Genomic DNA, 72,089 nt, shown 5'->3' on the forward strand with positions numbered 1-72,089 from the left:
AACTTTTAAACCATTGGTAAGATACTGCTGAATTACTACCTTTTCACCTACCCAGAGGCCTACAGCTCTGCCCACTCACCTCTAGAAACTAATGTTTATCTGTTCCTGCTTTTTGTATTCAAATTCAATTACAGATAAGAGCCATTTGAAAGACTTAGTCACCACTGAGTAATTGGCCCACAGATAAGCTCTGAAAGAGGAGGGAAAGGGCCATTCCACCAAGACTTTCTGGAAGCAGGCTCATGAAGCACTTAGATGGATATTGTGTGTATTTTACATACTGGGATCTCATTGGCCATTAAACCAAAGGCTGTTTAAAATGAATGGGTGTTAGTGCAGGTGGTAGGGCCAGGGAATGAAAGGTTATCAGCCTTCATATTGCAAATATTTCCCCCTTGGTGGTGATAGTATAGTCCCAAATTTGGCAAGAATGAGTGTGTACCTTTCCAGTTCCCTCAAGTCAATGTCTTCAAAGTGTCTGGGTGTTAGAAAAATCTGAAACAAAAACCTGCAGCAGTGAGTGAGTGAAGGAAAGTCTTCATTACACTTCTTGTGAGAGAAGGGGGAACAGGGTACTCTAGGAGCACACGTGGCCGCTGGTTCAACAGTAGAATCAACTTTTAAACCGTTAAGAGCCATACTCCACCCACCAGGGCTATGATTGGTCTAGTTCATCTGAGTTACATTCTTCCTAGACAGCCCATCCCATGTCAAAAAATGGCGGCTACCTCCACCGTTGGGGTGTGTCATTTAATATTTAATAAGCTTATTAAGCAAGCTCAGCGGAGAAAACCCTTTGCCCTGTCAAGGCCTTGTCTTTGAACCCACAAGTTACAACCGGGTTAGTCTCCAGAGCTCTTTCTTAAGGAGCTAGTCCTGTACAAAATGTTTGGTGCACCTTCTGATTGGTTGGGGGACTACCCACAAGATCTTGGAATTTCTTATCCTGCTGTGGAAATCCAACCCCCTAAAATCTTTCTTACATGGGGATCCAGCAAAAAAAAAAAACGGATTGTACTCTTTGCTATCTTAACTTCTTAGTCTGTTCAAGGAATCAAGGTCTTCTGCATGAAGCCTTTCATGGATTCCCTGCTCCCACCCCCAAGCTGTTCATGTCTTCCCCTCCCCACCAAGGTTGCCATGTGTCTGCTTCAAATATGTTTCAGCTTAGTAGAATGTAAGCCCTGTGAGGGCAGGGAGATTCACTTTTGTCTTTGTATCCTCAGAACCTAACACATTGCCCAACATAAAGAGCTGCTAATTAAATGTTTGTTGTGAGATAGACACTTTGCCTCTTAGTCCATTCAGTTTGGAAGAACATTTCTTGCATAGGGAAAGGGAAACCATGGCAGCTTACGTGACCAGGCTATATTTATATGCCTGGGAAAGAAGGAAGCAATGACAGAGACAAGAATCTAGATTCTGGTAGTGGCAATGAAATTTTGTTAGCCCATATTGGCTATAAATGAGATTTCTGTTTGCCAGGTACGTTTTCCTGAGGTTAATAAGACTTATTTCTGGAGCCTCATAAATCCAAGTAATAACAGGACATATATCTTTTAATACAAACAAATGAAAATTATTTATCTGTTGACCTGCTTCAAGAGCTTTTGTAAAATTCTTCTACCCTGGGTGTAAAGCAACCATTTTATCATCTGCCTCCATCCCTCCCTTTGTCTCACCCAATGCCCTTGGCCCACCTCTACAGGACAGTCAAAAGGCAGCTCCTTTGAACATTTACTTTTTATTGTGTTGCATGAAATACCTATGTAGTTAATGCAAGTATTGTATCAAGAGCCACATTTCCCCAAACATTAGGTCGGGCAGCTCAGTCTCTGCAGAAGCATCAGTGAATATAACCAGTGCCTTTTTTTTTTTAAACTTTACAATCCTGTTGTTTGCAGTGCTATGTGCTTATGTGATAATAGATGAAGAAACAAAAATAATGCTAAGTATTAATACATCTTCTCAAAACACACACGCACACACATATACGGTTTACAATGGATCCCCCCAACAGAAACAAGGCAAGCGATGACTTTTGGATGCAATTCCTATAAAATGTAGACTCTGCAATAAAAAGCCAAAGGCACATAAAAATATATTTTAACTTTAAAAATAATTTAGTTACAGTAATACTTTGCTTGAGTCATCTTCCCAACATGTATTTGACGGTCCAAAAATCTGAGATATAGAATATATAGGGATATATGAACTGCAAAGAAAAAAAAATCCCAACCCCACAAAGTTGTTCAAATATGAAACCATACAAATAGTTTAACACTGAAGACCTAGCTACAGTGTAGTGCAGCCCAAACAGATAATAATTCTTAGAAAACTCTCTATACTGAGAGAAAAAAGTTTAGATTTTAAATAAGAGGGAGAGAATTAATGTTTCCTTCTTCCCTCCCTATGCTGCTTCTCTGATAACACTTGGAAAACATCAGGGTACTGCAAAGTTCCTTATGATGACTGAGGCAGGCAGTCTTACCAAGTGCCATCCCTAACCAGAATCCTTGTTTGTTGACTAGCAAACTTTTGATCTGCTCATCAAGAATGCCTGCAGAAAACTGGTTCTGACTCATTTCTTCTGTTTTGCAAGGAGAACTATGAGCATATCAAACAGTAAACAACATAACAGGTAAAAAAATATCTTTTAGGAACACTTATTTTTAGAAAACCTGTTGCATAACTGCAAATACAACTAGTGAAGCTCTTTGTACATTTCCTTCCACTGGGGTTGCTTTTGGCTTGTCAGTACCATCGACAATGTGCCTGCGGTCCTATAACTTATTTTTATCCATGACATTAAGAACCTCATCTAAAAGTGAGGGTCCGAGGTCCAGCTGCAAGGAGAGCAGGGAGCCCGTGAGCTCAGAGAGGGATTCTTCGGAGTCTGTCTTCTCCTTGATGAGTTCACATGGAACAGAACTGTCAAACATATCCTCTGTTTGCCAGTCACTGTACTGTTCAGAGAGACTGGACGAGTGGCTGTCTCTGCCATTACTGTAGTGGGATGCCATACCATTGCCTTTCCATGGGGTGTCCTCAGGGTGCATAGTCCCATTCTCCACGTGGTTGGTTTTCTCCTGAATTTTTTCTTCTATGACTGGTTCACAACTAAGCCTTGGGAGCTTTGAGGGCCCAAAAGAATCCTGTTTGGTATTAAATGTCACAGGGGATAATAAGGGCAACATAAGAGCTTGGGAACCACCAATGGCAGGCAGTGAGATGGCATTTTTGAGCACTGGAGAAGGTGTCTCTGAAAACATGGAGTCAGAGGTGCTGTTTGCCCTTAGGAACTCAGTATGCCCAGGGAGCTGGCCAACCCTTGTTTTTTCTTGGTTCCCGGGTAACAGCTCGTAATTCCCTTGAAGAAATGAAATATCCCCAAACACATCATGCTGTCCCTCTTTTCCAATGTGAATCGTGTGTCGGAAATCCCCTAGTGGAGGGCTGATCATATCTGGAGACAAAATGTCCCTCAGTTTAAATTTCTTTCCTTTCTTGTTATTGGCGGCTTTCAGGTAAATCGGTGTCTTGGCTGGCATCTTTGAATTGGAAACTGTCTGTTCTGCAAGGCAAGAAAAAAAGCCACTTTCTTTGTGGGATGAGTGGGCACGTTTCCAAAAAGAGCCTCAATGTGGACTCTATCACATCATTTTCTCCAGTGGCTTGGACAACAAATAAGGCCTTGGATATGAGGGCAGTCCACAAAAGAGACTTTCCTGAGGTTTTAGGTGGGTGGGTCCAGCTGCCAGGTCAATTAGCCACAGTGTGGTCAAGGTGATTCTGGAAGATGAGGAAACCTGTGTAGAAAACCAAAACAAGTATAACATTAACTGACTCACAATGGTTCACTCAGTCTTGGGCTACATCGTTGTTTTGTTACATCTCCAATAATCAGAACATGGGCCTTCCCACAGGCCCATCTGTAAAATCTCTGGGCTTTTCCATCTACCCTCAGCTGAATCTTCCCCTAGGTGTTTTCTCCCCCAGATAGAGCATGACTTCCTTGGGAGTAGGGACTGTTCTCTTTTCTACTTGTAACCCAAGCAAGAAAGAGTGGGTTAACTTTCCATTTCCCTCAAGTCAATATACTCAAAAAGACTCGAGATCTTAGGAAAAAAATTGATTGTATTCTTTGCTACCCTCTTAACCTAAGCAAAGTGTTTCATAAATGCTTTTTCATTCACTCAGTAAACACAATTTCCTGGCCAAAACCCAAGATTCTGGTCCTTTTCCTTGGTTGGCCAGTAACTTTCTCCAGAAATCTCAGCTGCTGGTTTTAAAACTTCTTAGATGTCTGGGGCAGCTAGGTTGTTCAGTAGATAGAGCACAGGCCCTGGAGTCAGGAGTTCAAATCTGGCCTCAGACACTTATTAGCTGTGTGACCCTGGGCAATTCATTTAACCCCCACTGACTCAAAAAAAAAAAGATAAAACTTCCAGATGTAAAAGTTAATGAGCTTTTAATTGCAGAGGGGGAATGAGTGACCAGGTCTTCAAAAATACCATGCCCCTCCATTGGCTATATCCCATATGTGTCTTTGCTGTATGTCCTAGATGGGAAATGCATGTATAAGAAATACTAAAGACATTTAGATAGTAGCAAGGAAAAAAAAGTTTTTCAGGTCTTGGAGTCTGAATGAGATGTGGGGAGTCAGAAAGAATCAGTTATTGATGGATTACAGAAGATTTTTTCCTTCTCCAAGGAAAAGAGGAGATAGGGACTATGCCTGTGAATTCTACTGGTATAAGGCCCTCCCAGATGAGGAAGCCCTCTCACAATGCTTAGAGTCTTTCTAAAAGATGATTAGTTTGTTTATTTTTGACATTGATTTTTAACAATGAGTTCCAAATTTTCTCCCTCCCTCTCCCCCTTACCTCTATCGAGAAGGTAAGAAACAGAACAATTATACAGGTGAAGTCATGCTAAACATATTTCCATATTAGCCACGTTCTGCTTATAGTCTTAAAGAGTTGTACTAGAACACTGAGAGGCTAAGGACCTAAGTCTAGCCTTATTTCATATTACTCAGTTTTATGCATTCTACACCTTAATCAAATGGACTACAATTTGTTCCCCAATCTTGTCCCATCTTATATGTATTTACACATAGTCAGGACATACTCTCTGCCTGTTAAAATAGGAGAGACACTTTGCAAATCTTAAAGCATCATGCAGATGTCATCTTCATCATCATCATTACGGAAATACTTCTCAAGTCCCAACTTAGGTCTTTTCTTGTAAGATCTTCCTTAGTCTCTCCCCTCCATACTTCAAAAACTGGATCAAACAAATTTATTTCTTAAGAAATTCTCCCCCCCCTTCCCCAGTATCCCATTACTTATAAAGTCTTTTTCCATAAGGTCTTCCCTTCTACAGAACAAAAATTAGATCAAACAAATTTGCTACTTGAGAAATTCCTTCACCCTCAATATCCCATCACTTGCAAAGTCCTGTCAACTTTACATCTATCTGGTCCTTTCTCTGTTCTCACAGTCTCTACCCTCAGTTCAGTCCCTTATTATTTCTTACTTAGACTATGGCGATAGCCCATTTGGGGTCTTTATCTACAGTCTCTTCCCTCACCAAACCACTTCCACATGGCTGCCAAACTTATATTTCAAAAGTAGAACTATGCTGTGCCCTCTCCTCAAAAAAATCTTCAAATGGCTCCCTGTTGTCTAAGACAAAATACAGAATCCTTGACCTAGCATTAGGCCAAGGGGGCCTCCAATATCTCATGTTGCCCATACACTTTACCATTTCATAATAATTTGAGTGGAAAACATGCAGTATTTGGAATCAAATTTGGGTTCAAATCTCAGGTCTTCTATTTCTTACCTGTGTGTCTTTGGGCAAGTTGTGGAATCTTTCAGGGTCTCTGTTTCTGTATTAGAAAATGACACTATTAAACTGAACAGTCTCTAAGTTCCCTTTCTAGCTCAAAACCTTTTTTTTTTTGGCTTTGGCAATCAGATTTGCCCAGGGTCACACAGCTAGTAAGTGTCAAGTGTCTGAGGCCGGATTTGAATTCAGGTCTCTTGACTCCAAGGCCAGAGCTCTATCCACTGTGCCACCTAGCTGCTGCTACGATCCTTCTTTTCCAGGCAAATTCTCTTGCTGGCTGTAGCCTGTACATGACATTCCACTTTCCTGACTTTATGCAAGTGATACCCCATGCCTGGAATTTCTCCACCAGAACCCCTAGCTTCCTCTCAGGTAGTTCAGATGCCATATACTAATAGAAAGCCTTTATTGATCTCCATCTCTCCCCGGTCCTCACTCAGTTATTAGCATTCTCTCCTTCTGGAAATTACTTTGCATTCATTTGCTTACATAAATTTTATATCCTTTTGGAAAAACATAAACTCATCAGGGAATGTTTCTAGTTTGATTTTTGCATGCTCTGTGCTAGGGCTCAATATTGTGCACACAGCAGGTGCTTAACGAATGTGTGTTTTATGAAGGTGATACTTTACTGTTTCTCAAGATCATCTTGCCAGACTGGAGTCAATAGAAAACCTCAAGTTCCTCTTCTTCTCTTAGGATACCATAAAAGGCTTGAAGGACCATTATCAAGGGTTTTTGTTTGTTTGTTTTTTGTTTTGTGTGAGGTAACCAGGGTTAAGTGACTTGCCCAGGGTCACATAGCTAGTAAATGTCAAGTGTCGGAGACCACATTTGAACTCAGGTCCTCCTGACTCCAGGTCAGGTGCTTTATCCACTGTGCCACCTAGCTGCCCCCCATCCCCCCCATCATCAAGTTTTAACAATATTCTTTTAAGAGGCAGGATAAAGACCTGAGTTCAAGTCTTGCCTCTGACACATACTAGTTATGTGACCCAAGGCAAGTTTCTTAATCCCTCAGGGCCCCAGGCAACTCTCTAAGACTTTACATTACAGAGGAGAGGGGGGCCCATCTACATTGGTTGAGTTTCTTCCTTGGGATAATTACCAATAAATTCACAGATCTAGTTAGAAAAGAAAAATGCTTGCAGCAAGCAAACAGAATGAAGTGCTTGAAGTCAGGCTCTGGCTATATTAATCATGAAGTTCTTTTACTGTTTTTCTTTGGACCCATGTGGCAGAAACATTTAAATCCCACCTCCAGACCTGGAAACAATGTCATAAAAAACTTCCTGGTCTTTACTAACTGCCACATCAGTAAATCTTCGGAAGAGACCCTCTCTGTCCTCTTCACTCTAGGAGGCAGAGCCTCCGTGGGTGGTATTTCTGTTTCTGCCATCCAACATAAAGCTGTTAACATGATTAGCGGCTGAAGCTCAGAGGGCAGCAACTGTAAGCCAATCTCTATAAAAGGTTGCGGAAGATCCCTGATTAGCATCCCCCCAGGGAGGTGAAGTCCCTTGTATGGCAGCCATAGAGAGGAGTCCATGCAGGGTGTCCCCCCCATCTCAGAAGCTTTACAAGGCCCATCTGTGGTTGACTCGGGTTACGTGGGGACAGAGAGTGGTGCCAAACCAAGTTTACGAGCAAATCCAAAAGCAGAGGAAGATGTAGCAACACCAGTCTTGTGGCAGACCGTTGTTGAATAATTCTGTGGACTGAACTACTTACAGAAGGATTCCCGAGGCCTGATCTTTGGCAGTGCATTGGTGAACAATGGATGGGGAGAAAGCGAAGAAGCCAGAAGAAAAGGAGAAGGCCAAAGAAAGGACAGAAACCCTGGGTGCACAGTGCCTTACACACAGTAGGGCCTTACTTTTGGTTGGTATGTATAATGGCCAAGCTGACTTGGCTCTGAAATCTGAGAAGAACAGATAAGGGGGAGAAGTTAGTTAGCATTATTAAACCCTTGCTATGTGCCAGGCACTGTGCTAAAGCCTTTACAAATGATTTCACTTGATTCTAACAATGATGGGAGGGAAGTACCATGACTATCCCAATGGATGGATGGATGGCTACATGGATAGATGAATGGAATCACTGGGCTAAAGAGGGAATACACATTTATACAGCATCTGCTTTGTGCCCAGCACTGTGCTAAGTGCTTTACAATTATTATCTCCTTTAATCCTCACAAGAACCCTGAGAGGTAGGTGCTGTTATCATTCCCATTTAATAATTGAGGAAATTTGAGGCAAACAGGTTAAGTGATTTGCCCAGGGTCACACAGCTAGTGAGTGTCTGAGGCTGAATTTAAACTCAGGTCTTCCTGACTCCAAGCCCAGTATTCTATCCACTGAGCCTCCTAGCTGCCTCCTAGGCAAACAGAAGTTGAAGTGACTTGCCCAGGGTCACACAGCTAGTGAGTGAGTACAGGAAGCTTGATTTGAACTCGGGTCTTTCTAACTCCAAGCCCAGCGCTCGATCCACTACCTAGCTGCCCATACTGAGGAGGTAGTGTGGTAGAGTGGAAAGAACCCAAACTCTGGAGGAGTCACTAGATCTAGGTTCAAATGCCACTTCTAATGCTTACTACCTGTGTAACCTTGGGCAAATCACTTAGGACCCAGTTTTTGCATCTGTAATCTAAGGGGTTTGGAAGAGATCTTAGGCTCTTAACCTGGGATCCATGGTCCCCATAAGGTCTATTGATAGCTTTCAGAAGTCTTATGAACTTTGATAGGGAAAAATGATAACTTTATTTTCACTAACTTCCCAACTGAAATTTATCATTTCCTTTAGTTATGAATATAAGTGACAAATCACATTAGTATTAGCAGAAACTGTGCTTTTGCCACCAATGGAAATCAGATATGTTCACATCACATTATAATTGTTATAACTCTCTCAAAATATTTACACGCATCACTCCTTCAAAATGACTACTGTTATTTATTAGACCCATCGCTAGCTCACAAGGGATTGCATTCTCTCTGTCTACAGACATATACTTGGTTTCCCTTGTAATCCTGTGTACTTTATTTTATGCATTTAAAAAACAGTATTCTGAGGAGTCCATAGTCTTTACCAGACTGCCATAATGATGATAATAATAACAGCATTTAGACAGCTCCTAATTGGGAAAAAAAAAGCATTTAGCATAGAGAAGAGGATGAGGCTGAGTAATAGATGAGCCCTAGGAAGAGAGCATTGGAAAGTTTGGAAAAAAATAGGTAAAAATTATTTCTGTTTTCATGCTGTCCAGGGCTTAGTTTTTTGGGAATGCATTCTCTTGAGCACCAGAAAGTCAAAATACAAAAGTATCCAGGACAGAAGCATACTTTTTACAGTCTCAGCCTTCCTCTCATTTGTGGATAGGAGTGGGACCTGTGATGTCATTCAAAAACTCCCTGTACCTATGAAGGTCAACACTTTCTTTGCAACTAAAGTTTCCCAGGTCTCTGAGAGATTAAATGATTTACACAGGGTGTTGCAGGGTGAGGCATGAATCTAGGTGTTCCTGACCCTCTATGCCAGATGGCTGCTTCCATTTGTGAAATAGGATAAATAGCACTTGGTTACTTTGGGGAGCTCTATAGCTTTATCTGTTTAAGTATTTCTCACAATCATTGGTGTTCAGCTCACCAAGTAAAACAAACAAACAAACAAATCTCCTTTTGGATGTCTGGCCCATATAGAGCAACAAGAAAGTTTCATTTAGTAAATGTTATGAGCATTTACTATGGCCCATTCACAGACCTTAGCTCTAGAGTTGGAAGGGACCTGAGAAGTCTTTTGGTACAAGCCTGACATTTTACAGGTGAGGAAACTGAGGCCCAGAAGGGTACTTACTTGAGGTCACATAGGTAATAAGTAGGCTGAATGAGCTCTGTTTGGAATACAAAGATGCAAGAAGACAAGGTTCTTTGTCCTAAAGGAGATTCTACTTTAAATAGAGGAGATGAGAGGCATGCAAATATCTATATATAGTCATATATATTTTATGACCATATTTTATGAATTGCAAATCAGAGCATAAGGCACATCCCTGCTGTACCAAGTCATGAGTGCTGCGCCCAACACATACATAAACATGCTCCAGATGAATAGGATAAGGGTGAGAATGAGATTCTTCATCTGTTGTGGCACCCAGACTTTTGTGACGTTTTTGTTATAATGCCTACTGATGTGATTCATTCAAATGAAATGTTTGCAAAATGCTTTGCCAACTTTAAAGCACTACGCAAATGTCAATTATTTGGCAAAATATTGATTTTTGAGACATTTCAATGGTTTCCAAGGATAATCTATATGCCTGAACTGTAGATGGTGGGTAACAGAGAGCCAAAAAAAGATTTTTGCTTAGTCAAGCAGAAGTATGAAGACTGGATTAGAGTGGGAAGAAGCCAAGAACAAGAAGGCCTAACACTAGGCTATTACAACAGCCTAAGTAATGAAGGCCTGGTATTGAGGTGGTGGCAGTAGAAATATCAAGGAGTAGAAATATCATATGTAAGCGCTATTGCAAAGGAAGAATTTACCAAATACTGGTACCCAGTGGGGATATTAGAGGTGAGGTCCAAGTAAAAATCAAGGTTTTGTACACAGAGGACTGGGTGAATGGTGTTACCATTCGTGGAAATGTTATAGAACCAGACTGCAGAATAGCAGCATTGGAAGGGACCTCACAGGCCAACCTGCTCCAAAACAGGAATGCCCCTGTAACAGCCCTGACAAGTGGTCACAAAAGCCCCACTTTAGAAACCCCAGTCATAGGGAACCATCTTTACCCTGCAGACACAGCCTATTCTGTTTCTGGATAACCCTACTTGGTAGGAAGTTACTCACAAGGATCCCAAATCCAAACTTATAGATTCCTTCTCAAAATAATGTTTTTAAATAATTGAAGGAAATTCCAAATTTTAATCAGAGGTTAATGAAAATAAAGATGCTTTCTCCCTGTCCCCCCATCTGAGTTCAAAGATGCCCTGAATTCTGGACCCCAGATTAAGAACCCTTGCTTATGAAGGAGGAGGAAGAGAAGGAGAAAAAAGAAGAGGAGGAGGAAGAAGAGGAAGAGGAAGACAAATGCTGAAGGGGATTTGGGAAAACTGGTACCTTAATGTACTGTTGTTGAATCTGCGAACTAATCCATCCATTCTGGAAAACAATTTGGAACTATGTCCCCAAAGCTATTAAACTATATATACACTTTGGTTCAGGGTTACCACTACCAGGTTTATATTCGATAAAAATCAAAGAAAAATGAAAAATATCCATATGCACAAACATATTTATTGCAGCTCTTTCTGTGGTGGTCAAGAATTAGAAAGTGAAGGGATGCTTATCATTTTGGGAATAACTAAACAAGTTATGGCATGTGAATGTGATGAAATACTATTGTGCTGTGAGAAATGATGAAAGACATGGTTTCAGAGAAACCTGAGAAGACTTGTATGAATTGACGCAGAGCAAAATGAGCAGAAGCAGAAGCACAATGTATAAAATGATAACAATACCATAAAGACAAACAGTTTTGAAAGACTAAGCAAATCTGATCAGTGAAACAGCCAACCCCAATTCCAGGGGACTAATGATGACAGAAGCTACCTACCTCTACATGGAGAGGTGATGGAGTCAAGAGTGCATGCACTCTAAGACATTCGCTTTTTGGACATGGCCCATATAGATATTTGTTTTGCTTGACTATATGTGTTTGCAATAATTCTGTTTTTCTTTCTTTCTCAATGCTGGGGGAAAGGTGTAAGAAGGAAAGAAGGCAGAATTTCTTTGATTTTAAAAAATAATATTATAATAATGAATTTTTAAAACCCTACGGCCAAAAAAAAAAGAACATGTCTAATTAGTTTCCCACATATTGTTGTTGTTCAGTCATTTCTGTTATGTCTGACTCTCCATGACCCCATTTGGGGTTTTCTTGGCAAAGATACTGGAGTGTTTTGCCATTTCCTTCTTCAGCTTACTTTACAGATGAGGAAACTAAAGCAAACATGGTTAAATGACTTGCCCAGGGTCACATAGCTAGTAAATGTCTAAGTCTGGATTTGAATTCAGATCTTCCTGACTTCGGGACCTGGCATTGTATCCACTGAGCCACCCAGCTGTCTACTTCAGCTGATTCTCAAATGGCACATTTTCTAATTCTTTCACCATTCTGGCTACTTTCGTTTTGGGCTTGACTCATTCAGTCAATATCTTTCCTAAAATGTGACCCCTGGAACTATCTGCGATACTGCAGACTTAAGCAGTGGCCTACCTAGGGAACAATGCACAGGGATTACACCATCCCCTTCATTCCTGAACATGATGCCTCTGCTATTAGAGGAAAGATTAATATTAGGTGCTATTTCTTTTTGACACAAACCGATAACAACAAAAAATACCCAGTAGCACATGGTGAAGGACAGAGCCTTTGGACACTCCACTAGAGACCTCCCATCACATTGCCACTGATACAGTAAGGATTGTTCCTTGCATTCAGTCATTCCACCAACTGCTTCTCTCCATTGCATCCATATGTATAACATGGGCAGCTGTCAAAATGCTTTGCTGAAGTCCAAGTCTATCCTATTTCCCTGGTTAAACAGTTCAGAAGTAATCTCCAAAAAAAGAAGTTCAGTATAGCTCCTGATAAAGCTATGCTGGCTTTTGGTAAATGATTCTCTTTCTAAATGCTCACAAACTAATGGAGGAAGCTATGTGGCATTATGTGAAATCAGGAAGTCACTGCTGTTGCTCAGTCATTTCCAGCCCTGTCCAACTTTTCATGACCCCAGTTAGGGTTTTCTTGGCAAAGATACTGGAGTGGTTTGCCATTTCCTTCTCCAGCTCATTTTACAGATGAGGAAACTGAGGCAAACAGAGTTGAGTGACTTGCCCAGAATCACACAGCTAGGAAGTATCTGAGGCTGGATTTGAACTCGTGAAGATGAGTCTTCCTGAATCCGGGCCCAGAAAGGCCTGAGTTCACATCTGACCTTGGACACTTGACCAGCTGTGTAATCCTGAACAAGTCACTTAATTTCTGTTTGCCTCAATTTCCTCAACCGTAAAATGGGGATAATAATAGCATCCGCCTCTCAGGGTTGCTATGAGGATCAAAGAAGATAATATTTGTAAAGTGCCTGGTATATAGTAGGTGATATAGAAATGCTTATTCCTTTCCCCTTTTAAATGAAACATTTAAAATTCTTTCGGGAATTCAAGTCAGTTTCACTGTCCTATGTTCCCGCTTTCTTTTCTTTTGAAAATAGGGACCTTTGTCTACCTCCAGTATTATATTCTCTACAATTTTTCTGAATTTGCTGATAACTGCAGCAATCACGCTTGCCAATTCTTTCAGGACTTGGGGGATGTAGAGTTTTATCCCAGTGACTTGAACTTAGCCAGTCAGAAAGAGAAGCCCGATGCTTTCCCTGTCACGTCCTCCTTATCTTCAGTTGGTTCTCAGGACTTGGAGCTGGACAAGGGTGCAGAAATCAAGCCCAACCCTGTTCTTTTACAGATGACGAGACAAAGACCCTGGATAAGTCAGATGCCTGGGCCAAGTTTATTCAGCTAACAAACATGAAAGCTGTGACTCCAACACAGACCTTCTGACTGCAAGCACGTTTTTCTTTCTGCTACATAATACTGCCTTGGTTAACCATTTCCCCCCTCCTGTTTCCTAGTTCAAAGGTCATTTTCCTTAGACTTTTATTCTATCTTCAACAGAGAAAAACAGAAGCAAAATTGGAGTTGAGTAGTTTTGCCTTCGATCTTCAGGTATCATTAACTCATCTACTCTGAACAGAAGCTCTACTCCCATTATTGATCTTCTTCTCATCATTCATATCTATCTATCTACACAATATACGTGTGTATGTATATTCACGCATGTATGGATATGTATACCTATATGCATGTGTATTGTATAGACGTGTGTGTATGTAAATGCCATTTCTGTCATACTTACCATGGAGAGATCAGCCACATTGGTGGTTTGCAGGAAGGTTAAACAGAGATAGTGATAGGCATCAAGGTAGGAATTTTTTTAAAAGGCTCTAAAGTTAAGGTCAACAGCCCATATAATTTCACCTAGAAAAACACCTGCTGTTCTTTCCAGCCCCAGATTCATTTGCATGGTAAGAAGAAGCATTAAGGGGGCAGGAGGGACACTTTGCTGGTCTTAAGTAATCTTTGTGGTTTTGTCAGATGCTGCCCCTTAAAAGAAAATGGATTTGACATAAATGAAGGAAATTTCTAACTCCAACTTACATGGTTGGCTGGGCCCAGAAATCTTGCATAAATGCACCAGAAGGGCGGATAAAAGGAGGGAAAACCTTAACCAGACCCTATCTGCCGGTTCATGCTGGCCATCTGGAGGTGTGTAGCCATATTGGTCTTATGTTATGTACAGCAAAAGAATTTTAGCCCTCCCTTGAAAGGGTGAGGTTTACTAATCACTGGATCTCTGCAGATGATAGGAGAGAGCAGCTAATGGCCCATAGAGACCCTTTAAGCTAAAGATCAGAAGCTGATAGAGGACAACTCATGGGAACTGGCAGAGATACAACATGGCACTCAATAGAGAAAAGAAAGGCAATAAATACCCAGCAGAGGAAATTGAAAAGAAAGCAAGAGAAAGCAAGTGTCAGAGGTGTGAACTGCCCCAGTCCCATCCTAACTGTGCCCTGATCACATACATGTATTCCCTACACACATGCCTCTACATACCTGGTCACTCAGATTTTGTGTGTGTGTGCCTCAAACACACACACACACACACACACACACACACACACACACACACATCCTTCATACAAACATTTCCCCAACTGGTGATGCAATAAGTTTTAGAAGAATGTACCCCTGTGGGTATGGGGGAATCTTTTGTCATTTGATATGCTATGCTAGTGTGAATCCATGTATTTTGCTTTGAACTAACACATCTCTTTGGTTTAATAAAGTATAAACATAGATGGGGCTCATGAGCTATGGTTCTGAAGGGATGTTGAACCACAAAATGCCTCTAATCTGGGGCAGCTTTTGGAGGTCTATGGATTGGGTGGGAGGAGGAATGGGATGATAAATTAATTAGCTCATTAGAATGTGTTCTTTTTAAAATATTTTCAATTCCAAATTCTCTCTCTCATCCTACCTCCTCCTCCATCCACTGAGAAGGAAAAAAATACAATACCCATTATACATAAAGTCCTGTAACACATATTATCATTAAAATATTTAGAGGAAAAGATACTAAGCTTGGATTTGGACATTTTATGTTTGAAATGTAGGTGTTATATAGGTAGAAGGAAATGGAGATCTGGAATTTGAGAGAGAGAAAATGTTTAGAGATACATACTTGGGAGGTACACATAGAAGAGAGAGTTGTAGTTATGATACGGTTGCTAAAGGACAGGTAGAAAAAGACCAAGGGCAGAATCTTGGAGGACACTCCCCTGGAACAGCTGGTGAAGGATCAGTGAATAAGACAGAAGAGCCAGGTAAAGGCTGATAATATTGGCTGATAAATAAAAGGCTGATAATAATAGGATCAAGGGAGCTGGGCCAAGAGTAATAAATAGGATTCAGATCAGCAAAAATGGGACAGATGGAATCCCAGAATGAGGGCAGTGGGGGGGGGTAGGGGGAGCAATACTGAATTAGCACTTCTGTTCTACTTTGTCAAACTAGCCCAGTTAGAACCTAGGGTTTGTAAATAGCATAGTGGGAACAGTAGGTTGTAAGGAACCTGGAACGACAAGCTAGGACAGCCAGATTTGATTCAATGAACAAGGCAAACCAGGAAGGTTTTTGAGCTCCTGGGGATGAGACGCAGAATCATAGAATTAACAGCATTGGAAGGGTGTTTAGGCAATCTTAAGTCACACCTAAGAAAAAGTCCCATCCCCAATCACAGATAAGTTGGTATTCCCAAGGTGCAAAAAGAAGTAGAGGAAAAATGTTTTATGGGTACTGTATGGAAGATTATAGGCAGCTAGGTGCAGTGGACAGGGTGCCAGGCTTGGAGTCAGGAAGACTCCTCTTCATAAATTCAAATCTGGTCTCAGATACTTACTGTGTGACCCTGGGCAAGTCACTTAACACCATTTGTCTCAGTTTCCTCATCTGTAAAACGAGTCAGAAAAGGAAATGGCAAACCATGCCAGTATCTTTGCCAAGAAAGCCCCAAATAGGGTCACTAAGAGTCAGACACAACTGAAATGACTGAACAACAACGTCGTGGAAGATTATGGAAATAAGGACATAAGAATGCCATAGGAGAGAAGGCATAGAGGGAGGGGCCACATCAACAAAACCTGGGAGCCACTAAAAAATGAAAACAATTGACGTTAGCAGGGTGTCCCAAAAATCTTAGTGTGGTATTGAGGCTTACTGGGCTAAGACTGGGAACACAGTCTATGTTACTTTAAAATCTACAAAGCACTGTCCATACATTATCAATTAAGCCCCACAACAATCCTCTAAGGTGAGGAATTACTATCACCATTTTACAGAGAGAGAACCTAAGGCACAGAGATCCATGGTCACAGAGCTAGTGTCAGAGGTGGGATTCAAACCTGATACAATTCTATCGTATGCTTAGTCTAGGCATAGTCTAGGAGAGGTATGAATAAAGGAAAGTAACCTGGCAGAATGGAAAAGCTACCAGATCTGGAGTCAGAGAACTTGGCTTAGAATCCCAGTCACGCTCTTTGTAATCTGTGTGACCACAGGCAAGTCTCCCTGGGCCTCAGTTTCCTCATCTGTAAAATGAGGGCGGGAGAGTTAGACCAGATGGCCTGTAAAAACTCTCCCAGACCCAAACCTGTTATCTGATTCCCCTCAGCTCAGATGGCCCCTGTAAAATGACCCCCTCATTTTACAAGAAGCAGCAACAGCAGCTGAGGTCCTGAGAGATGGAAACAGCCAGCTGATGGGTCACTTTAAAATCATTCTGGTCCCAGTGTGCAGGACAGACTGAAGCAGAGAGAGGGGGCTATAGGGAGACTCAAGTTAGAGTACAAGAGGCAACAAAAAGAACATAAATTAGGGTAGGAGCAGCAACACTAGAAAGGGCTAGGCAGCCCATGCTCGATAGAGCACTAAACTTGGAATCAGGAAGATCCAAGTTTGAATCTTACCTCAGACACTAGCTATATGACCTCAGGCAATTGGCTTAATCTCTGTCAACCTCTCTTTTCTCATCTGTAAAATGGGGATAGTAAATGGCATCTATCAAATGAGATAATATTTCTTTCTTTCTTTCTTTCCTTCTTATTTTTTTTGGAGGCATTTGGGGTTAAGTGACTTGCCCAGGGTCACACAGCTAGTAAGTGTCAAGTGTTTGGTCTGAGATCCAGATCTGAACTCAGGTACTCCTGACTTCAGGGCCAGTGCTCTATCCATTGCACCACCTAGCTGCCCCCTGAGATAATATTTCTAAAGCACTTAGCACAGTTTCTGGCACATAGTAGGGTCTCATCCCCTCTTCCTTCCCCTCATCTCACCAGATTGTCATGAGATAACATGCAAAGCACAATATAAATACTATTATTGTTGAGAATGAAGAAATTTCTTTTTTTTTATATTTAATTTATGGAATAAAACAAGCATTTCCATAATACAGTATAATAAAAAAGATGATTGTACATGATCCAAAAAATTATTTTACTGAATTAGAAAAAATAATAAAATTCATTTGGAAGAGCAAAAAGTCAAGGATATAAAAGGAATGAAGAAATTCCAAGGATCACCAAAGCAAATTATTGATAAGGCATTTGTTGCACTGTCATAGTATAAATTATTCAACAGCATTAGCTTGGTACAATGTAAAGACCACTGGCTCTGAGTCAGTGGACCTGGGTTCATTACTCGTGCAACCTTAGGTGAGTCATAAACTTTCTTGGGCTTCAGCTTCCTCATCTGTAAAATAAGGGACTTGGAACAGGTAGCCTGAGATCCCTTTTAGCTTTCGAGCTATGATCCTATGGTCACTTTACATTTATTGAACTACCAGAATGTGTTGGACCCTACCTGCGGAGTACAGATATTTGGGTTTTTGGTAGCTTCCTCCTCCACCCCCACCCCATTGTTGGCATCACTTGAGGCACTAAGGACTCTCTTCTTTTGTCCCTTTCTGTTCTCATCCTTCCCCTCAGCTTCTTCACATTACTATCATTCCTTTGCCTCTGCTATCTTGCCCCAATCTTTAAAATTTTCTTCTGTCTCCTCTGCTCTCTCAAACCCTCCTCTTGACCCTGAAATCTGAACTCCGCACAAGCTCTAATGCCTCTCTGAGTGCTTAGGAACATGTTTGCTCTTTTCTTTCTTCCCTCCTCTAGATGACACCCTAGATAATATTCATCCTGGAAATTAGATTCCTTTGAAAACAGATGCCTACCAAAGGTCCTGGGCACCGGGAAGAAAGACCTTGTCAACAAAGGGATTCAGGTCTCAGCTAAGTCCTTCTACTTCAGTCAAGGTCAAAAGGAAGTGGCTGGATTTGCTCTAGGGCAGGTCCCCCAGCTGAAATGTACAGGCTCCCCAGGAATGCATTATGGTGGAAAGCAAAGGTACCCAAGGGCATGAGGGCATCCCATGAAAAACACTGAGCCAACTTCTGAATGGGGAGGGGAGAGGGCCAGCACATGCTTGCAACCAAAGGGAGCTTGTGATCATACATAGCAAGATGGACTGGAGCAAACTCCTTCCAATCTGTGGCTGAACAGAGACTATAATCATGAACAACAGTGGGAATTTCAGTGGTATCACAGCAGGTAGCACATGTCCAAATGTTGGTCCATTTTCTTTCCTCTTTCCTGTCTTCCCTCCGGTAAAAGGAGAGAAGGAACACTGCAAAGGCCAACGGAAGGAAAGAGGAGGAGAAACGAAGTATGGATTCCTGCCAGGCTGGATAAATCAGTCACTGAGTAATTGAAAGTTTACTATATTGGCAACTTAGGAAGGTTGGGAGGGAGGTTGGCAGAAAGATGCTGGTATTCAAAGATTCCACTTATTTTAAGAAACCCATGTTTGTTCTTTCAAGTAAAAAAAATTATTCTCTGTGGAGAGACGAAAAAGTATTTCTTCCATCTTACAAAATAGGTTGAAATGTTAATTTAAAACACACATGGGGAGGGAGAGAGGTAGGTGGGAGGGGTGCTTGCCTAGAGAGGATTACAGTTTTGTTCTGTTTTCCCCCAGTTGTTGTACTTGAACCACAATCAGCACTTACTTTCTTGTGACTCTTAACCCTCCAGTCTATCCTGACTTCCTCCTTATGGACACTGCTTTGTGTCCATATAGACAGTGTCCCAAAAGTCTTGGTGCAGTTTTAAGCTTTAATCACTTTCTTATTCTGCCTTCACTGTGAACTCAGGTCCTTCCTTCAGACCTCATCCTCACAGACCTCACAGCTTTATCTGACCTAGTTTGTAAAAATAGATACCTTTTGTTTCAATATCACCTACATTTCCCATAGCATTCCATCCCTCTCCTCTTCCCAGAGAGCCACCCCTTCTAACAAAGAGTAAAGGCAGGGGAGGGAGGAAGGAGAAAGGTCAGCAAAACTAATCAACACACCAAAACAATCTGATTATTACATGCAGGGTTTCACATCCCTAGTCCCCTACCTTGGCAAGGAAAGCATCTATTAAATGCCTATTAATTAAATACTATTAACATAGTAATGTTCTAGTCACTGTGGGGATAGAAAAAAATGCAAAAGATAGTCCCTCCCCTCAAGGAGTTCATAATCTAATGAGGGAGACAACAGGTAAACAAGTATTTGTATGGACAAGATATGTTCAGGATAAAAAGGAAATAATTAACAGAAGGAAGGCATTAGAATTAAGGGGAATTAGAAAGTTTCCTGTAGAAGGGGAGATTTTAGTTGGGCCTTGAAAGAAGCCAGTGAAACCAGGACGGAGAGCATTCCTGGCATGGCAGACAGTCAAATAAAATGCCAGGAGCCAAAAGATGGAGTGTCTTGTTCATGGAACAGCTAGGAGGTCAGTGTTACTGTACTTTAGTGTAGATGGTGGGAAGTAAGGTGTAAGAAGTCTGGAAAGGAGAGGGAAGGTAGGGAGGGATGCCAAACAGGATTTATATTTAATCTTGGAAGTGATAAGGAGCCACCTGGAGTTTATTGGGGAGGGGGGTAAAGGGGAGAAACAAGATGCCTCCTTAAATTTTAAAAATATGAAGACTAAAAGAAAAATCCAACATGGGAATTCAAGGACAAGTCAAGATGAATAAATAAATGTAGCCATTGCCAAATACTCAATAAACAGCATTCTGTTGGAATGCCTTGCATACTTTTGGTTATTCTGCTCTAGCCTGGGGTGGGTAGGTGGGGGAGTAGATAGAAAAACGCCATTAAAAGAAAAATTATCTTCTCTCCACACCCTTGTATACTGATGCCCTATCAATATGATATAGGTCAACTGTCTAAAGGGAATCATCAGTATGATGCCCAATGTGAGGGTGCTGGGTTTGCAGTCGGAGTTATTTAGGTTCAGACAGTAGATTTCCTAGGTTATTAAAAACAACAACAATAACAACAGCTTGTATGACCTTGGGGAAAGCCACTTAACCTCTCAGCCTCAGTGTCTTCATCTGTTAAATGAAGGTGGTCTAGGACAGAGGCCTCAAAGTAAGGCTGAACTGGAACCAAATTAAAAATGCAATTGGGAAATGTTTAATAAAATAAATAAAAATACAATGACTCAAAGATAATCTTAATTTGTGGTTTTCTAAGTCAATATTCAGCTGCTTGTTTTTGAGTCTGATTACCACTGTCCTACACAATTTCCATAATTAATGACACGAGCCTGGATTGTCAAATGGCAGACTAGGGGTTTAAACGTTTGTGTGTGTGTGTGTGTGTGTGTGTGTGTGTGTGTGTGTGTGTGTGTGTGTGTGTGTGTGTGTCAGACTCCTTTGTCAGTCTGGGGAAGCCCATGGAGCCCTTCTTAGAATTTTTTAAATACATAAAATAAAACTCTTGGGATTACACAGAAAACCAATTCTATCAAAATGTGGTTAACAAAATATTTTTAAAAATCAAGTTCAGGGCCCCCAGGTTAAGGACCTCTGCTGTAATAGAAACTGTGAATATCTCAAAACGATAGCAATGTAATGCCAACAGGTCATTTATTCTGCCCATTCCACTTTGGGAATTTCTCATCCTTGTTCAGTTGTGTCTGATTCTCAGTGATCCCATTTGGGTTATTCTTGAGCGGTTTGCCATTTCCTCTTCCAGCTCATTTTACAGATGAGGAAACTGAGGCAAACAGGGTTAAATGACTTGCCTATAGTCACATAGCTAGTAAGTGTCTAAGGACAGATTTGAACTTCCTGACTCCATGCCCAGCACTCTATCTACTGGGCCACCTAGACACCCAATTCTAATTTGTCATTAGACTAGACCATAGTATCCTCAGGGAAACTGTGATTTTGAGTAAGGATTAATAGTATTTCAAACCACAGATATTCCCTCCACTCTCTTCCTCTCCCATCCCAAACAACTCAATTAAATGCACCTATAATATTCAAAGCACTGTGATTGCACTTTGCAGACCCTTACTTTTTTACTACTCACACTTGCTTGGGGGAAGATACAAAATTTAACTAAGAAATAGCCTCTGCCTTCATAAAACTTTCAGTCAAGTCTAGTTAACAAGTGTTTATTGATCATTGGCAATGTGTTGAGCACTGTATTAACCTCAGCATACAAAAAGAGGCAAAAAAAACCAGTCCTCACCCTTAGAAAGAACACTTACCATTTAATAAGGGAGACAACACGCAAACGAATTTCTAAAACCAAGATATACACAGGATAAATTAAAGGTAATCTCAGAGGGAAGATACGAGCAGTAAGGAGGATGGGAAATAGTTTCATTTAAAGGTGGGGTTTTGGTTGAGACCTGAAGGAAGCCAGGAAGTGAAGACAATGAGGAGAGTATTCCAGGCACCAGGAACATCCAGTGAAAATGCCTACAGTTGGGAAAGAGAGTGTCTTGTTTGAGGAACAGTAAGGCCAGAGTCGCTGGATTGTCGAGTACTTAGAGAAGAGTCTAGTAATAGTACATGACACATGTAGAAAAGACATTGTAAGTACAAAGATCTACTTGAAGTTAGAACAGACAAAGGCCATTACTGACTGGGACTATCAGGATAGGCTTCATGGAAAGAGGATCGAGCTGAACTTTAAAGGATGGCAATTTTGGAAGAGGTAGAGCTTCTGGGCATGGGAAGAAAGAAACAAGAAAAGTATCAGAGACAGAACTTTAGGGTCGGCATATGGATGATGACGCAGGCAAAAAAGACTAAAGAGGAATGTTAGGAAGGAGGAGAACCAAAAGAGGAGCACCACTGAAACCAAAGAGGGTCAGAGTACTCAATAGTGTAAAAATCTTCAGAGACATATCGAAAATATTCTTACTGCCATGACTCAAACCCCAAAATGGAAACCTTATGCCAGGGTCCCCTAAAGCCCCACAGGGCATCTTGAGTGGAGAAGTGTCTGCTGTTGGCACTACCCAGAATCTAAATAAAATCTGACCCAGAAAGCTATCTGTGGGCATATGCTTGAGGTAAGAAGGGAAGCTGAAAAGAGAAAAAATACTCCTTCCCTCCACACCCCTTCTGTGGCTCCCACCTTTGGAACACGGACATTGCTAGCCAGGTTTAGTCATACTTTTTTCTCCCATCAAATAATTTCTAAGCCCTAGTCACTAGTGACACTACCTATGCTTGAGGGAGGAGAGAGGATGACTGAGGCCCCATGACCTGATACTCAACCCTATTTTAGGTATCGAAATAATGCTGTGACTCAATTTAGCCTGAAGAACAGAAGGAAAAATCCTAGGTGCCTTTGGGGAAGTATATCCCCAAATCCCCAATGAATCAAAACTACAGTATTTGCTCTCAATTTGTTCAGCCTGTGAACTAGGAGAAAGGCTGGAACTTTTGTAGATTAGGGCTCAAACCATGGTCATTTCTGTATCTCTCTATACCAATATCCACACACTGTTCCTCCCACCTGCATCCTCCTGTTTGAAAATAAGGCAACACACAAATCAACACCAATTAGATAATTTGGGTTTACCTAGCTGGCAAAATTATATTCCAACTATTTAAATAGATATTATACAAAGTAATTTTGTGGAGCAGAGTAAGCTTTTGCTACCGATGGTACCATAAACAATTTCCCCTGTCATTATTTCAACTATTGGTCCCATTATTCCTGGCATGGCAGAACATCATTCCACTAATCACTCTCCTGTAACTGTGCCTGGCTCGAACTTCACCATAGCCTTAGTCCCTCCCAAAGTGGGAAGAAAATTGCTATTTCCTACAATGTCCTAGGGGCAGCTAGGTAGTATAGTGGCTAAAGCACAGGGCCTGTAGTCAGGAAGACTTATCTTCCTGAGCTGAAATCTGGCCTTAGATACTTACTAGCTGTGTGACCTTGAACAAATCATTCAGCCCCATTTGCCTCAGTTTCCTCATCTGTAAAATGAGCTGGAGAAGGAAATGGCAGACCACTCCAGTATCTTTGCCAAGAAAATCCCAAATGGGGTCATCAAGAGTCAGAAACAACTGAAAACCACTCAAGAAAAAAAATTCCTAAAATTGCCACATTTCCTCGAAACCCCCACAGCAAGGCTCTGAAGACTTCCTCTACCTCTAGAAATCCATCTGCCCCTAATAGTCCCAGTTTTTACAGCAACATGAGAAAAGGAACACCCACACACAAGCTGCTCCACTCAGTGCTGCGTCTTCAGTTACTCTTCTCTGTGCCCACTCTCTGCTCTAGGAAAAGCTTTGCTAAGTATTGCTCTTTTCCCAGTTGTGCCTTTTTTGGCTGTACTTTCTTTCCCAGTCCTGTGGGACCTCTCTATTTTGTACCTCTGACTCCTTCAGTCATTGTCATTGCCTTCCTGTTATCTCCCCAAACCTTTGGGACCAACTGGCAGTGCTTGCTGCCAGCTGTCTTTGTGGCTGCTGGACAGCGCCTGATAAATACTTCATGCCTTCACGCACTCCCTATCTGTCAAAGGCCTAGTTTTGCCACAAGCATCTCTTGGTCATTTTATGAACCTGAGAACACAGGAGAAATTAAGCCCTCCACATAGACAGACAGACAGACACACACACACACACACACACACACACACACACACACCCCTAAAATAACTATGTATTAGTAAAAGATGAGAAAGATGAGTGTCTTTGTCAATATCAAGCAATGCACACACACACACACACATACACATGTATATACACATAAATACATACACATATAGACATATATAGACATAAATACATATACATATGTACACATATGTACACACACACACACACACATAAATGAAGCAATGGGGTGAAAGGAGGGTGTTATGTTGGCTTAGAGTCAGAAGACCAATGTGAAGATTTACCTCTACGTCCTCAAGCTCATTGGTATTTTTTTGTATCATGAACCCCTTGAGTAGTCTCAGAAGAATATTTTTTAAAATTCATAATTAGGGGAAATCCTAAAATATCAGTTAGAGCAGGGGTTCTAAACTTGAGGTCCATTAATTTTGTAAAATATTTTGATGAACATTTTTCAATGTAATTGGTTTCCTTCGCAATCCTATGTATTTTATTTTCTGTATTTAAAAATGTCATTTTGAGAAGAGTTTCGAATTGCTCAAGGAATCCACAACGTTAGTGAAAATCAGTATGTAATTCTGCTCCCATCCCTACCCTCACCTCATCTATGTTCACAGACCCCAGATTAAGAAGGCTCATTTTAGCTACATGACCATGGGCAAATGACTTAATTCAGAACCTAGTTTCTTCATCTACAAAACAAGATATCATACTCTTTCAATACACATAGGAAAGAGTTTTGTAACTTTTCCAAGCACTGCATATGTTAAAATTCTCATAACTCACATGATACCCGAGAGCATGATCTTAGAGTAGAAAGTAAACAGCCAGGAAGAATGTTTTCTGTTATCTGCGTGATCAGCAAGAATGAAGTACTCTTTGAAAGAATGAAAGAAAGACTTCAAGGAGACTAAAGAGAATAAAAAGGATATGAAAAGGGGAATTCTGGCCTATATAAGGAGTTTGGAGGATAGAGGAATGCGATACAGATGATAATAGCAATAATAGCTAGTATTTATATATCTTTGACTTTGTAAAAAGCTTTATGCATATTCTGATGTGATCCTCACAATAACCCTGTGAAGTAGAGTCTATGATTATCTTCATTTTACAAATGAAGAAACTGAGGCTGGAGAGGTCAAGTGACTTGAGTGGGCCAGTTAGTAAATGCCCAAGTCAATGTTTAAACTTGGGTTTTCCTGCTTCCAAGTCCAACACTACTCCAAGAAGCCTAAGGAGGAGGGGAGTGGACCACCAGGAAAGGGATCCATCCATAGGCTTCATTTGGAATGAAATCATAAAAATAAGGCTCCTGTAACAGGGAGAACTGGAACACATCAGTAGGAAACAGCTTCCGTGGCTCTGATAAATGATGATGGGGATGCACAGGTGTCACTACTAGAGAGATGATCAGGAATCAGAAGACAAAGGGTGAGTAATGGTGATGGGGAACTTCCTAAGGGCACTAAGGAAGCTATTTGTCAGCTGGAACCAAACAACAGAAAGGTCTGTCTTCCTACAATACTCATCCTAGCCAGGACAACATTCCCTCTAAACTTACTAAACCTGATGATTACTCACTTCCGGTCATTTATTTTTTTAGGGAAAAAATGCCACCATAAGAAATCCTAGACAAAAAACTTAAGACCCCATGGGCATATGTGTTTTTAAACATGCTGTCATTTGAATGCAGGGATTCAAAAGAGAAAAGGATTTGAAAAGTGAACAGAAGACCAAGAAGATGTCTGAGAACAGGACCCTGACTTAAAATATTGCAACACAAGGTTTCTAGCCAAAGATGAATTGCGCACAGAAAAAGAGCTAGGGAGAAAAAACTGGCTGAACTCTTGTAAGTTTAATCAAGGATTTAAACCAAACAAAGGAAGGGAAGGAAGAAAACTGTTCCTCTTGGTCTGCCAAGCTTGGAATCACAGAGGGGGTTATGTTTGACATAAGATGATGACCAGCATAAAATTAATTTCATTTTATTCATGGGAGACAATATCCTTGAAAGCAGCTAGCTATAAAACCCATGGCCTCAGATGTCTAAATGTGAAAGATTTAAGTACAGGTAATAAACAGAGTAAATTAGCCATCCTAACATAAAGAAGTAAGTTCAACATCATACTCTTGGTGACTATACTATGGTTCCAGAAAGGTATGATCTATTTAAAAGAAACAGGACAGAGAGTGGCACTTTTACATCAAGAGCCAGGAATCAGAGGTGCACAGAAATACTGTAGCAAATTTGGGTAAGGTTTGATGCAGAGAGAGGCTAGCTTCAACACCAGATGGGTGTCTTAAGAGAGTTACCTCAAGCCCAGAGAGGGTCGAGAACTTGCCCAGGGTCACAGAGCCATAATGTGTTAATGTAGAAACTAACAGGAGCAATTCAATCATGGGGACATACATGGGAACAGAAGGAGGAATTGGAATAAGAGTTCTAGAAACAGATCACAAACCTGGCATGGAAGCATGAGACTATGGCAATAGAGGACATCTGCTGTAGCTCGCTCTGCCAAAATCAGTCACTAAACACTGGCTGGCCTTCATGATCATTTCATCCTTAGAAAGGTGAAGCAAATGACATATGGAACTGCCATTCTGGACTTGATTGGAACCACAAGGAGGAACGAGATGGGGAAGATGAAATGACAAGAACCTTGGGGGTAAATGACTACTCCATCATATAGCTGGAATAGAGAAGAGAGGGAAAGCCAAATAAATATTTTCTCTCATAGGTACTAGATTTGCAATGAAGTCTAGCTAAAGAAGAAAAAAGGCAGTGCGGCATAGTTAATTATTAAATCTGAGATGGTTAGTATGGCGAAAAGTCTACTGGGAGTCAGGTATGAAAACCATCTTTAAAGCTGTTAGGTGGGGGAAGGATTCCACTCCTTCTTCCAAGGGACAAAACTAGGAGAAATAAATGGGCATGAGTTGCTGAGAGGCTGATTAGGTTTAATGAAAGGAAAAACTTCCTAACAATTACAGGTACCTGAAAGAATGTGCTGTTTTGGGAAAGAGTGAGATTTCCTCCCTTCATTTCAGGTTTTTGAGCAAAGACTGGGTGACCACTTGCTGCAGATGCTATAGAAGTGATTCTTTGTCAGTGGGTATTCATTAAATGCTTCCTACGTGCCCCACAGTGGGCTAAGGGGTGGAGATACAAAGAAAGGCAAAAACAGTCACTGTTCTCAATTATTATTCAAGTACAAATTAAACTAGATGCCTCAGAAGTCCCTTCTGGCTTTTTGATTCCATGGTTCAAATACACAAAGAATTCAACTTCACTGTTTCTGGACAGGGTAGATTTAGTACCACCATGGGAAGTTTGAACAGAGGAAGCTAGGTAGTACAGTAGATAGAACACTTGACTTAAAGTCTGGAAGACCTGAATTAAAATAGACCTTAGACACTCACTAGCTGTGTGACCCGGGGCAAGTCACAACCTCCTGTCTTTCTCAGTTTCCTCAACTGTAAAATGGGAATAATGACAGCATTTATTTCACAGGGTTGTTGTGAATCCCAAATGAGTTATCTGCAAAGAGCTTAGTGTAGTGCCTGGCACACAGTAGGTACTTAATTCATAAATGGTTATTCTCTTCCTCCTTTCCAAGGAAGGCCTTCCTTACAATCAACCCTATACAATGATGGAATCATCTTCCAAAATAGCACACTTGCTAATGGAGAAAATTTTCAAGAGTCAGACATGTTATTCATGGGATTTTTACAGAAGGATGTTGGACTAGGTAACTGGTAAGGTTCCAACTCCAAGATTCTACAATCTTAGATCAAAGTTGATTGATTTAAAAAAAGAAGTCAGATAACACAGTAGTAGGATAGAATTGTGTTTAATCTTTCTCATCATGGTGACCCAGTTCCAAATGGGAACACTCTCCCCCTCTCCCCTTAGCACTTTGTAAGGTCCTTTTCTAGTCTTCATTTGTCTGTGATTTTCTTTCTGTCAGAATTTGGGTGCGGGGTTAGGGGGCAGAAGGAGTATAACTTTCAAAACCTCTAGTTTCTAATTTCATTCTGGAGGCCCAGGGCAAGCTTCAAGACTTCAAAATCATCTTTGGAAGGAAGTTTCAATTTTTTTTTTCGCTGAAAAACTTTTTCAGCACCGTTTCTAATCCTTGCCAAGGTGTTAGAAATGAAGACTAATGCAAGTGAGGACCAGTGATCTAAAGCAGTTGCCTCCAAACTTTTTTGATCATGTCTCCAATATCAGCAAAGTTATTTGGAGGGTCCTCAGTGGCACCGGAAAATACTGCTATAAAGATTTTCATATCCAAGGCACCTCTTCTAGCACTTTTTTGATTACTGATCTTAGCTATGAGTCTTATTATCATTGAAATTCAGGGTTGTTGTGAGGACCAAATGAGGTAATATTTGTAACAAGTGCTTAGCACCAAGCTCGGCACACATGCTATATAAATGCTTATTTCTTTCCCTTTGTGTGGATAAAAAGGCACTAATATGTTCTTATTTAATATGTTCTTATATAATATGACCTTAAATCATTTAAACTTCTGTTTGCCTCAGTTTCCTCATCTGTAAAATGGGGATAATGATAACACCTACACAGGGTTGCTGGGAAGACCAAATAAAATGCTTAGCATAGAGCCTGGCATCTAATAAGTGCTATATAAATGTTAGCTATTATTATCTATTCTATGCTGCCTCTCACTTAGAGGTGGTGGTTTTCCAGTAAGGGGTGGGGGAAGGGGGAGTTAGGGTTAGATTTGTACAAATCCTTGGACAAATGAGAATCCAACCCACCTTATGACCAAAATGCTGTACATATTTGAAATAGCTGGCTCAGGTATGGGGTACCATCTGTGACCAAGAAACCCAGCAATGCTAATCCTCAGCACAGTACTCCAGCCAGTCCAAATCCTGCTCACAGGGGTTTGGGTTCTGAATGGCTGGCTGGAGCGAGTACCCCTTTCCATTAGCCATTATCAATGAGGGCTAAAGCAACCCCTTGGTGGTCTCAAGTGGAATTGAATATCCCATAGCCTAACCAGGGCAACAAAGGTTTTTACTTTCTCTGCATTTAAGATGAATGACGTCCAATACTTACATGAAACCAGATAAATGACAGGGACATGTTCTCACCAGATAAAAACTTCAAAGAAGATTATTTCAAGGGAAGGAATAGATAATGATATGTCTGGTCTGGTTGCTTTGTGGGACTTGACATAAAATAATTGAATATTACAATATCATTTCTGCTAAGGGCCTTAGAAAGTATACAGCCCAACCTCATCATTTTACAGAGACTCAGGAAGTGAGACCATGAGAGGTGAAAGTAACTTGCCTACATCTACATAGTGGGAGAAATGAGACAAGGGCCAGGATGTGTCAACTCCAATTTGGGGTTCTATTATATACTACGCTGCTTCTACACAGAAACTTGTCTCCTACAAATTTAACTTTGAAATTTAGATTGGCCCTTGGCAAAACTAAAAAAATGAAAAAAAAAGATTTCAGAGTAATAATTCTATTTGGTGGGCAAATTTCATAAATATTTTATTAGCTATTATATTTCTCCACAAAGTCCTGCTCCACTGTCTCACTGTAATGTAGGAGTGACTATGGTTTCTTGAAGGCAATGCCAGTGGACTTGACAAGGGAACTCTGTCAAGTTCTATGATGCTCCAAGTGTTTCAAGACAGATCCTGCTGTACAAGGATTATGTATGAGCGAAGTATGAGGACCATCTCCAATATATATAAAACCAATGGGATTCTTTGGCAATGGCAACCACTCATGAAGCTAAGAAATATTGGAAGTGGTCCTCAGTCCTATGTGAACCCCCTTTCACAATGAGTAGTGGAGTGAGGAAAAAGGGGAAAAAGGTACTAATAATCATACTTCTTGATCATCTATAAATATTAACTGGTGTTCAGTTGTGTCCAATTCTTCATGACCCCATTTGGGGTTTTCTTGGCAAAGATACTGGAATGATTTGCCATTTTCTTTTCAGCTAATTTTACAGATGAGGAGACTAAGGCAAACAGGGTGAAATGACTTGCCCAGGGTCACATGGCTAGCAAGTATCTGGCTGGATTTCAGCTCAGGTCCTCCTGACTCCAGGTGGAAGCTCTACTTACCGCACCACCTAGCTGCCCTAACTTAACTGTGAGTAGTCTAAATGTGAGATTATGTCCAGTGACCAATAGGTTGGCACACTATATGATAAGTGAACCCTATCAGTGTTGATATTCTCATAATTGAAATCCAAATATAGAAGGCAGTTGAAGCTATGAAGGGAGGATACCAGTTCTCTTACACAAAGGAACTGATTTCATCCTGTTCTGGAAGTTAATAAGAAACATCTTTTCACGAAGGTTCTTTATTATCTTGTCTTGCTCTGCTCACAATAAGTATGGACAAAAAGGCAACCATAAAGATAATTGTAGCTTATCTGAAGAGACAAATACTACAACTAACCTGGCAATATCCTTCAAAGCAAGTCAGCAATATCTGTTAATGTTGGTGACTTTAACATGAAGGTGGGTGCAGGGGAGAATGGTGAAAAGTATGCTGGAAAATGATGACTCAGGCATGGGACAGAAGAGGTCAAAGAGTTGTGAACTATTCAGAACCTTCATCTATCATAAGGGCTTTCGGAAGAGACTCAGAAGGCCCAGCTTTCACTGAACAAAGATGGGTTGCTGAAGTCAGTCCTAGCAAAATCAACTGTGTCTGTGGGGACGGGAGATGGAGGGAGGGTCAGATTATCAACTAGTTGGAACAAAGGTCAAAATTATCATCAAATTACAAAGGATAAATATGTGAAGCTACTTTGTACAACTGCAACACCTTTAACCATACCTGTTCAAGGGAGCTGTTGATGATAAGAAATAGAAAATGGAAAAAAATATTATAACATATATTAACTTTATCATCATTTCCTAGAAGTTTGACTGATAATGGAATCATAACAAGGATACCAAAATAGAAAAGAAACCACTATAGTCTACAAGTGTTGATCTTGCCAAGTGGAAATAGATGTATAATATTATGCACCTATTATAATATACATTATACTTCATATTAATATATAATATACTTCATATATTATATATAAACTACATATTATACATATTATGATGGCATGTATACTATTATCACATATACACTATATACGTACCTTATGTAATACTATCTATACACTATATCAATAGATATATAATAGTAGATAATAGTTAGAAGTACCAGCTTATTTGTTATTTTTCTTTTTTTCTTTTTTTGGCTAGGCTACGGAGTTAAGTGACTTGCCCAGGTTGACACAGCTAGTAAGTGTTATGTGTCTGAGGCCAGATTTGAACTCAGGTCCTCCTGAATCCAGAGCCAGTGCTCTATCCACTGCGCCACCTAGCTACCCGAGAAGTACCAGTTTAGAGGCAGCTAGGTGGTGCAATGGGTAGAGTGCCAGGGCCTGGAGTCAGGAAGACCCCTCTTCCTGAGTTCAAATCTGTCCTCACACACTCACTAGCTGTGTGATCGCTCTGGGCAGATCACTTAAGCCTGCTTGTCTTAGTTTCCTCATCTGTAAAATAAGCTGGAGAAGGAAATGGTAAACCACACCACCCAACTGAAACAACTGAACAACAACAACAAAAACACTGTGGAGCAAAATGGCGGGAGCTTATGAGCAAAACTGCCTTAAAAGACAGTAGAAAGCAGTGAAATTAACAAGCCTACAAAAAACTTGATGGGAGGCGCAATAAGCCACATCATCCCAAGAACATTCAAAGATGAAATAAACTGTCAGGAAAACAGCAAAGTGAAAAGAAAATCCATTCATCAACATTGTTGTAACATCTGTTTTTATCAGTGACGATGGGATCTACCCCATTTAGACCCTGACACCTTAGTTCCAGATGTGTAGGAGATGAAGTTCAGAAGAACAGCTGGGCTATTACAGACACTGAGAACATGTAGCTGGGAGGCAGGAAAATTGTGGTAGCTTTGGGGGGTTGTTTTGCAAGATTTATCAGAAAAGGGAAGATAGAAAAAGAACAGAACAAAACACATGGATGATATTATAACACAACAATTTTGATTCGGGGGACATCAATAACTCTTCATCTATAAGCCTATTTTCTCACAAAGATTTTCATAGGATTATAGATCAGAGCTGGAAGGGACCTCAGAGACCATTGGGTCCAGCCCACCCTCATTTTGTAGATGAGGTTAAGTGATTTGCCCAGGGTCACACAGCTAGTAAATGTCTGCATCAGCATTTGATCTTAGGTCTTCCTGATTCCAACAATCTATCCACTATGCCACCTAGCTTTCCCATCATTTTATAGTGATAAGAATGTTCTATGCATGTACCACAAGTATCTTTGAGGAAAGATGAGAAGGGCTACAAATGTTTTTGGCAGCATCTTTTATGCTCACACAACCAATGAATAGCATAAAGAACACAGATGTCCCCTGGGTTTATAAATTACATTTTTTTTAAAAGCATTTGACTTAGAAGTCAACATAAAGTCAAATAAAAGAGTCAAATACAGTCTTACAGGCTTCCCCTCCAACAAAGACTTTCTCAAATAGATGGTAAATTCTTAAAATGTTCACTGATGAATGTAACCACAGGAAAAACTCTATTCAATGTTAGTCTGATTAATGCCAAGGGAGAAACGAAGACTCAAGGCTGCCCAAAGTGTTTGCCGCTGTCAGGAAGAACAGTCCACGTGGAAGAAGGATTCCCTGTGAATGGTGCAGCCAACCCTCCAGTTGCTACTATTCACAGATGGTACTGTAGTGGTACATCAAGGCTCCAGACTATTAGGTGTTCTCAAGTAGAGCCATGATGATTCAAGAGTGTGACCTTACCATCATTATGGAAATAAACAAACAAATTAAAAATTCCCCTTTTCTCAGATTATTCACACACCATAGCATGGCCATTCCAGTGCATTAGTCCATAAATATCTGGGACAGGTACTGTAGATAGAAAATGAGTTGGGCCCAGAATTCAGAAGGTTAAGAGTAGGCTAAGTTTCATTTGGGAAAATTGTGCAGCATTTTCAATGATAACTAAGCTGTTTACAGAAGCGGCTAGATGGTGAGTGGATAGAGTGCCTAGCCTGAAGTCAGGAAGACCTCCTGAGTTCAAATCTGGCCTCATACACTTACCAACTGTGTGAACACTCTAGGCAAATCACTTAGCCCTGTTTACCTCAGTTCCTCATCTGTAAAAATGAGCTGAAGTAAATGGCAAACTACTCCAGTATTTTTGACAAGAAAACCCCAAACGGGCTTATGAAGAGTCAGACTCAGCTGAGCCACAACAATAACAAAACTGTTTTCCAGCACAAAAGTCCATCACTTTAAAAAAACAACAACGTAAATGATATTGGATGATGGAAAAACTTGGAATTCTCTGAAAAATTAGAGTTGTGGATGACTCAAGGAGTAATGGAGAGATGTACAGTGGGCACACGTGAGTGATGCATATTTCTAAAAATGCACAACAATTGACATAAAAATATGAGGAAATGGATAATTAGAAAAGGAGCCGGGCATGTAGCAAAAGGGAGAATTAACAGATTGACAAACCAAGGGTTACTCACGTACCCGAGGAATATAAAAGGGCCTCAAGAAAGCTCACAGCACATCAGTCAGACCCTCTAAGGAGCACTTGCAAAAGACAATGACAAAGACAAATGACAAGAATTGCACAAGATGAAGAAAAGGCATAGATCAGTTCTGATACACACGCGTAGAGGGAACATCTACAATGCTAAGGAACAGATCAGTTGAAGTACTCAAGTATTTATTACAATTTTTATGATTCAAATAAGTTGTAAAGTTCATTTTAATAGAACTGTGGGCTGTCCAAAAAGCCACTCTGCACTGTTGTTCTCTGCATTTGCTTTATTTAGCTTTCACAAAAGCTATGTGTGCATTATTTGTTCACACAGGTGTCTACATACTACTTCAATTTTATTTAACCTTACTATATGACATGTCTCAACAGGCCTAAGTTTCCTGAGACTGGGAACCCAAGGATTTTACAGTTATGTGGATTTTAGAAATCTAATGCAACTACTTATTTTCTAGGTGAGGAAACCGAGCCTCCAAGAAATTAAGTGCCAATGGCCTGATAGCAAATCTGAGACTAGACCTTAGGTCCCAGGACTCCAAGGCCCCTGCTGCCTTTAAGTCACCTGCTGGCTTTGTCAAATAGAAAGATTTCTGGGTGTTGACCACAATCTATCTTGTGGCTTCCTATTGAACATCTTGTAGTAATTAGTTGCTAAAATATTTGTAGATTCCTATTAATGTATTAACATACCAGATCATTGCTCCTGGGTACTTTTTTTTGTACAATTGTTTCACAAAGACTCCAAAACCAGATGACACCTAATCCCAAAGAAAATTTAAAAACATACACATGAAACAACAATAAATGAAAAATCCCTTTCTTCTTCAAGTAAACCTGAGGTCTGTGGCTTCCGTTAGAACTCGTACACCCAACAACAGCAAATACTAGGTGTTAGTGTACACCAGCCGTTCTCTCTAGAGAAAACCATTTGCTTTGTCAGTTTCCATCTCTTGCTAGTTATTCTGAAAGTCAGCTTTTCCATTTAATCTCTGTAATCTATGTTTTTAAAGTGAAATAGGGAAAAAGTATATAAGCTTTACCCAAATTTACCCCAAAGTACTGAATATATGGTACTTGGTACATGGTTTACAATTAAATCGTAGTTTTTGTTGGAGTTCACTGAAGGCAGACAACAAAGCATTCTTAAAGGGAAATAATATCTCTTAGAATACTGTTGGACTAATTATATTGGGTAATTATTTCTCTCTCTCTCTCTCTCTCTCTCTCTCTCTCTCTCTCTCTCTCTCTCTCTCTCTTCTCTCTCTCTCTCTCTCTCTTCCTCCCTCCATCTCTCTCTCTCTCTCTCTCTCTCCCCCTCCCTCCCTCCGGAATAGAAAAAACTAAAGGATCCAAAAAGGGCTGGACAGCTCCATTGACTTTTCCACTCCTTTCCAAAGGCAGTGTGGCTGCTCTTAAATTGTTACTCTACTATATAACCATGGCCTGCCTTAGTAGAGTCCCACTGCTAATCACAAACTTAAGGCATCTAAGATAATAGTGGCCAGAGCAGACCGCTAGGGTTATCCAGTCTAGTTCTCAGAGTTTCAAAGGACTTCTTTCTGTATCTTTCACACCAGCCTCTTATCTAGCCAGTCTTTTGGCATTTATCTATTGTAATATCTAAAGGATAGTGTGTCAGTGAGTTGTTCTCCATTCTTCCTTATATTGCATCTTATCTTGGGAGTCAAACATCTGACAGAAACATCTGCAGAAGAGCTATTTCTAGCTCTTTTTACAGACTTGTTTGTTTTATTCCAAAAGAACTACTTCCCTTGCTTTCTTGGTCTTGAAAAGGAGTCAGCCCAGCCCTGCCCCACTAAGATTTAAGATGCCATCTCCAGTAGAATTCCCCTAAGTGTCCTTCTTAGTCACAGCATGGCACCCTTTCCAAATCCATCATTGTTACTGCTCCTCATTTTCTCTAGAAACCTGATCCATCTCATCATACTGTAAGCCTCCACATCCACAAGAAGACACTTACACGGTATTTTACAGTTCCTAACTAACCAATCCATACCACATTGCCGAGGGCTGGTAACGATTACTCTCTAAGTTTAGCACTATTACTCTCCTTTAGCCAGAAGCTTAAATAATGTGAGTGGGTGGTATACCTAGAGCTCTTATTCAGTGGTCCATAACTCCAGTCCTTTCTATATTGTTACCACAGATTACTGTGCCTGCACCAGGGGAGCCTACCTCAGCATTACTTCCCTCTAGTTTCACTGTATACCCTGGAAGGAGCGGTAGGTGGTGCATCAAACAGAGCACTGGGCTTGGAATCACGAAGACTCTTCATGAGTTCAAATCTGATCTCAGACACTTACTAGCTGTGTGACCCTGGGTGAGTCTCTTAACCCTGTTTGCCTTAGTTCCTCATCTGTAAAATGAGCTGGAGGAGAATATGGCAAACCACTTCAATCTCTTTGCCAAGAAAACCCCAAATGGGGTCACCAAGAGTCAGACGCCACGAAAAGGGTTTTGCTCTAAGGAAGCTCCTTGAGGGCAAAAACTGGTTTTTGCCTTTCTTTGTAACTTCAGAGCTTAGGTCAGTTTGGCACATTGTTGTTATTGTTCATTTGTGTCCAACTCTTTGAGACCCTATGGACCATAGCACACCAATGCTGACCATAGGGTTTTCTTGGCAAAGATACCGAAGTAGTTTGCCCATTTCCTTCTCCAGTGAATTAAGGCAAACAGAGGTTAAGTGACTTGTCCAGGGTCACACAGTAAGTATCAGAGCCTGGATTTGAGCTCAGGTCTTCCAGACTCCAGCCCCAGCACTCTATCTACTGAGCCACCTACTAAGCACTTAATAAATGCTTGTTGATTATGTTCAGAAGCTATTTTTGAAAACCAAAAGAGATCATAGTATTTTTTTTCTTTTTAGGCAATTGGGGTTAAGTGACTTGCCCAGGGTCACACAGCTAGAAAGTGTCAAGTGTTCGGTCTGAGGCTGGATTTGAACTCAGGTCCTCCTGACTTCAGGGCCAGTACTGTGTCCACTGTGCCACCTAGCTGCCCCTAGAGATCATAGCATTAAAATAGATTGAGAGATGGAAGGAACTGCAAGAGGTCACCAAATCCTTTGTTCCTTAGATTAAGAAACTAAGACCAAGAAAGGTAAACACTTGACCAAGATCACACCAAAGCTGGGATTTGAACCCAGGCCTCTGACCTTTCCCACTGTCCCATTTTGCTTCCTATAAAAATGGGTGTACTTGCAATGCTGCTGTCAGAACAATGTTCCATTTAAACTACCTCTGAAAAATATCCCCCCACAATTAATACTAGACTAGATTCTTATGCTAGGATATTTTTGGAGAATTCCAAGAATTCAATACTTGGCAAGAAGACTGAGCGGCTAATTCTAACAGAGGTTGTATTTTTTAAAAAGTAATACAGTTAAATATAGTTTTAAATTCTTGTTCCTTCCTTGAAAAAACAGGAACAGGCCCACTGAGTGATGGCCAGAAAGAAATTGGGCTAGGCCTAAATGAAACCAGACTCAGGCAGTAATTTAGGTTATAATGGAAGACGCAATCCAGAACAGTGGTCCTGGACTTCTCATGCTCCTTTTTCACATTGCCATCTGCTGCATCACTGCTATGGCTGACAAGTGGCAGATAAGCTTGTGAAAGTTCTGTGGTCTGGTAAAAACTTCTGGAGGATAAGTTAAAACAACTCTATCGGCAAGGCTGCCTAACACCATGGGCTTCGTCAGCAAGAAGAGCTGCTTTTAGGAATATGCTGGATGTAAAACCAAATACCACATTAAAGAAAAGGCTGCATAGCAGATAGGGCATTCAACTTATGTGAGGCCCTTCTGCAAGGATTTTTAAAGACTGAATGTTTATTCATTCCGTGTCACATGTAAATTTATTATAAAAAGACCTCAAGAAATCCCTAAACAGCATTCTAGCTGACTCTCTCTGAATTGCACTAGCATATGAAATACCATTTCAATAATCAGAGATTTTTTTAGGGGTTGGGGGAAGGGAACAGAATTAATCGAATCTCATGACTCTTGTATGTAGAATATGATATGTGCCTACATCAACATCTTACTGCTTAAATTAATAGATTGCTTATACCCCAAGAATAATAGAAACTTATCCATTCTGACATTTTTCTTATGAAAATTCTAATCTCTGCACCCAGGATAGATGTTAACCTGGAATTGAGCAGTAGACTCAGCAGGTTTTGGGACCTGCTGGGAAACCTACACTTAGCAGGATACATAATGAAAAAACTATAGATTAATATGCCAGCTCCAAAAATTACATAGCTTCTCTATCTTAGCTTTAGATTTTTAAAATGTGTTCAGAGAGTTTATTATCTACACATTTGAATAAAAGCCTGTGCAGCTTTTTTTTTAAACCAGGAGTGATAATCTATCACAATGATCAATACAATCAGAGTTCAGTAGGGCCCTCCTCACTTCTGCTGCTTGAAATCCCTAGCTCTTTTCAAAGATCACCTTAAGTACCACCATCCATGAGAGACCTACCTCAACGCCTAGCACTGTGCCTGAAATACAGAAATTGAATAAATTATTTTTGCTTAAGTTTCTCAAGCATATATTCTCTCTCTAGCACCACTCCCCCTACCCCAGCTACTAGTGCCTCTTAAATGACTATATTATATAAACACGCATATATTTGTGTTTATTAACATGTGTACAAGTTTTTCACCATAGAACATAAGCCCCCTGAGGGAAGGTGCTAAGTTGGGTTTCTTTTGTTGCTTTTATTTTAGAATCCCGAAATATCTAGCAGATACTTAAGCAAAACTTACTTGTTAACTAATTGATCAACCCCTCCAAAGCTGTAGAAGTATCTTTTCTCTGACTGCTAAACGAAAGAACTTACACACACACACACACACACACACACACACACACACACACACACACACACACACACACACACACACACACACACACACACAAATGTTAGATGTCTATTTCTTTCAAGTTATTACTCTGGACCTCTGAGACATCAAGAAATCTTTCATCGATTCTTTACTATAGAACCTTCAGCAGCCGCCTTTGTCTTCCGGGGATGTTAGGACTTCCTCTTATTAAAAGGGAGGAGATCTCTCACTGATTGCTTTATAGATAGCACCCAAAAGAAAATTCTTCACTGACTTGCTTTGAGCGCTTGGTTAGCTAACACTCGCCTAGCTCCTTCCTCCTGGTATCTTCCTCCCTTGGGCGCCACAAAGCATTCTGTTCACCTCAATATATCAGGATCTGGTGGTTTCATGATCCTAGACAGCGCTGGTGCTGCTGCTAGAGCAGCATTTTAATTCATTCGCTTATTGCTTCTTGCTTTGCTTTGTCTTAAAGTGAAATGGAATGGCTTGGTTGTCAGCAGAGCCCCGGAGTATGGGGGTTTTGCGCTTTTCAACACTGCTGTATTCTTGGCTTTGATCTCCCTTTACAGTGTAGCCTAAAGTCACAATCTCAGTCTGGTTAGGTAATGTAACATTCAAGTATGTATTTATTTTTAAACTGACCCCTTCCGTACCGAGCAGTAAGAAGGACGTCCTGCCAAAAAAACATGCTCCTTTCTATTTTTATGATGAAACACATGCCTCTCAAAGCAGGAAGGGGGAGTGGATGGAGGAGAAGAGAGCCGGTATAATAATCCCTCCTCAGTAAATGGCTCTAATTAGATCAACTCGCCTCTCCATCTGAGTGATGGTCCTTTAAGACAAGCCACTAAGAAGTTTTGGGGGGATGGGGAGTCTTTCAAATTGTTTCAGCTGTTTAGCAACCAGTTTTAAAAAGCACAATTCAGCGCTCTGGCCAGCAGGTTAGAGCACCAGGATGAATTCCCTGTTTCTCAGGGAGGACACAATAGGGGCAATGCCAACCCTAGATCACAGGGCACAGTGGGAGCCTGAAGTATTCCACCCAGTGCCCTTGGCCCAGAGACAACCCCACAGCCATGTGTGGTGCTATTACCAAACCAGAAAACACAATGGACATCCAAGAATGGTTCTATCCCCAGCTCGGCGAGAGTGCATTGTACCCAGGCAGCCGCACCCTGAAAACTGGTGGGCACAAATCATATAGCTCTCTGGCTTAATGCCTTCAAACCTTCCACCCCTCCAAGCTTCTTTATGCCCCCTTGTGTCCTTCTAGAACCACAGGAGACTGTGATCCCTTTGGTAACGTGATTTTTTTCCAGCTCTCCTCCCTAAGATCTGAGCTTTACAATCCTCTCACGCAAAGAGAATCGCACTCCCACCCACCCCCACCCCCAGGGAAGCCAAGCGGTAGCCGGAACCCGACACCGCAGCTTCTGATCTCTGTGGACGTTAAGGAGAAAGGGTGGTGAGCTTGGAAACAACTTACGAGCTGTCTGTCCCTGGTGATCCACAGCCACCAGCTGAGCTCCGAGTCTCGGCTTCTGGATCCGACTGCCCCGCCCAGCTGCCGCGGTCCCTTGGGACTGGCAGCCCGCAGCCCCCAGCCCCAGGCTTGCTCACCGGCGTGGCTGGCTGCGGAGCTCGCTGCCTCGCCTGCAGCCGCAGTTGCTATAGAGAACCGGTGCCGCTGTCTCGCTTCCTTTCACTCTCGGGGAGACAGGCACCGAGCGGAAGGTGGAGGTACTGGATGGTGGCAGTTGGCACCCGAGTTTCTCGCGTTGTCCTCCAAAGCCGTCTGGGCTCGCCCACTCCCACAAGCCGCGCGGACGACGGACTACACAGCCCTGAAGTAGTCTTCGCCGAGGCCAAGAAGGAAAAGGTGGGAGGGAGACTGCGGAAGCTTCGCCTCCAACACAGGGGACAGAACCTGAAATGGGTGGAGGCAGAGCGGAGAAGGGGAGGGACCAAGACGAAGATGGGAGGAGCTTTGGAGCCAAAGCTCCAAAGAGCCAAGCCCACTTCACCTGGGCTGCGTCCTGCCGCTGCCAGGGTCAAGTGGTAGTCCCCGAGCCCTAGGTGAGGAGAAGGCGGGGAGCAAGCAGGTTTTGTCCCAGAGCCGGAGGGGATTCATTTATACCGCAGAGGGAGCACTCCCGGAGAACAATGGGGCTCCATTGTCAGTCCCTAGAGGTACAGTTGTATCCCCATCAGCCGGAGAATCCCTTTAGAACATAAGCACCTAGCAGGGAGGGAAAGCTACAATTCTCCCTTCCCCGCCCGAGTTTCCTTCCTAATCACAGAGACTGGTCTTAGAGATACCTTTGTTTAAAGAGTGGTCCCCAGGAAGTTGGTCTGACTGTCCCCAAAGATAATACATGCATTTCTGATTACCGTCACATACAGTGCCCTGTTGGCATCGCTCTCTCTCTCTCTCTCTCTCTCTCTCTCTCTCTCTCTCTCTCTCTCTCTCTCTCTCTCTCTCTCTCTCACTCTGTCTGTCTCCGTGTGTGTGTGTGTCTGTATGGCTTTGCAAACCTTACATCTCTAAAGAAATGCTAGATTATTAGTATACAAAAGCCACCTCTTAGAGATTCCTGGGTTTGCTTGGCTCGAAACAAGCCAAATCTGTCGGTTCGTTTCATGTGGGTTCCCAGTGAGGTGGGTGAACCTAGCAGGGAAAACTGAGTGCTGGACAGAAAGGATACGGCGTGAGCAAAGCCAGGGAGTGCCAAATCATCGCCCCACCTTGGCTTCGCCCTTCCTCCCTTCAGTACACTCCCCCATCCCTTTCCCGGTTTGGTTCCCGCGTAGAAGCCCAGTTCTGTCAGTTTCTCGAGCCTTCCCCTCCGAGAGGCCACGAAAACCTGGAGAGCTGGATTTCTCACGGTTAGGGCTGGTGGAGCCCGGGCGGTAGCAAGGAGTGTGTTCTGTTCGGCTTGGTTTGTGGATTTCAAGGGGGAAGCATTTGCTCTCCTGGGATCGATGGGTTCTTTCCCAGTACGGTAGCACTTTCAGACACCAAGAGTCTCCCACCCGCCTGTTCACTCTAGTCTGGGAGGTAAGGGAGAGGGCTTGCTGGTGGAGAATGATTACTCCGGAAGGAAAAGTTTTGCAGCTGGTCTGAAGTGGGTGGTGTTATGGGTGTGAGAAGCAATTGCAGCAGGAGCACCTGTGGTCTCCTATCACTTGCAAACCCCTGCTTATTCCCCCAACTCCCATCCCCGCCTCTAGAGGAAACAACCCATCCCAGTGCATGAACTGCAATTCCCTTAGCTGACTCTCTCCTTTCCTTATCTGACAAGAAATAGAGAAGAAAGGGAAAGGTTTTCAGTCCTTATCTGTGCCTGCCAAATTAAACTGAGATGGGTAGTGATTCCACCTCAGCAGTCCCAGCTGTTTGGGGCTGCACTTGGGAGCAGCAAACTAGAGAAGGGAGTTGATCTAGGTTAACCTTTGAGTCCTGAGACATTCAATCAAACAGTTCCTAAGTGCCTAGCATTGTTCCAGGCACAGTGCTAAGCACTGGAGATACAAAAAGAGGCAAACGATAGTCCCTGCCCTCAGCATTCAGACTGGACTGACATTCTATCCCACAAGACTGTATTGGAAAACATCCACAGGGAAATGTGGGCAGCAGCAGCTTGGTTAGCTTCCTGTCACTGAAAGTGACTTACTCTTCTAGGTACTACTGAAGCCTATTGACCAGGGCCCTTTAAAAAAAAAACAGTTGCAAACTAAAAGTGACAAGAAGCATGGGACAACTATTCTGAAAAACAAAATTTGTGGGTGGAGTGTGAAAGTCTTCAAAGAAAATAATAGTTGGCAAGGCAAAGGGCCATGAGGTTGAAAGTCAAGTGAGAAACTATGCTGAGTTCATGCTAGAAAATTTGCAAGGAAAACAGCTAATGAAGATAAGACTCCAGTGGTGTTTCTTCCTCTCTGTAAATGACAATTTCTTCAAAGTTTCCTTTGACAGATACCTGAATTTAACACTAGGCTCCTGACAATTTTACTCCAGGTTCTTTTTTCATTTCTTTTTTTTTCTCTTGAAAACTGTATTTTATTTTTTCCAATTACATGTAAATATAGCTTTCAACATTTATTTTTTGTAAAATTTGGAGTTCCAAATTTTTCTCCTTCCCTCCTTTCCCTTCCCCCTCCCCAAGACAGCAAGCAATATGATATAGGTTATACGTGTACAATCACGTAAACATATTTCCACATTAGTTATGTTGTAAAAGAACAGAACAAAAAGGAGAAGCCACAAAAAGCAAAAAAAAAATTGAAAATAGTATTCTTTGATTTGCATTCAGACTCCATGTTCTTTCTCTGCATGTGGTTAGCATTTTCCATTATGTGTCTTTTGGCATTGTCTTGGATCATTATATTGCTGAGAAGAGATAAATCAATCATAGTTGATCATCTCACAAGGTTACTGTTACTCTGTACAATGTTCTCCTGGTTCTGCTCCCTTCACTCAACATCAGTTCATGTAAGTCTTTCTGAAATCCATCTGCTCATCATTTCTTATAACACAGTAGTATTCCATTACATTCACAACACCACAACTTGTTCTGCCATTCCCCAATTGATGGGCATCCTCTCAATTTCCAATTCTTTGTTACCACATAAAGAGCTGCTATAAATATTTTTGTACACGTAGGTCCTTTTCTCTTTTTTTATGGTATCTTTGGGATACACACCTAGTAGTGGTGTTGCTGGATCAAAGTGTATACATAGTTTGATTGAACTTTGAGTATAATTTCAAATTGCTCTCCAGAATGGTTGGATCAGTTCTTATTTTAAGTAGTTTTTTAGTTTATTCTCTAGGATTCTCTAAATATACCACCATATCATCTGCAAAGAGTGATAGTTTTGCTTCCTCATTGCCTGTTTTAATTACTTCAATTTATTTTTCTTCTCTTATTGCTAAAGCTAATATTTCTAGTACAATATTGAATTATAGTGGTGATAATGGACATCCTTGTTTCACCCCTGATTTTATTGGGAAGGTTTCTGGCTTGTCCCGATTACATGTAATGCTTGCTGATGGCTGTAGACAGATACCATTTATAATTTTAAGGAAAGCTCCATTTATTCCTATGCTCTCTAGTGTTTTATTAGGAATGGGTGCTATATTTTGTCAAGAGCTTTTTCTACATCTATTGAGATGATCATATGATTTCTGTTGGCTTTGTTATTGACATGGTTAATTATGTTAATAGTTTTCCTAATACTGAACCAGTCCTGCAGTCCTGTTATAAATCCCACCTGGTCATAGTATATTATCCTCATGATAAATTACAGTAATCTCTTTGCTAATGTTTTATTTGAAATTTTTGCATCAATATTCATTAGGGAAATTGACCTATAATTTTCTTTCTGTTTTGGCTCTTCCTGATTTAGGTATCAGCACCATATTTGTGTTATAAAAGGAATTTGGTAGGACTCCTTCACCTGTTTTTCCAAATTTATATCACACTGGGATTAATTGTTCTTTAAATGTTTGGTAGAATTCACTTGTAAATCCATCTGGTCCAGGAAATTTTTTTTCTTAGGTAGTTCATTGATAGCATGTTCAATTTCTTTTTCTTAAATGGGGTTATTTAAGTATTTTATTTCCTTTTCTCTTAATCCAGGCAATTTATATATTTTTTGTAAATATTCATCCATTTCACTTAGATTGTCAGATTTATTGGCATACAGTTGGGCAAAATAGATCCTAATGATTGCTTTAATTTCCTCTTCATTGGTGGTGAATTTACTCTTTTCATTTTTGATACTGGTAACTTGGTTTTCTTCTTTTTTTTTGAAGCCAAATTAGTCAAAGGTTTATATATTTTATTGTTTTTTTCATAAAACCAGCTCTTAGTTTTATTTATTTATTAGTTCAATCATTTTCTTACTTTCAATTTTATTAATCTCTCCTTTGATTTTCAGAATTTCTAATTTGGTGTTTAATTTGGGATTTTTAATTTGTTTTTTTTCTCTAGATTTTTAAATTGCATGCCCAATTCATCAATCTGCTCTTTATTTTATTCATGTAAGTTTTAGAGACATAAAATTTCTCCTAAGTACTGCTTTAATTGCATCCCATAAATTTTGGTATGTTGTTTTATTATCATCACTCTCTTTGCTGAAATTATTGATTTTATTGAATTTGTTGTTTGACCTACTCATTCTTTAGGATTAGATTATTTAATTTCCAATTAATTTTTAACCTATCTTTCCATGGCTTTTTATTACATGTAATTTTTATTGCATCATGGTCTGAAAAGGATGAATTTAATATTTCTGCCTTTCTGCATTGAATTGTGAGGTCTTAGGCCTTAATACATGATCAATTTTAGTGTAGGTGGCATGTACTGCTCAGAAAAAGGTATATTATTATCTATCATCATTTAGTTTTCTCTAGAAGTCTATCATATCAAACTTTTCTAAAATTCTATTCACCTCCTTAACTTCTTTCTTGTTTATTTTGTGGTTAGATTTATCTAGTTCTCAGAGGGAAAGGTTGAGGTCCCTTACTAATATAGTTTCGTTGTTTATTTCTTCCCATAACTCACTTAACTTCTCCTCTAAGAATGTGGATGCTATACCACTTGGTGCATATATGTTTAGTATTGATATTACTTCATCTTCTATGGTACCTTTTAGAAAGATGAAGTTTCTTTCCTTGTCTCTTTTAACTAGCTCTAGTTTTGCTTTTGCTTTGTCTGAGATCAGGATTGCTACCCCTGCTTTTTTTTTTTTACTTCAGCTGAAGCATAATATATTCTGCTCAAGCCTTTTACCTTTACTCTGTGTGCGTCCCTCTCCTTCAAATATGTTTCTTGTAAACAACACATTGTAGAATTCTGATTTTTAATCCACTATGCTAACTGTTTCTGTTTTATGGGAGAGTCCTTCCCATTTCAAATTCACAGTTATGATTACTAACTGTGTATTTCCCTGCATCCTATTTTCCCTCCATTTATACTTCTCTCTCTCTCTCTCTCCTTTCACTCTTACCCTCCTCACCTGTGTTTTGCTTCTGACCACTGCCTCCCTCAATTTACCCTCCTTTCTATCACCCCCATCTTTTTCTTTTCCCCTTTCTCTCTTACTTCCCCATAGAGTAAGGTAGATTTCTTTACCCAACTGTGTATATTCCCAATGAGAATAAGTTTCAAATAATGCTCACCCCCACCCTTCTTTCCTTCTACTATAATTGATCTTTTGCTACTCTTCATATGATATAATTTATACCACTCTGCCTCCCCTTTTTCTCTTCTCCTAGTGCAATACTTTTTTTCACTCCTTAAAAAATTTTTTTTTATCATCACATCAAAGTCAACTTATACCCATACCCTCCAACTAAGTATATTCCTTCTAACTGCCCTAATAGATATACAGTTCTTAAAAAGTTATGAGTATCATATTCCCATGTAGCAATGTAAACAATTTAACCTTACTGAATATCATGTTGTTGTTTTTTTTCTTTTCTGTTTGCCTTTTTATGCTTGTCTTGAGTCTTGCATTTAAAGATCAAATTTTCTGTTCAGCTCTGGTCTTTTCATCAGGAAAATTTGAAAGTCCCATATTTCATTGAATATCTATCTTTACCCTGGAAGATTATGCTCAATTTTGCTGGGTAGTTGATTCTTGGTTGTAATCCAAGATCCTTTGCCTTCCAGAATATCACGTTCCAAGCCCTCCAATCCTTTAAGGTAGAAACTGCTAAATCCTGTGTAATCCTGACTCTGGCTCCTTGATATTTGAATTATTTCTTTCTGGCTTCTTTTAGTATTTTCTCCTTGACCTGATAGTTCTGGAATTTGGCTACAATATTCCTAAGAATTTCTGTTTTGGGATCTCTTCCAAGAGGTGATCAGTGGATTCTTTCAATGGCTAGTTTACTCTCTGTTTCTAGGATATCAGGGCAGTTTTCCTTGATGATTTCTTGAAAGATGCTATCTAGGATGTTTTTTGACCATGGCTTTCAGTTTGTCCAATAACTTTTTTTTTAGGCTATTGGTGTTAAGTGACTTGCTCAGGGTCACACAGCTAGTAAGTGTGTCAAGTGTTTGGTCTGAGGCCGGATTTGAACTCAGGTTCTCCTGACTTCAGGGCCTGTACTCTATCCACTGCGCCACTTAGCTGCCTCCCAATAATTCTTAAATTATCTCTCCTGGATCTATTTTCCAGATCAGTTGTTTTTCCAATGATGTATTTTAAATTTTCTTCTATTTTTTCATTCTTTTGATTTTTTCTTTTGACTGACTCTTGATGTCTCATACAGTCATTAGCTTCTACTTGCCCAATTGTAATTTTTGAGGAATTATTTTCTTCAATTAGCTTTTGTGCCTCCTTTTCCTTTTGGCCAATTCTCCTTTTAAAGGAGTTGTTTTCTTCAGTGGATTTTGCTCCCATTTGGCCAATTCTATTTTTTTAAGGAATTGTTTTCTTCAGTCAATTTTTGTGCTTTCTTTTCCAAGCTGTTGACTGTTTTTCATAATTCTCTTGCAAAATCTAATTTCTTTTCCCAGTTTTTCTTCTACCTCTCTTACTTGATTTTAAAAATCCTTTTGGAGCTCTTCCAAGGACTTTTGGGGCTTGAGACCAATCTATATTCCCCTTGGAGGCTTTGCATGTGAGCATTTTGACATTGTCGTCTTCTTCTGAGTTTCTGTTTGGATCTTCCTTGTCATCATAGTAGCTTTTTATGGTCAGGGCTCTTTTTTGTCTTTTGCTCGTTTTCAGAAGTTGAGCTCTGCTCCTGGGGTTCAGGGGATACTGTCCCAAGCTTCTTGCATTGGGGTCCTGGGGCCTGGTCACTGGCTTCCTCTGCCAAGGCCTCTGGGGCTGGCAGCTTGCCCACTGCTCTAGGGTGGCCTGGCCTGGTTGTGCCTGTTGTGCTCTGGGTGCTGGGGTTGGCAGTTTGCCTGCTGTGCTGGGGCTAGAGGACTCACAGTTAGCCTTCTGTACCACTGGCCTACTGAGCCAGGACCATAGGGCCTCAGGTGCTGTGGCTAAGAACCTGTACTGGGCTCCATTCTCCTTTTACTCAAATGAGTCAGAGTTTTCCTGAAGTCCTTCTAAGTTATCTTGGGCTGGAAAATTGTTTCACCCTGTCTTTTTGTGGATACTGTTGCTACAGAATTCTTTTGAAGACTTGATTTAATGTTGTTTCCGAGGGAAACTAGGGAGAGCTCAGGCAACTTCCTGGTTTCTCTCTGCCATCTTGCCCACCCCACCCCTGGGTTCATTTTTCAAACTGTATGTTCCATTTGGCACTAACATACAAGTTTTATACTTGAATTTATTGAAAATATTAAATGTTACAGGCCTACTTAGATGAAGGTATTTTTATAAATATTTACACATAGTTTTCATTACATATGGTATTTTTATAAGTACAAATGTTATGTATGTATATACTTATAAAATGCCATATGAAAAAAATTCCCTGTACTCATACAGAGACATTCTTTACACATATGCCTGCATGCAAAGTTTTAATACATACATATATGTATATTTATGATTTGTGTTTTTTATATATATATATATATATATATATATATATATTCACCCTCTCTATTGTTAGCTGCACTTTATTTCTACATGACCAGGTGAGTAGCTCCTTTTACAGTGATACAGTCACAAACAGATCACATAGCAGGCAAGTTGAAGTGGCAGTTTCATTCTATCTGTATCTCATTTACCTGCATCATCCTTGTAAGGCATCATGTGATATTGGACTTGGAATCAGGAAGACCTGATTTCAAATCCTGCTTTTGTCATTTACTGGTTGTGTGAAGATGGCCAGTTCACTTCACTCTCTAAGCATCAGGCAGTTCTCTAATACTATAAGTTTGAGATGGGTCGTCATCTGTGTAGGCAGAGGGAGTTCTCGTACTAACAGTATCACAGGTCCTTGATAGACTGGAAAACATTTTTAACTTCTCTGTATTATCTCCTCTCTCCCCTGGGATTGTCCAAACTTGGTGACTTTGATTCTGGAAACTATTCCTATCTCCATGATGTGCTTCTCCAAAAATCTATTGGCCAACTCTCATATGGCCTCTTTGATACCTCTCTGTAATTGATATTGTGCGATATAGTAGAAAGATCAAGAGAATTAGAATTATTCCCTAAATTTCATTTGATACTCAGAACAATACTTGGAGGTAGGTACTGTTATCTCCATTTTACAGAAGAGGAAATTGAGGCAAATAGGGGTTAAGCAACTTGCCAAGGTCACTAATACTAACTAATAAGTGTCTAGGGCCAGATTTTATCTTAGATCTCCCTGATTCCAGCTCCAGCATTCTATACATTGAACCACCTAGCTGCCTCTAAATGCAAGATATTATTGTTATTTTGACATTTAATAGCATGTATGTGTAATTTTACATGTATATTATTTGACATCCAAGACACTGTAGTATAAACCCAAATAGGCTTTTGTACCGCCTTCTTTAATCCTACAGAAAGGCAATGTGTCACTATATTAATTATCCAGCAGGGGAGTGTAATATCAGAATTGTCCACTAGGCAGCACTCTATTCAAATCGCTAGCCCAGGGGTCTCATCCCATTCTCTTTGGCCTATGTAGGAGGAGGTCTTCTACATCATCCATCCTTACAACTCCAAATGCTATAGCAGTTTAAACCTATGGTGGCCAGGCTGCAAATTTATTTGTGACTTGATATGAGGCATAGCTCAAAAGTAATTAAAAATAGGAAATCTCTCGTGTTGCCCCAACCTCACATCTAGAATTTTCTCTATTGAATAGTCCCGATGACAAGTATGACATATTACTGCAGGAATCAAGCCAAGCCTATGTGGACATTTTTGCTATAAATGGCATCAGAAGACATAAAGAAATTGCAGTCAGATGTGAGGAAGGCCCATAGGTGCTCCTGACAGGGACAAATTAAGTAGTTGCAAAAGTTGGTTTCATGATGCATTCACCAAAAGCAATAAGAAATACCATTTCTTGAGATATTTGGTCTTTTAAGTCATATATTGCTCATAATCAATATATGGAGACAAGTCACTGACGATTATTACAGCTAATGCACCACCATTTGAAGAAGATAAAGTAAAAGAATACAGTGAGAAATACGGCAAGAACTTCCAAACTGAGCATATTCCTCAACCTTTGGTGACTTCAGTGTGAAAATGGGTACAAAGAAGGATGGTGAAAACTATGCTAGAAAAGAGGCTTCAAGATCAAGAAACAAACAGGGTCAAAGGCTACTCAAAAGTCTCCTACATGTCCATCATGGCTTTCTCCAAGAAGTGACTTGGAAGGCAGTACATGTATCAAGTCCTGACCAACATCTCCCTCTCTCTCTCTCTCTCATACACACACACACACATACATACATACACACACACACACACACACACACACACACACACACACACACACACACGAAACTTGTTACATTGTAATATATAAGAAATAACTTTGTACTGACATGAAAGTTATTTCAGAATCACTTGTCTAGTGGAATCAGATCATCAACTGGTTAGAACAAAACTCATAATTAATACCAAATTAGAAGACAAAATAGAGATAGAAAGCATTTCAACTATAATACATTTTCAAACAATGGAATTGAAAAATAGATAGCAGGAAATGCATTAATACTGACTGCCAGTATTCCATGGGGACATTCAACTGATATAGAACAGTCACATTGAGGAGGCCAAAAAATTCAGAAGTTTGCCTTTGCTAGAATATCCTTGATCTTCTTTCCTAATTTAGAGTATAAACTCATTTAGAGGAGAATGAGAAATATTATGTATAATATGGCCTCCTCAAATGTAAAAAGCTGTTGAGAAAATCAGTCTGCAGAAGGTTTAACTTGAAACATATTTGAGCTAGATCATCCCAAGACAATTTGTAAATGAAACTGGTAGGATAACAAATACATACAAAATGGAGCAGATCTGCCGGTATTTTACTATTTTCTGTTCTCATTAGCAATAATAGCCGAACAAGCACATCTAGATTGTACCACCTCGGTCACCAATACACTTTGTGGGGAAGTGGCAATATCATTATGAAGATGAATCTAAGAAGAGTAGTTGGAAAGGACCAAATTACATACAAGAAATCCAGTTTATAAGATGCAATCTTAAATACTGTCAAGAATCTTTTCATAATAATGTTTCATGATAATTTAAAAGGGGGCAAGATTCAAAAATAAGATAAAATAGTAGCTGGGACTATTGCCAAAACAAAACCATAGTGACGTGGAAAACAAAAACTACTGACCCATATGTCTGTTTACTCATCTCTCCTTCCAAAGAACCACACTGTCTCACGAAAAATGTTTTTAAAAGAAAAAGTCAGCAAAACAAACAAACAAAAAAATCTGATAACATACACAATCCTCCACACAGGTGGTTCCTCTCTCCAACCCCCTCAGCCCCATCTCTGCAAAGGAGTTGGGGGAAGTGTCTTCTCCTGTCCCTTCTTTGGGGCCTAACTGGTTCTTTGTCATTTTGCAGCATTCATTTTCAATTGCTAAGCATTTTTAAAATGCCTGCCATGCTCCAAGGATCATTTGATTCCCTGGAGTGAGTCACATTCCTACCTCTCTGGAACACTGGGGAAATGAGTGAAATGTTGTTTGGAGCTTTGAGTTTCCAGAAGCCCAGGTGCTATCAATTTGGTGATAAAGGGGCAAGCAAAGAAAGAAAAAGAAAACACTGCCTGCCCTCAAGGATTTTGCATTCTACTGGGGAGTGGGAAGTTATTTTGTTTGTTTGTTTGTTTTGTTTTGATTTCTTTGTTTTGTTTTGTTTTTCAATTGTGACCCTATTTGATGTTTTCTTGGCAAAAATACTGGAATGGTTTGCCATTTCCTTCTCATTTTACAGATATAAACCCTGCAAATGGGGTTAAGTAACTTGTCCAGGGCCACACAGCTAGTAAGTGTCTGAGGCCAGATTTGAATTCAGGAAGATGAGTCTTCCTGACTCCAGGCCTGGGCACTCTCCACTGTGCCACCTTGCTGCCCCTCATGCCCAAATAAGCATATACAAATACATAGAAAGTAAATATAAATGTGGAGGCCCTGAGAAAAGGAAAGACCACTATCTCTGAAGTGAGAAAACTCAAATACTGTCTCTACTTCTTACTACCTGTGTGACTTTGAATGAATAACTGCCCTAGGCCTCAGTTTACTCATCCATAAAATGAGGTGGTTGGACAAAAGGACCTCAGAAATTCCTTCCAGCTCTAAGTGAACGATCCAAGGATCCCATAACAAAGTAAAGAGAGATTGGCAGGGAGAACCCAAACCATGGGAAATCAGGAAAAGTCTTGTGTGGGAGGTAACTTTTGAACTGAATCTTAAATACATCTAGACAATTCAAGAGGTGAGGAGAAGAGAGCAAAAATCACGAGCATGAGGAATGGCCTGGTCAAAGCCTTGGAGGTAAGAGGCTAATCAAAAAGTTCAGGGAACATCTAATAGAGCAGTTTGGTTAGGTTATAAATGTAAATGTGGGTAATGAAAATTGTCTTGAAAAGTAGATGGAAGCCACATAACGGAAGGCATTAAAAGCTAGGGTCAGAAGTCTATATATTTTTTTTAAAGTCCATGGAAGCTTTATGAACAGGAGAGTGACAGTGTCATACCAATATTTTAGGAATATTAAGTTGGCAAGCATACGGAAAATCAATTGGAGGGAGACAGCCTGGAAGGAGAGACTCTTGTTATAGTCTGCATTTGGGTGGTGAGGGCCTGAGGTAGGATAATGGTGAGAGGAGTAGAGAGAAGCAAACATAGGAGATGATATAGAAACAGTCTGTGAGCTAAGGTGGCTGACTCAATGAGGAAGAGACAAGAATCAAGGACACTTCCGAGGATGCAAATTTAGGAGGCTTTGGAAGGATGGTGGTACTCTCCATAGAAATTGGAAGGTTTGAAAGAGATGTAGAGTTCTGTTGGAGAGGAAGGAGAAGGGAGTGTTACCAGGTGGATGGTGGGATGCCAAGGACCTAGCATGAACACATTCCTTCCTCACCTGCACCTCTCCAAATACCCTCACTTCCTTCAAGATTCAGCTCAAGAGATACTTCTTACAAGTGGTCTTATTTGATCTCCCAATTGTTAGTGGCCTCTCCCAAACTAGGATCACAAGGTCCTAGAGCTCCTACAGCTGAAAGGAACCTTAGAAAGCATGGAGTCAAACTTCCTCATTTCACAGATGAAAAAGGTGAGGCACAGAAGGCTTGGGTCAAACAACTAGAGAGTGTCCGAGTCAGGATTGGAACCTACAGGTCCAGAGCTCTAGTCACTACATTGTTCAGTCCTGTCTTTCTCTTCCTGACTCCATTTGGGGTTTTCTTGGCAAAGATACTGGAGTGTTTTGCCATTTCCTCTTCCAGCTCATTTTACAGATGAGGAAACTGAGGCAAACAGGGCTAAATTATTTGGCCAGGGTCACATAGCTAGTAAGTAAGTGTTTGTGGCCAGATTTGAACTCCTGAAGGGGAGTCTTCCAGATTCCAAGCCCAGTGCTCCATCCACTTCACCACCTAGCTGCCCATTTACTACATTAGACTATACCTTTATATATATTGTACAGCTAACTCAAGTTTTGATTAACTCCACCTCCCTTGGTCTTTTCTCCCCTTTGTTTGGAGGGCTGGAGTATCAAACTTCTCTGAAAGCCTTCCTGTATAGAGGACAGAAACTGGACTCTCAGGTCATTCTACTGTACATCTATTGCCACTCTGGTTTTTAACTCCACTGAATAACACCCTAGTCCAATTGTGTGTTATCTCCCCCCCCCCATTAGATTATAAGTGCCTTAAGGGCATGGACTGTCTTTCTTTTCTAATCATTGTATCCCCAGCAAGGTGCCTGGCACTTGGTAGATACTATAGGATTGAATGAACTGGATTATATTGCCTAATCTTTGTACACATTGTTTTCCACCAGTAATAAGTAACTGCCTTGAGGTCAGGAACCGTTTTCAGCTTTGTCTTTTTATTCCTGGGACACAGTGCAAGGTTTTGTATGTAGTTGGCACTTAATAAATGCATATCAATTGAATGAATGAATGGGTGTATAAGAGATCTCTGACTGTGACAGGCGCTGAAAGATGAAAGACTATAATTCCTTAGCTAAAAAACATTAGCTGTAAGTTTATAAAAACTCCTTGGCTATGATTACGCAATTATGATTACGCAAAGCATTCCTGAAATATCAAACTGTATGCATCCTCAGGTAGATTTTCAATCACTTCTTTTTGGCTAAACTGAGCACAGACTACCTTCTCAGGGAGGACCAAATGTGGAACATCTCAACTTCTAAAATCCAACCCTTTTAAAATAATGCTTCCAAAAGACATCATTATAGTCTTCAGAGAATGCATACGAGAAGTTCTTAACCAGAACTTTTCCTCTAAACATCTATTTTCTCTGAAAATATGTAGGGGCCAACTTATCCTCCAGAGTTTCATTTTGGGGAAAGAGTGAGACATGAGTATTAGAACATTAAAAATTATCACCTTTCATTTTGCTAGCTCCGGTCTAAGGGCATATGGGTAAATGTTTCACAGCCACTTTTCTGGAAGAAACAAAAATATATGCAGTACATCTTTTGAAATTTAATCTGCATTTTAATGTTCTCTCCATTACTTTCTTAAGTCTAGGTAATAATAAAAGCCCCCTCAAACTGATTTCCAACATGTAAATGTACACCTGAAAATTTAACGATCATTTCTCCTAAGCCAGCTCTGGCAAATTCCAATCTCATCTCTTGCCCCACTGTTAGATGTTTACTCACCACTTCCACGACATTTGCTCTGTAATTCCCCAAATATTAAGGCATTGCTTAGTCCAGTTAAGCTCTTCTGGGCACTGTGAGGCAGGTCAGGTGAGCACTTGATTCAGGTTCTTCTGATTTAGTGCTGTAGGGGGTTATTGTGGGTTCAGCTCATGCCAAAAGGACTACCAGAAACACACTGTTACTCTGGGAACCCAATTCTGATCCCAAGGTCATTTCTAAAAGAAGATGGGTAATTGGAAGTACTTCCCTTGGGCCTTGAGCCTAACCAGTGCCAATTTAAACTTATGGCCCAAGCTTAAAATCCATTTACATGTTTGATGCTAACAGTTGGAATTTTAAAATTGGTGAATGATAATGATAATAATAATAATAATAATAACATGCCATCTTGCATTTATATCCTTGTACTTTCACACACATTATCTCTTCCCTATGAGGGAAGCAGGATACTAATTATCCCACTGTGATGCATAAAGACACTGAATCACAGAGGTTAAGTCCCCGCCTATAGTGAGAATACCTAGTCCTTGCACATACTTTCTCTTCAAGGATCCTTCATCTGTCTCCCCAGCCTGCTGTTCCTATTAGGAGGAGTATGGGGTATTCAAGGAGGGCTAGCCTTTCTAGTGTGAGGGTTTGCCAAGCCTTCAAGGCTGTTCATCCACCTCTGGGGTCCATCTTCACCCAGCTCTCACCTGTGGCTCCAAGAAGCTGTAGTACGCACAGGAGCCAAATCCCAGTAAGATATCTTGGCAGATAGGCTAAACCAAGTCAAGGGTGATTGACAGGCCAGAAACCAATCAATGAGTTAAGGGGATGTTTACCCCAAGCATGTGAAGACTTCCCCCAGTAGAATGGGCAGATGAGAATAATTTGGCCCAACAGCCATGAAAGTTGCTGAAGCAGGCACTGTGGAGCTCTTAGAGTTTGTGGATGTGGAAGACACCAAGGTTATTCACTGCTTCCTAGGCCGTTGCCAGTCATCCTGACTTTTGTCACTGGACTTCAATGACTCTGGAAGAGAGAGGGAGGCTGATGACTGCCTCACTTAAATCCAATTCACTCACGAGTCAAGATATCACCTTGTGGTATCATTTGTCCTCTTCAAAAATGAAAGACAAACAACTTCTCTGACAATGCAGGCTGTCTGCCAAAGCTATTGTTTTTTGGGGTTTTTAAAAAGTAACTTCATTGAATTTGCTTTACTAGACTATACATCTTTGTATTGAGGATTCTATTTATCATTTGTCTTTTTTTTATTTGATTGGGGGTGGGGAGGAGCTAGAGAGTGAGAAAGACAGATTAATAAAAGAAAAAAGAAGATAGATATATAAAGACTATATATGCTATACATGACAGAGATTAATAAAAGAAAAAATTCCTTTTTTATTAATCCTTACTTAAAATTTAATGTTATTAATTAAATATAATTATTTTAGTAAGTTAATAATTTTGGGGCAGCTAGGTGTCACAGTGGATAAAGTGTTGGACCTGGAGTCAGGAAGTCTCATCTTCCTGAGCTCAAATCTGGCCTCAGACTCTAGCTATGTGACCCTAGGAAAGTCATTTAACCCCATTTGCCTCAGTTTTTTCACTTGTAAAATAAGCTGGAGAAGAAAATGTATCTACTCCAGTATCTTTGCCAAGAAAACCCCAAATAGGGTCACAAGGAGTCAGACACAACTGAAATGACTGAACAACAACAAAAAATAATTTATTAATACATAAAAAGTTTTCCTTTTTTCTTTTATTGACTTGACTCACATATCATCATATATAGTTATTATGTATGTATATCTCCTTTTTCTGTTTTATTGTCTCTCTCACTATCTCCCATGATCAAATTTAAAAAACAAAAAGTCATCAATATATAGATGAGTAGTCCAGCAAAACAAACAAACAAAAAAATATATACACACAAACTTTTTGGAGGGAGAGGACTACAAGGGGAAATGTGGGTGATGTAAAAACAAAATATATCAATAAAATATACATATTTTACTATGTAGTTTGGGGAGAAAAGACACTATTAGTTGTGGGTATCAGGAAAGACTTTGCATGGCAAAGGTGGCCCATGAGCTGATCTTAAAGGAAAACTGGGATATCAAGAGATAGAGAAGAAATAGGAGTGTATTCTAGACATGGAGGATAGCCACTCAAAGCTAATCAGACAGAAATTGGGTCATCCATGGGTGTTTGGAAGAGAGAGAATAGGTAAGTATGGCTGGATTGCAGAGTGGGTGTCTTGGGGAGGTCAAGAAGTTCCCCTTAGGTAGCAGGGGTGGGGAATCTGCAACCTCGAGGTCACATGTGGCCTTCTAGGTCCTTGGGTGAGGCCTTTTGACTGAGTCCAAGTTTTACGAACAAATCCTTTTATTAAGGGGATTTGTTCTGTGAAGTTGGGGTTCAGTCAAAGCCACACTTGAGGACCCAGAGGGCCACATGTGGCCTGCAGGCTGCAGGTTCCCCACTCCTGGTATAGATTTTTTTGCTGTATTCTTTTGCAGAGATTTAAATCTATGTCCCATCTGTCCTTAGCTCCCAGTGCAGGCACAACTGGTGACTGATTTGAGGATGTCGCTACAGTATTGATGGGGAAATGGGAAGTCCAAAATCCTACAGGCCCTTAAAAGCTCACAGGGTTGTCTGTGGTGAGGAGGAGAAGAGCTAAACCAAGGCTGTGGCAGAAACCTTTTTGTTCCAACCCCTGCCCCCCAGAGGTTATTTCTTGGGGTTTAGCTGGTATTCCACATTCACTACAATTTCTGGAATTGTTCAACTCACTTGATAATTTATGGATGATTCTTATGGTGGGAACAAGTTTCTTCAGCCTATCTATAGAATTCTTGTAAAGTCACTCCAGTTTCAAAGACTTTGTGCACTTAATATCAAGTCCATGATTGCAGTTGAGTGATTGAACATCTTATCACTTACTTTAAGTGGGATGAGGTGCAGTGACTTGGTTGATTGATTCAGTCACCCTACCCTTGTACATTCAACCTCCTATTTGTGCAACTCCTCCTAAAATGAGGGAAGCTGAGAAAGCTGAGAAAAATAGCTCCTCTCTGGGAACTCCTCTGAGTTAATGCAATGTACTTAAAAGCGGGGCAAGAAGCAGCATATCTAACAAGAAACAGACCTATTTTTTTGTTCCCATCACCCTGAAATCCCAGAAGGAAATATGAAAACTGTGGTTGGGGGCAGGGTCTTGCTGAAGATGCTGAAAGAGAAAAATCTCAAGCTATTTGTCTGGAGGAGAAAATAAGTTCTGGATGTAAAAAACACTTCTGACTTTAATCTTATTGCCAACATAGTAATAAGTATCTTGGCAGAATTAAGGGAAAGAAAACTATGAACCAAAGTCATACCTAGGTTCTAGAGGTCGAGCTAGATGGAATCTTAGCAGTGACCTAAGTCAGGCCTTTTATCTTGTCAATGAGGAAACTGAACCTCAAAGATATTACATAAGTTACCCAAGGTTATACTGGTAGTACATAGCAGAGCTGGCATTTGAACCCAGGTCTTCTGACACCTAATTAGTCACTTGATCAGGGCTTCTTAAACTTTTTTCCACTCCAGACCCCTTTTTGCCTTTTGGCAGCATTCCTCAGTGAGGGCATGCACAGTGAAAAGTGCACATGCTTTGTGTTCAGAGCCAAGGCTGAAATGAAGTTGTGTGATACAACGTGAGCAATCATTTTTTTAATTAATTTTTGGTCATTAAGTGTTCAGAAATCTTTTGCTGTTGCCAAAGTTTTCACGACCCCCTGTGAGGTCATGACCCACAGCTTAAGAACCGCTGATTAGATCAGAGGATCATAGATGCTCTGTGCTGATTCCTTCTTCTTCATTTGATAGTTTCTATTTATTTAAAATCATTAAAAAAAAGAACAGCCTGAACCAGGGGTGGGAAACCTACAGCCTTGAGGCCACATGTGGCCTTTTGATTGAATCCAAGTTTTATAGAACAAATCTTTTTATTAAAGGGATTTGTTCTGTGAAATTTGGATTCAGTCAAAGGGCCTCACTTGAGGACCTAGAGGGTCACATGTGGCCTTGAGGCTGCAGGTTCTCTACCCCTGGGAACCATTCAGTTAGCTGTAACTAACTGAAGCCTTCCATTGGAATTTTTAACAGAATACAGTAAGACCTCATCTTTTGCCTGTTAGCTAAAGCATCTTTTCCTCACTAAAGGAGAATATACAAAAATCCTAAGATTAAAAATCCATATCAGGTTTTTATTAAAAACAAATTCAGCTCAATCTCCCACCCCTTCTACTTGAAAGCTATCCTAGGACCATAAGATTTCAAGCTTTAAAATTAAATTAAAGATTATCTAGTCCACCATTCATTTTACTGAGGAAGCTGAGACCTACATGAGTGAAGTCACTTGCTTATATCACAGAGGTAGTATAACAATAATAACAATTTCTAGCATTTACGTTGAGCTTTAAAATTTGCAAAGCACTGTAACTATATTGTCTCATTTGATCATGGCAACATTCCTGTGAGATAGCTACTGTTATTTCCACAGATGAGGAAATTGAGGCTGAGAATGGTTAAGTGACTTGTCTAGGGTCACACAGCCAGTAAGTGCCATCAGGTCTTCCTGATTCCAGGTTCAGTGCTATTACCCACTGGGCCACCTCCCTGCCTAGTGTGTCCATCTTTCATAGATATTGAGCTGGAAGGGACCCTCAGAAAAAATATGTTAGAGCTGAGATTCAAATCCAATATGATCCAATTAAATCCAACAAACATCTATTAAGCAGCTCTCATGTGCAAAGGTGCTGAGTCCTCTGACTCAGACTCCAATTAGTCAATGGATCACAGATTTGGGGGCTGGAAGGGACTTTAGAGTCAAGTTAAGACATGTTCTCCACGGGGGGGACCAAGGACTACAGACAGTAACTGACTACATTTTAGTATGTGCCACCTCTTATACTGTAAAAATTAATGTTCCTAGATTTAGAACCAGAACCAACTTTAATGGTTATATTGTCCTGCCCCTATTTTCTACAGATGAAGAAACTGAAGACCAGACAGGGTACGTGATTTACCTGAGGTCACACAGCTAAGAAGAATTTGCATTTATACTCAGGCTGTCTGACTCCAAATCTTCTGACTATTTTCATGGCACTATGTTGCTTCTGTTGAGAAGGGTGGTCATTAAGCACTAGAAAATCTATATTCATCAACCAAACTTACATGGACTAAATCATGGAAACATGTTTGTATTTGTGATGCAATGAATGTGGAAGCAGAAAATTTTCCGCTTACTCCTTAGTCAACCAGAAGCAGAATCTTTCATCTTTGCCCCACTCCTACTCCCCCCAAAAAAGAAAACATTTTGGTCAATCTAGGTTTTGCTGGGAACATGGATAAAAACTGATTATCTGGCATGGATAAGAGCTTGCTTTGATTTCTTGAAACCCATGGTATATCACCATGGCAAGGGTGGGTTAGCTTGTGAAAGCCAGTGCTTGAAGCACGCACAAATGTTTCCTGCCTGGTTTCAGTCTAAGTGATCACCTAAGTGGAAACTTTGGTGAGCCTACCTCTTTCCAGGGAGGCTTGGTGCTGTGTGAGATGCTGGAAAGTTTTCTGATTGGCTGCAAATCTGGAAGAACTGAAGAATCAGGAGGTGCTGAGCCAGAATTGATTGTGCACGCAAAAGGAAGGACCTGCCCATCTCTCAGCCTTTTTTCTTGACAGCTTCAAGTGAGGAGGACTTCTTTAAGCTGCTAGGTGGGGGAGGAGCAGTTAGCCACATTTCCTACCCTATCACCATGTTTGTAAGCAAATGGAAACTCAGTTTCTTTCATATTTATTCTTTCCTGATTTTAGGGGAATTCATATTCTGAGATTGAAGATCCCAGGTAGCCTTGTAAACTTCAGAGATCCAGAGGTACCTCAGGCACCTGGAATTGGTAGAAGAATCCATCAGAGACTATAGAATAACCACAGGAGACAGGTCATTGAGAAGGACAAGTCCAGGACATGGCTTTGTAGACATTTCTAGGTCTGGAGAGTTTCTGGAGTGACCACTGAGCAGCCAGACTATCAGTGATTGAGCCCAAAGAGGAGCTAAAGAGAATGTCATGAGGACTCCACAAAGGGACATTGAGACTTCCAGGGCCAGGAGTCAGGAGGTACAACTAGGCCGCTACACATGTAGTATGACCCCTACACATGTACCTCACTGCCATTATACTCTAAGTCTAAGCACACTCTCCTCAGGGGCTTGTGTATGCAAGGGGAAAGTGTGCCCCCAACCTTTGGGGGAATGGGTACATTGCATCAATTGTTTGTATCATCCCTTTTCAGTAAATCTCTATTCTAAAGGCTAATGGAAATCCTTAGGGGTGATAGAAAAGAGGAAATACTGCGGTCACACAGATAAAAGAAGTTTGTATTTATACTCAAGGTATCTGATTCCGAGTCCTCCATTTCCATGGCACCCTGCTGCTTCTGTTGAGAAGGGTGGCCATTAAGCACTGCAAAATCCATGCTCAACAACCAGACTTAGATGTACTAGATCATGGAAACATTTGCAATGAATGTTGAAGCAAAAAGTGTTCTGTTTACTCCTTAGTCAACCAGAAAATTTAATTAAACAGTCTTTCATCTTCTCCTTCCCCACCCTGCTCCCAAACACTTTGGTTAATCGAGGTTTTACCAGAAACATGGATAAAAACTTTTATATCTGGCATAGACAAGGGCTAGCCTTGAGCTTGCTCATTTCTTGAAAGCCAGGGGTGCTCAGGGAACCACATTATTAGAACACTAGATCCCCCTGGTGACCTCTAGAACCTTGAGGAGGAAGAGTCAGTTGTTCTGTGGGGAACATAACCTGCCAATTTAGGATGTTCAGTTAGGGGAACAGCTCCAGAGGAAGTGATACATTAGAATTAGGGTGGGGAAGTTATAAATACACACACACAGGGATTTCGAATCCAAAACTTCCTTAATTGATATATTTAGTCAGCCTTGCTTCTACCATCTTTATCCAAGAAAACAGAGTCCATTATTGATTTCTTTTTTTTTTTTGGAAGCAATCGGAATTAAGTGACTTGCCCAGGGTCACACAGCTATGTCTAAGGCTGGATTTGAACTCAGGTCCTCCTGAGTCCAGGGCCAGTACGCTAACTATTGCACCACCTAAATGCCTCAGAACAGAGTTTTTTAAAAGATAGAAAGAACTTTTGCCCCAGGATAAAAGCCCAATTGCCCTTTTCTAGTAAGGACCCCAACCAGGAATTAGGAACACTGGGGCTCTGGTCCTAGCTATGCCCCTAACTAGCTTTGTGGCAACAAGGAAATCCCATTATCTCTAAGCCTTGGTTTGATCATCTGTAAAAGGAAAAGGTTGGGCTAGATGATATCTACATTTTATTCTAGCTTCAACAATCTGTTTACCCTGAACTTATCTGGATTTGCACTGAACTCTAACCCAGAAAAGGGATGTGGTCTAATAACCTTCCACAATGTTGATTTCCTGGGCCCTATTTGAAATGCTGCTGTAAATTCTTGCTACCATCGAAGACACAGAAGCCCAGTGATTCCTGTTGTTCAAGGAGGATATTCTGTGTGGAATCCCCCAAGATCAAGGGGAAGGAGTGACCTTTGTATCCTCAAACTGTGGCATCCTGCCAGTGGGACAGTCTGAATCACACAGGAACATCTCAGTCCATTCGGCTCTCAGTATAAAGTCAACATCCTTTGACACAGAAATACCAGTTGAGTAGATTGCAAAATATTTTGGTTATGGGGTGAATTGGTTGGTTTTCCTTTCTTCCCTCTCCTATCCCTTCTCATGCAATTGGTCAAGCAGTGCATAGAATTTCTGATGGCCTATATTAGAATGGGAAAAAATCAGTGAGGAATAGAGGATAGCATAGAAGAAAGGCCTAAGTAGACACATGGGGAGTAGTTAGTTACACCAAGGAAAACAGAAAAAGGAAGAAATGTGGGAATAATCTACAGCAGGGGCTACCCTTTTTTGTGTCATGGAACCCTTTGGCAGTCCATTGAAACCTATGGACTCCTCCTCAGAAGAGTCTTTTCAAATAATTAAAGGAAATACTAAATTTAGTGAAAATCAAAATAAAGATGTATTTTTTCCCATCCAAGTTCCTGGACCCCATGAAATCTATCTACAGATCCCTTACCCAAAAGATCCATTGGCTCCTGAACGTTAAAAACTCTTGATCTTTTTTTAAAAAAAAAAACTTATTTATTTTTAGTTTTCAACACTTCCATAAGATTTTGAGTTTTAAATTTTCTTCCCCTCCCACTTCTCCCCCTCCCAAGATAGCTTACAATCTGATATAGACTCTACATATACATTCATGTTAAGCATATTTTCCCATTAGTCTTGATGTAAAGAACAATTAGAACTAATGGGAGGAACCACGAGAGTGAAGTAATAAAACAAAACAACAAAGGAAAAGGAGACAAATAATATGCTTCCATCTGCATTCAGACTCCATAGTCCTTTCTCTGGATGTGCATAGCAATTTCCATCATGATTCTTTTGGAGTTGTCTTAGATTTTTGCATTGCTGTGAAGAGCCAAGTCTATCAAAGTCAGTCATACCATAATGTGGCTGTCACTGTGTACAATGTTCTCCTGGTTCTGCTCATTCCACTCTGCATCAGTTCATGTAAGTCTTTCCAAGTTTTTTCTTTTTTTAAGTCTGCCTGCTCATCATTTCTTATTGCACAGTAGTATTCCATTACATTCATATACCACAACTTGTTCAGCCATTCCCCAATTGATGAGCATCCTCTCAATTTCCAATTCTTTGCCACCACAAAAAGAGCTGCAATAAATATTTTTGTACATGTGGGTCCTTTTTCTGTTTTTCTGTTTTTTTGTTTTTACTTCTTTGGCATATAGCCCTAGAAATGGTATTGTTGGGTCAAGGGTATGCATAATCTTATAGCCCTTTAGGCATAGTTCCAAATTGCTCTCCAAAATGGTTGGATCATTTCACAACTCCACTAACAGTGTACTAGCGTCCCAATTTTCCCACATCTTCTCCAACATTTACCATTGTCCTGTTTTGTCATATTAGCCAATCTCATAGGTGTGATATGGTACCTCAGAGTTGTTTTGATTTGCATTTCTCTAATCAATAGGGATTTAGAACATTTTTTTTAATATGACTACAGATAGCTTTAGTTTCTTCCTCTGATAACTGCCTGTTCATATCCTTTGATCATTTATCAATTGGGGAATGACTTGTATTCTTATAAATTTGACTCAGTTCTCTATATATTTTAGAAATGAGGCCTTTATCAGAAACACTGGTTGTAAAAATTCTTTCCCAGTTTTCTGCTTCCCTCCTGATCTTAGATGCATTGGCTTTATTTGTGCAAAAAGTTTTCAATTTAATGTAATCAAAATGTCCATTTTGCATTTCGTAATGCTCTTTATCTCTTGTTTGGTCATAAATTCTTCCCTTCTCCATAGATCTGAAAGGTAAACTATTCCTTGCTCTTCTAGTTTGCTTATAGTATCAGTCTTTATATCTAAATTATGTACCCATTTTGACCTTATCTTTGCATAGGGTATAAGATGTTGGTCTATGCCCAGTTTCTGCTATACATTTTTCCAGTTTTCCCAGCAATTTTTGCTAAATAATGACTTCTTATCCCAGAAGCTGGAGTCTTTAAATTTATCAAATAATAGGTTAGTATAGTCATTGACTGCTGTGTCTTGCATATTTAATCTATTCCGTTGATTCACTAATCTATTTCTTAGCCAGCATACCAAATAGTTTTGATGATTGCTGCTTTATAATATAATTTAATATCAGGTACAGCTAGGCTACCTTCCCTGGCATTTCTTTTCATTAATTCCTTTGATATTCTGGCTTCTTATTCTTCCAGATGAATTTTGTTATTGTTTTTTCTAGCTCTATAAAATAATTTTCATCTAAGCAATTATAATGACTTACTTTTATACAAGTTCTGCAGTTACCGAGTGTTTTCACTTTTTTTTTTTGCTTTTTGGGGAGGCAATCAGGGTTAACTGACTTGCCCAGGGTCACACAGCTAGTAACAGTCAAATGTCTGAGGCTGGATTTGAACTCAGGTCCTCCCAGTTCTAAGGCTGGAGCTCTATCCACTGTGACATCTAGCTGCCCCTCCTCTTATTTTTTTTAAAGTTATTTTTTTTCCCTAAGGGATAATTTTTTCATGTCTCTGCTAAAATACCACCTTCTGTAAGAAGTTTTTCCCAACCCCCTTAATGCTGATGCTTTCCATCTGAGATTATCTCCAATGTATTCATATATATATACTATATATCTCATATATATATATATATACATACATATAATATATCTCCAATGTATTCAATATACAATATTTGTAAATAGTTATTTGCATGTTGTCTCCCCCATTAGATTGTAAGCTCCTTGAGAGCAGGGATTAAGTTTTTACCTTTCTTTGGTATCCCCAGTACATAGTACAGAGCCTGGAAAATAGTAGGTACTTAATAAATGCTTATTGACTTGACTCTCTTGGAGGGAAGGAGAAAAATGCAAATGGAAATGTAGGCAATATAAAACAAACAAAAAAAAGATATCAGTGAAAATCCATTTTTGAAAATCAATATATTCAGAACTTGGGAAGGGAGAGAATCAAGGGGAAAAGACAAAAGAAAGCTTCAAACAAAAACATCTAAAAATACCAAAGGAAAGGCTAATGAAGGAGGAAAGCTTTACAGAATCCCTGGCCCCTGGATCTTTTATTCTTCTCTTGAGACCCAGATGGGTGCATTCATTCTCTATTATGATGCATGTTTTTTATTTCTGTTTGGAAAGAATATTCTCCTATGTTCTGAGAAGTTATTCTCAGCTTTTCTCTCTTTCTCTCATTCTTTCTAAATAAAGCATTGGCCCACAAGCCCTTTTCTGTTCTCTTATTTTGTGATTGAGAATGTGTAAGCTGGAGCCAAGTGGGAGAAACAAGCTGGTCATTTCCTCATCCCATTTCTAATATAACCCAGGTTAGAGTAAATGCAAGGGAGGGGCATAGAGTTGCTCACCCCTTTTTAAATCTTGTTCAGTAGTGAATACCAAGAACAGAGTGGTTTGTTCATCTTTTAAAAGTCACCAACCTCCTTGGCAAATCATTAGTGATTGGCAAAGCAGGAGGAGGAGGCGTGATTATTTATTTTACTTGAATATAAATTTACTTTGTCTTTAACACACTGTTCCATGACTTGGATCATTGAACTTGAATGTTTTTTAATTGTTCAAGTGAATTAACTTTGATTACAAGTAATGTTCACATCCCCTAAGGAAATTTAAAGTTAAAGTCAGAAGAGTCAGGACCAACCCTTGTGAAAATAAAATTTAGCACATCTTTTTTTTAATGTCCTTTTAAAGTAGAATTATTATTTTTAAGTCCTGTGATATGGTCTGAGAGAAAAGATGATAGTTTATTGATGAAAACCAAGCATCTTACTTCAATTGTCCATGTTGACCAAAATAGCAGTCTAACAAAATGAAAGGATACTAGGATCTGGCTTGGAGAATTGTGGGTTAGGAAGGGAGGAGTTGGAAAGCAGAGAACCTAAGCCATTAGGCCTTTGAGTAAATGAGTATGGGAGATGCTGAGCCATTGAGGGAAAGTCTCAGACACTTATGTCAGAGTGAGAAGCTTATCATTGGTGAGCAACACCTTCTTTCAACTCATCCTTCATTGACTCATGATTAGACTTGTTTTGGTTGACTTGGGAGGGCAGAACCAGGAGCAATAAATGAGAGGTGCCAAGGTGCTATTCTAGGCTTGATGCCAGGGTGGGAAAGCTTGCTAACAATTAGATCTGTCCCAAAGGATAATGGCGTCTCTCTAGAAGTGATGGGTTCCCCTTCACTGGAGGTCCTCAAACAATAGTTGAACAAGCATTTATTGTACTGTCCATGGTGGGAATTCATTTGGTAGTTTTAGTAGATATCTGCAACTTTAAATTTATGTGTTTCTGTGATTTTGAATGAACCAAATGCATTTCACTTTTAAATGTTTGTCAAACTGCTTTTGACCCTAGAAATACCCAAGTGCCCACTCTATTACAGTATTTGTTAAAAACAATCAGCATGGCAGTCTAGCTGCCAAACTAACTTTTATACCTAGTTTTTGACCCTGCCACTACTATCTTACATGGGTGCCAGACCAAGAAAAGCTTAGCTCTCTGCCAAGGGATAGCTGTGGAACTGCTCTCTATCCAAGTATGGCAGAATGAATCATTGCCCATTTGACTGATCAATGTTTCCTATAAAAGAAAGGAGTATCTCCTGGTAGTTAACATTGGTTCTTATGAATCCTAAATCTGTACCTCCATCCTTGATCTTTCTCCAGATCAAACTCATAAGTCAATAAACATTTTTTAAGTGCCTACTACATGCTAAGTGCTGGGGATACAAAAACAGGTAAAAGATAGTCCCTGCCCTCAAGGAGTTTACAGTCTAATGGAGGGAGACGGGGAAACAAAGATATGCAAAGCAAGATCTATATTTCCAAATGCCTATTGGACATCTCTACCTGCACTTCCAAACAAATCTAGTGAATATTTATTAAGTGCCTACTATGTGCAGGGCACTGTGGGAAGTGCTAGAAGTACAAAGACAAAATAACAAACCCCAGTCCCTACCTTCAAGGAATTTATATTCTGCTGGGAGATATAATGCATAAACAGATAAGAATTATTATGACAAACACATACATTATAATTTCAAGTGGAGAAAGAGAGAGGACTAATAGCCAGGGGATAAGGAAAGATTTCCCTTTGGAGAAAAGACTGAGCTTTCAAGGAAGCTAGGGATTTCCTGAGGCAGAGGTGAACACGGAAAGCATTCCAGGATGGGGATGCTTCTTCAAAAGCATAAAAGTTCAAAGAACTGTAGTAGACCAGTTAGGCTGAAAAGCAGAATGGAGAGTAACCTTTGATAGGTACTTCATCATTCCCCCTAAAAATACAATATCTCCTGCCTTCATTCTTTCTGTTAATGGCATCACCATTCACCTTGCCTTCTAGGCTTCCAAACCTTTGTTTTATACCTGATTCCAAGGGCAGCTAGTTTTCTATCCACTGCACTAACCTGTCTCTCTGACTGGAATATAGTAGGCATTTAATAAACGCTTGTCAATTTTTGCTTTATGGGCATTTTTGCTGAGACCCTTGAAGTACTGAAAGGTAGTTAATTTCACTTGGTCACATCACTATCAGCCTTTATGAGTCAGGCACTGTGGTCTTGACTAAACTTCCCAGCTTCCCTAGTTTGAATCTAATAGATAATTAATATGTGTTTATTGGATTGAATTGAGCAGAACCCAGTGGGGAGAAAAGTTGCTGTGCTCCCTATAAAAGTAGGAAGAAAGTAAGGAAGTAAGTATTTATTAAGCCAGGTACGGTGCTTTCCGGGGAGGTAGGTGATATTTTTATCTCCATTTTAGAAATGCAGTAAAGACAAAAGTGAAGTGACTTGTACAGTCACAGGGCTGAATTTGAACTCAGTTCTTGCTCCCTCCACGCCCGGCGCTCCATCCACTGTGCCATCTAATAGGATCTGACCCTCTTTCGCTGGTCAGCCCGTGTAACCCAACAATCTGGGTTTCTCTGTTGAGCACCATTTTTGAACATCTTCAAAGGTAGGTCGTGCATCTCGCTCCATAGCTGTATCCGTTTGAATGAACACCAAAGCGCTCCCCCCCTCTTCCTCCCCCTTGGCGGTGGTGAAATGCACCATGTATTTATTTCCCCTCTGCGGATACCTGGACCTGTTGTCCCTTTAGTCATCTCAGAACAAAGAATGGGAGAGTCAGACTAGGCCGGGGGAATGTCAAACTCCGCCCACTTGTCAGCTGCGCGATTGTTCTCAGCAGGAGCCGGGCCGCAGAGCAGCTTCAGCTGCACATGCCTGGAGAGTGAATAATATCGGTCGTGATTACTCTCCAGGATCCGGTCCAGTACCAACGCACCCAGAATGATCGAATGTAGCCTAATTAGGAAATGTTAAAACCTCCTGGGTGTGGATGAAGGCTGCTGAACAAAGGTTTTATGTGACTTCTCACCTAGAGAATGGGGATTCCCTGAGGACTGGCCGCAGGTTCGATGGACACAGGGTTCAAGTGTGGACCTTGGTCCTGTATTCCTTACGTAACTGCCAATAACCTGGGAGAGGGGTGCTGCAGATTCCAACTATATTAAACTCCTCCAGAAATATGTTGCAGAGAAGGTAGGGGAAGATTGATGAAGGGATGTTATTCAAGGGCATATTGGAATACTAGAAAAGCCAAATGATGTAATGAATAAAATTAAGGACCCAGATTTAGGGTCCAAAGCCTGTCTCTGACACTTAGAGTACTAGTTGTGTGTCATCTGGCAACTCTCCTAACCTCTCTGAGCTCTGAGCAATTCTCTGACTATGAGTTATAAACTTTAGATACAATTTGTGGGGAAAACCCCTGGTCTTTGACTTGCTAAAGGATTCACATGCTAACCAAATCATGAACTTGTCTCCCTTGATTCACTTCTGTTTATTTCTTTTACCTGTGCAGGAATGGGAATTATGTAATCATTGACAATGAGGAGCACCTTTTTCCCTGAAATCTTCTAAATCTCATGCTATAGACTCCTTAAAAAATTCAGTCCCTCAGAAGATTATATTTTGCCTCTCGAAAGGCATAGAAACATTTCCTAAGGATATCTCTTTCTGTGCCTCATGTAGAATTATATAGGATGAGAAACTGGCCTCCTCTTGGCCAGTGATAATAATGTTCACGCCTTTCTACACAAAAGACATTAATCCTTATATACCGTCTATAGGACAGACATTTTCAGTTTTCTTTTCTAGTTGTCAGAGAATGGATTTTTGCTTTCCTCATCACATTCTCCCATTTCAAGATCAGAGGCCCACAAATGTAAAGATAGAAGGGACCTCAGAGCTTATCTAGTCCAATACCACCCCATTTTCTTGATGTAGAAACTGAGGCTTCCAAGATCACACTGATTGTAAGTATCAGAGGTGGGCTTGGAATGGAGACCCTCTGACTTCAGAGCAGTGGTCCGTCCACCATATTGCCCTGCTTCCATCCATCACATCCTGGCATAGAAGATGGAGAATTGGACTTGGGGTCAGGAAGACCTTGGTTCAGATCCTATGTCTGACATTTACTGTGTGATGCTGGCCAAGTCACTTTATCTTCATAAGCCTCAGTTTCCTCATCTTTGAAATCTTTACCACTAAATTCCCTTCCAGTTCCAAATCAATGAACTTTTTATTCTTGATCTTACAGAAGAGGATGCCAAGGTCCAGGGAAGTTCAGTAATTCAGCTAAGGTCACACAAGACAATAAGTAGCAAAGGTAAGATTCAAATTCAAGTCATCTGATTCAAAATCCAGTACTATTCTATGTACTGTCTTTCATACCTATATAGTGCCTATGCAACCTCTCATAACTATAAAGGGAAAGAGGAACAGTTCAGGGCTGTGGAGTAGAGCAAAGTTATTTGTCCCACACTGGAATTGTGTTGAGTCAATTTTTTTTCCTTTTACTAACTTAATCAAGCTTGGAATCAGAAATCCATGGTTCAAGTCTTAAGAAAGTCACTTAATAGCTCTGTGCCTCAGTTTCCACATCTGTAAAATGGAAACCATGGGGGCTATAGATTTAGTGGTGGAAGGGACCTTCGAGGTCATCTAATTCAACCTTCTCATTTTTATAGGTACAGAATCTGAAATTTAGAGTCTAAGTGGCCTGCCCATGCCCAAACAAGCAGTAAGGAGCTAAATTGGAATTTGAACCCAGGTCCTTTGATTCTGGACACAGCATCCTTTTCACTGTATCAAACTGCCTGTTTAAAGAATAACTGTGGCAACTAACTGACAAAATTGTGGTGACAATTGAAAGAGAGATAATTTGTGTAATCACAAAGCATTGCATCAAGATAAACCTGTTTTTTTTTTTACTATTGTTCAGTCCCCATCCATATATTTTTTTCTGTTTCTCTTCTACTTGGTTCAGTCAACTGCTCGCTTTACTCCCCTTTGTTCATCCTGCCTGTTTGGAGAAGTGTTGACCTCATTAGCACAGGGCCCTAACTAACTGAGCTGCCCAACCCAAGTATCCAAGCCATCATAATTAAAGTTCAAATTGAATGCAGCAGAAGGATTCAAGCATCTGATTTCTGAGAATCACATCTTCCCTTGATGGGACCATCCCACTTGAAAAAATGACTATTAACCCTGATGGCCTTCAGATATAATGTAATGTCACTTTAGCTTCTCCCAGAAGAAAAAAAAAAAAGAGCATGCTTCTATGAGTCTGGTCCTGGAAAGTAATCCTAGAAATCAAGCCTGGAAGCTAGCAGACAGAACCCCTTCATGTTTTTATAAGCCTAATCTTTAAACATAATAACAGGACCAAATCAAGAGTTAGTCTCCAAAATAGCATGTCTGGATCCCAGGCACATTAGGCATTTCTACTCTGTCATAGCACTTGGAACTGGATATACCAGTCAAGAAGTAGCCAACGTAGAAGCAGGAGCCTTGGCTTTTCATGAAGTGATTAACCACGTTGAAGACAGCATTGGCTGGGAGCTGACAGAACTAGAGGCAGTTGAAAATGGAGGGAACCAAGGCCCCTGGGTACACGTGGACAGTTTCAAAACACTCCCTTTCAAAATGAAGAAAAAAGTCTTTGAAATAATAGTCCAACTGACCATTCTACTTACGAGGCGAAGGACACTAGTTGGTACCCCCAACTTTTTCTATAACATCAGACAACCAAGTCTTCTATACCTTCTAAAATAAATCCATAAAATAAACCCAACAGGACTCCTTGTGGGGCAGAATGCAGTGGGGTTATCATCTGCCTCTTTCTAGATGTTTTATCTAACAAAGATTACTTTAGCTTACATCCTACATGATTAACTCATTAAGCTTGGAATCCACTAAAACTTCCAGATTTTTTTCACATGAACTATTGTCCATGTGTCTAGGCACATACACATCTGCATTTTGTACTTGAGTAGTTGGTTTTTTTAGTCATAGAGTAGAATGAATACTTTTCTACATTACATTTCATCTTAGTAGAATTTATTTTTCTTGTTCAGTTGCGTCCATCTCTTCATGACCTCATTTGGGGTTTTCTTGGCAAAGTTACTAGAGTGGCTTGCTATTTTCTTTACAAGATCGTTTTACAGATGAGGAAGCTGAGGCAAATAGGGTAGAGTGACTTGCCCAGGGTCATACTGCTAATTAAGTGTCTGAAGACAGATTTGAACTCATAAAGATGAGTCTTCCTGACTCCAAGCTTGGCACTCTATCCACTTCACCACCCAAATGTCCTCTTATTGGAATTAGCCCTTTTATAAACCCCATTGGGATTTTTTGGATCCCAACTCCTTTTTTCTCTAATATTAGTTATCCCCCCAGCTTCATGTCATCTGCAAATTTGAAAAGCCTGTCATGAATGTCCTCATCCAAGTTATTGATAAAAATGTTGAATAGTGTAGGGCCAAGGCCCAATCAAAAGGCCCTCCACAGAAAAGCTAACTCCAAATTGAAATTGATCCATTAATCTCAACTCTTCTATATCAAATCATTTAACTAGTTTTGAATCTGTATAGTGCCATCAGGCTAACATTTCTTTAATTTGTCCAAAGGATAGCATTAGAAACTATTAATTAAATACTGGAATCAGATATACTGAGTCTCTGGCATATAACATGGTGCT

At 40.3% G+C, this 72,089-nt stretch overlaps 1 protein-coding gene across 2 annotated transcripts; it reads right to left on the reverse strand.

Annotated features, from left to right (window-relative positions):
• Positions 1-1,725: 1,725 nt before the first annotated feature.
• On the reverse strand, positions 1,726-40,736 carry CDC42EP3 (CDC42 effector protein 3). 2 transcript variants are annotated; one of them, XM_020964870.2, is made up of 2 exons: positions 40,151-40,736; positions 1,726-3,809 (listed from the first exon to the last, which is right to left on the reverse strand). In XM_020964870.2, exon 2 carries the CDS (start codon positions 3,549-3,551, stop codon positions 2,784-2,786), a length of 768 nt encoding a protein of 255 aa, XP_020820529.1. In that variant the 5' UTR covers positions 3,552-3,809; positions 40,151-40,736; the 3' UTR covers positions 1,726-2,783. The 2 variants fall into 2 exon arrangements, with proteins under 2 accessions (XP_020820529.1, XP_020820528.1); XM_020964869.2 differs by having other exon boundaries at positions 40,017-40,736.
• Between the last annotated feature and the right edge of the window lie 31,353 nt (positions 40,737-72,089).

This window comes from Phascolarctos cinereus, unplaced genomic scaffold, assembly GCF_003287225.1.
Source record: "Phascolarctos cinereus isolate Bilbo 61053 unplaced genomic scaffold, phaCin_HiC Scaffold_2;HRSCAF=192, whole genome shotgun sequence".
Taxonomy (NCBI): Eukaryota; Metazoa; Chordata; class Mammalia; order Diprotodontia; family Phascolarctidae; genus Phascolarctos; species Phascolarctos cinereus.

Bases quoted from the DNA above. Each gene is read 5' to 3' on its own strand.
- CDC42EP3 (XM_020964870.2), bottom strand. From the start codon at position 3,551: ATGCCAGCCAAGACACCGATTTACCTGAAAGCCGCCAATAACAAGAAA.